Here is a 72089-nt window from a genome sequence, read left to right as displayed (position 1 = left end):
GCATTGGACAAATAATGCATTTAGAGTGAATCCCCAAAAAATTGCATTAAAATTGCATTAAAAAAAATTAATTTTTAATGCAAAAAAATTGCATTTTTAATTTTAATGTAACACTGCATTGGACAAATAATGCATTTAGAGTGAATCCCAAAATAATTGCATTAAAATTGCATTAATAAAATTAATTTTTAATCTAAAAAATTGCATTTTTAATTTTAATATATCACTGCATTGCGCAAATAATGCATTTAGAGTGAATCCCCAAAAAATTGCATTAAAATTGCATTAAAAAAATTAATTTTTAATGCTAAAAATTGCATTTTTAATTTTAATGTAACACTGCATTGGGCAAATAATGCATTTAGAGTGAATCCCCAAAAAATTGCATTAAAATTGCATTAAAAAAAATTAATTTTTAATGCAAAATATTGCTTTTTTAATTTTAATGTAACACTACATTGGGCAAATAATGCATTTGGAGTGAATCCCCAAAATAATTGCATTAAAATTGCATTAATAAAATTAATTTCTAATTTAAAAATTGCATTTTTAATTTTAATGTAACACTGCATTGGGCAAATAATGCATTTAGAGTGAATCCCCAAAAAATTGCATTAAAATTGCATTAAAAAAAATTAATTTTTAATGCAAAATATTCCATTTTTAATTTTAATGTAACACTGCATTGGGCAAATAATGCATTTAGAGTGAATCCCCAAAAAATTGCATTAAAATTGCATTAAAAAAAATTAATTTTTAATGCAAAATATTCCATTTTTAATTTTAATGTAACACTGCATTGGGCAAATAATGCATTTAGAGTGAATCCCCAAAAAATTGCATTAAAATTGCATTAAAAAAAATTAATTTTTAATGCAAAAAATTGCATTTTTAATTTTAATGTAACACTGCATTGGGCAAATAATGCATTTAGAGTGAATCCCCAAAAAATTGCATTAAAATTGCATTAAAAAAAATTAATTTTTAATGCAAAATATTTCATTTTTAATTTTAATGTAACACTGCATTGCATAAATAATGCATTTAGAGTGAATCCCAAAATAATTGCATTAAAATTGCATTAATAAAATTAATTTTTAATGGTAAAAAATTGCATTTTTAATTTTAATGTAACCCTGCATTGGACAAATAATGCATTTAGAGTGAATCCCAGAAAAATTGCATTAAAATTGCATTAAAAAAAATTAATTTTTAATGCAAAAAAATTGCATTTTTAATTTTAATGTAACACTGCATTGCGCAAATAATGCATTTAGAGTGAATCCCAGAAAAATTGCATTAAAATTGCATTAAAAAAAATTAATATTTAATGCAAAAAAATTGCATTTTTAATTTTAATGTAACACTGCATTGGACAAATAATGCATTTAGAGTGAATCCCCAAAAAATTGCATTAAAATTGCATTAAAAAAAATTAATTTTTAATGCAAAAAAATTGCATTTTTAATTTTAATGTAACACTGCATTGGACAAATAATGCATTTAGAGTGAATCCCCAAAAAATTGCATTAAAATTGCATTAAAAAAAATTAATTTTTAATGCAAAATATTTCATTTTTAATTTTAATGTAACACTGCATTGGGCAAATAATGCATTTAGAGTGAATCCCCAAAAAATTGCATTAAAATTGCATTAAAAAAAATTAATTTTTAATGCAAAATATTTCATTTTTAATTTTAATGTAACACTGCATTGCGCATATAATGCATTTAGAGTGAATCCCAGAAAAATTGCATTAAAATTGCATTAAAAAAAATTAATTTTTAATGCAAAATATTTCATTTTTAATTTTAATGTAACACTGCATTGGGCAAATAATGCATTTAGAGTGAATCCCCAAAAAATTGCATTAAAATTGCATTAAAAAAATTAATTTCTAATTTAAAAATTGCATTTTTAATTTTAATGTAACACTGCATTGCGCAAATAATGCATTTAGAGTGAATCCCCAAAAAATTGCATTAAAATTGCATTAAAAAAAATTAATTTTTAATGCAAAAAAATTGCATTTTTTATTTTAATGTAACACTGCATTGGACAAATAATGCATTTAGAGTGAATCCCCAAAAAATTGCATTAAAATTGCATTAAAAAAAATTAATTTTTAATGCAAAAAAATTGCATTTTTAATTTTAATGTAACACTGCATTGGACAAATAATGCATTTAGAGTGAATCCCCAAAAAATTGCATTAAAATTGCATTAAAAAAATTAATTTTTAATGCAAAAAATTGCATTTTTAATTTTAATGTAACACTGCATTGCGCAAATAATGCATTTAGAGTGAATCCCAGAAAAATTGCATTAAAATTGCATTAAAAAAAATTAATATTTAATGCAAAAAAATTGCATTTTTAATTTTAATGTAACACTGCATTGGACAAATAATGCATTTAGAGTGAATCCCCAAAAAATTGCATTAAAATTGCATTAAAAAAAATTAATTTTTAATGCAAAATATTCCATTTTTAATTTTAATGTAACACTGCATTGCGCATATAATGCATTTAGAGTGAATCCCAGAAAAATTGCATTAAAATTGCATTAAAAAAAATTAATTTTTAATGCAAAATATTTCATTTTTAATTTTAATGTAACACTGCATTGGGCAAATAATGCATTTAGAGTGAATCCCCAAAAAATTGCATTAAAATTGCATTAAAAAAAATTAATTTTTAATGCAAAAAAATTGCATTTTTAATTTTAATGTAACACTGCATTGGACAAATAATGCATTTAGAGTGAATCCCCAAAAAATTGCATTAAAATTGCATTAAAAAAAATTAATTTTTAATGCAAAAAAATTGCATTTTTAATTTTAATGTAACACTGCATTGGACAAATAATGCATTTAGAGTGAATCCCCAAAAAATTGCATTAAAATTGCATTAAAAAAAATTAATTTTTAATGCAAAAAAATTGCATTTTTAATTTTAATGTAACACTGCATTGGGCAAATAATGCATTTAGAGTGAATCCCAGAAAAATTGCATTAAAATTGCATTAAAAAAAATTAATTTTTAATGCAAAAAAATTGCATTTTTAATTTTAATGTAACACTGCATTGGACAAATAATGCATTTAGAGTGAATCCCAGAAAAATTGCATTAAAATTGCATTAAAAAAAATTAATTTTTAATGCAAAAAATTGCATTTTTAATTTTAATGTAACACTGCATTGCGCAAATAATGCATTTAGAGTTAATCACATAAAAATTGCATAAAAATTGCATTAAAAAAATTAATTTTTAATTCAAAATATTGCATTTTTATTTTTAATGTAACACTGCATTGGACAAATAATGCATTAAGAGTGAATCCCCAAAAAATTGCATTAAAATTGCATTAAAAAAAATTAATTTTTAATGCAAAAAATTGCATTTTTAATTTTAATGTAACACTGCATTGTTCAAATAATGCATTTAGAGTGAATCCCAAAATAATTGCATTAAAATTGCATTAATAAAATTAATTTTTAATGGTAAAAAATTGCATTTTTAATTTTAATGTATCACTGCATTGAAGAAATAATGCATTTGGAGTGAATCCCCAAAAAATTGCATTAAAATTGCATTAAAAAAAATTAATTTTTAATGCAAAAAGTTGCATTTTTAATTTTAATGTAACACTGCATTGCGCAAATAATGCATTTAGAGTGAATCCCAGAAAAATTGCATTAAAATTGCATTAAAAAATATTAATTTTTAATCCAAAAAAATTGCATTTTTAATTTTAATGTAACACTGCATTGCGCAAATAATGCATTTAGAGTGAATCCCAGAAAAATTGCATTAAAATTGCATTAAAAAAAATTAATTTTTAATGCAAAATATTTCATTTTTAATTTTAATGTAACACTGCATTGCGCATATAATGCATTTAGAGTGAATCCCAGAAAAATTGCATTAAAATTGCATTAAAAAAAATTAATTTTTAATCCAAAAAAATTGAATTTTTAATTTTAATGTAACACTGCATTGGACAAATAATGCATTTAGAGTGAATCCCCAAAAAATTGCATTAAAATTGCATTAAAAAAAATTAATTTTTAATGCAAAAAAATTGCATTTTTAATTTTAATGTAACACTGCATTGCGCAAATAATGCATTTAGAGTGAATCCCAGAAAAATTGCATTAAAATTGCATTAAAAAAAATTAATATTTAATGCAAAAAAATTGCATTTTTAATTTTAATGTAACACTGCATTGGACAAATAATGCATTTAGAGTGAATCCCCAAAAAATTGCATTAAAATTGCATTAAAAAAATTAATTTTTAATGCAAAAAAATTGCATTTTTAATTTTAATGTAACACTGCATTGGACAAATAATGCATTTAGAGTGAATCCCAGAAAAATTGCATTAAAATTGCATTAAAAAAAATTAATTTTTAATGCAAAAAAATTGCATTTTTAATTTTAATGTAACACTGCATTGCGCAAATAATGCATTTAGAGTGAATCCCAGAAAAATTGCATTAAAATTGCATTAAAAAAAATTAATTTTTAATGCAAAAAAATTGCATTTTTAATTTTAATGTAACACTGCATTGGACAAATAATGCATTAAGAGTGAATCCCCAAAAAATTGCATTAAAATTGCATTAAAAAAAATTAATTTTTAATGCAAAAAATTGCATTTTTAATTTTAATGTAACACTGCATTGGACAAATAATGCATTAAGAGTGAATCCCCAAAAAATTGCATTAAAATTGCATTAAAAAAAATTAATTTTTAATGCAAAAAATTGCACTTTTAATTTTAATGTAACACTGCATTGCGCAAATAATGCATTTAGAGTGAATCCCAAGAAAATTGCATTAAAATTGCATTAATAAAATTAATTTTTAATCTAAAAAATTGCATTTTTAATTTTAATGTAACACTGCATTGCGCAAATAATGCATTTAGAGTGAATCCCCAAAAAATTGCATTAAAATTGCATTAAAAAAATTAATTTCTAATTTAAAAATTGCATTTTTAATTTTAATGTAACACTGCATTGGGCAAATAATGCATTTAGAGTGAATCCCCAAAAAATTGCATTAAAATTGCATTAAAAAAAATTAATTTTTAATGCTAAAAATTGCATTTTTAATTTTAATGTAACACTGCATTGGGCAAATAATGCATTTAGAGTGAATCCCCAAAAAATTGCATTAAAATTGCATTAAAAAAAATTAATTTTTAATGCAAAATATTTCATTTTTAATTTTAATGTAACACTGCATTGGACAAATAATGCATTTAGAGTGAATCCCCAAAAAATTGCATTAAAATTGCATTAAAAAAAATTAATTTTTAATGCAAAAAAATTGCATTTTTAATTTTAATGTAACACTGCATTGGACAAATAATGCATTTAGAGTGAATCCCCAAAAAATTGCATTAAAATTGCATTAAAAAAAATTAATTTTTAATGCAAAAAAATTGCATTTTTAATTTTAATGTAACACTGCATTGCGCAAATAATGCATTATAGTGATTCCCTAGAAAAATGCATTATAGTTGCATTAAAGAAATTAATTTTATATTCACAAAAATTTCCTTTTTAATATTAATCTAACAATGCATTTCACCAATAATACATTTTGAGTGAATCTCTAGAAAATTGAATTAAAATTTCATTAAAAAAATTATTTTAAATTAAAAAAATGGCGATTTTTGTATTCGGTCTTCTACAAAGTATTCACTCTTATTTGTAATTAGATGTGTGTTGATGGTCATATATCTAGTGACAAAGTATCGCGGATACTTTTTATGTTATCCAATATTAATGTTACAATGCATTGCACAAATAATGCATTCAGAGTGAATCCCGAGAAAATTGCATTAAAATTGGATTTAAAAGAAATTTTTTTGAAGTTAAATAAATTGCATGGTAACGATAAATGTAACATTTAATTGCTCCATGAATGCATTTAGAGTGAATCCCCAGAAAATTGCATTAAAATTTCATTTTTCAGACAATTAAATTTTTTCAAAATTAAAAATTAATTTTATTGTTGCGATATTGCACAACACTGAATTTTTACGCTGTTTTAATGTAATACATTTTAAATGAATTTTTACATTATGGAATTGTATGCTAATGCATTGCAATTTTTACTGAATTTCAGACTCATTATTTATATTGCTTTTTCGGTGAGATGCAATTTTTATGCAATTTTAGATTGATGCACTTTGAATGCATTTTATGTGTAATTCAATGTTGTACTTTATCGTTACGATACAGTTTTTTTGAATTTAGAATAAAATTTGGTTTTCCGTTAATTAAAATTTTATTTCAATTTTATTGGGATTCCCTCTAAATGTATTATTGGCGCTTTTCAGTTTTATATTTTATCGTTACGATGGAATTTTCTAAATTTTATAAAAATTTATTTTAAATTCATTTTTGGAGCTGTATATTTTTACGCTGTTTTAATATAATGCATTTTAAATGCATTTTGAATTATACAATTTTATGCTAATGTTGCAGTGCAATTTATGACAAATTTCGGCGATGTTCAAAGTTCTTTTTTGGTGATATTCAATTTTTGTGCAATTTTAGAAAGGTACATTTTAAAGGCATTTTTCTAGCGGTGCAGTTTTACATTATTACTGCTATGCAATTTTCATTCACTTTCGTTAATATTCATTTACAGTGTATTTTCTGTGAGATGCAATTTTTACGTAATTTTAGAGTGATGCAATTTGAATTTATTTTTCGTGCAATACAATGTTGTGCATTATCCCTACAGTACAATTTTTTTGAATTTAGAAAAAATTTCATTTTCTGTGAGATGCTATTTTAATGCAATTTTATAGGAATGCACTTTTAATGCATTATTGGAGCCTTGCAATGTTAATCTTTATCGTTACGATGCAATATTTTTGAATTTTGAAAAAATTTATTTTAATTCCATTTTTGGAGATATACATTTTTTATGCTATTTTAATGAGATTTTCTTTAAATGAATTTTGCAGCATTGCAATGTTATGCATTATCTCTAAAATACAATTTTTTTGGAATAATTTAATTTAAGTGCATTTATGGTTATATGCAATTTATATGCATTTTAATGTGTTGAATTTTAAATGCATTTTTGGGATGATGTATTTTTATTCCCCTACTGCTATAAAATTTTATACAATTTTAGATAGATTCAATTTAAATTTATTATCGAAAAAATGCATTTTTTATTTAGTTTTAGAGCTATGCTCTTTCAACGCATTTTTGGAGCAAGTAATTTTATGTATTTTCGCCATATAATTTTTATACTCTTTTTGATCTACTTTAAGTGCATTTTTAGAGCGATTCATATTTTATTCAATTTATTGTCATTTACTTTAAATGCATTTTTGGATCATTGTTGTTTTATGCATAATTTAATATTCTTTGAATAATTTAATAATTTTTATATAATTTTGGTTCGATTCACTTTAAATGCAGTTTTGGAACGATGCTCTTTTTATGCAATTTTTGTGTGATGGGCTTTAAATGCATTTTTGGAGCAATGCTATGCTTTTTCTTTGCGATATCGCGATTTTATACAATTTTGGTATGATTCACTTCGGGACAATTTTTGAAATAATGTGTTTTTTATGAAATTTTAATGATGGATATTAAATGCATTTTTGGAGCATTGCTCTATTTTTGCTGCGATGTAATTTTAATAAAATTTTGGTTCTCAGAAAATTCGTAATATTCATTGAAATTGCTTAATCATTTCATAGCAGGGAAATTGCATAAAACTGATTCGATCCAAAAATAGATTAAAATTCAATTAATTAAAGATGCATGAAAATTAGTGGCGAACGAGAATAATCCTTAATTCCTTGTTCCAAATATGCATTTAAAATGCACCGCATCAGTTTGTATAAAAATCTCATTGCAATTATTATGCATAATGATCCTATTGAGAAATCGTTTTAACGATACGCTATCGCTGACCACAGATGGCGTTTCTACCACCGGGATGTTCATCTTTTGTATGCATAATAAAAACAATAACAGTTCGAGTCTTCCCTGCGTCGCGATCCCTTCTCAACAGGTTATGGGCCCAGGCAACGATAAGTGTTCGTATTAAAGTGAAAAAGTGAGTGAGATTCTCAGTGATCAAGTGTATCAAAGAAAACGACATTCACAATGAATGTGTCCGCTGTGAGCCGTATTGAAACGCTCAATAAAGACAATTACGACACCTGGAAAATGCAGATGCAAGCAATATTGGTGAAGAACAACGCATGGAAATATGTGAATGGAACCGACGTGAAAACGGAACTAGTTGCCGGCGACGATGGGATATCTGCCCAAGCTCGTGCGGAATGGGACGACAACGATAATAAGGCAATGTCAGATCTCATCCTTTCAATTCACCCGAGCGAATTGAAGCAGATCAAAGGCTGCACATCATCTCGAGAAATTTGGCTGAGATTGGAAGGGATATATCAATCCAAGGGTCCTGCCCGAAAAGCAATGCTGCTGAAACGTCTCGCATTACAAAAAATGGCGGACGGGGAAGACGTGCGCGAACATATTCGTACATTCTTCGACGCAGTGGATAAACTGACCGAAAGTGGTCATAAATCCCGATCTGCTCGCGATTTTATTATTATACAGTCTACCGTCGCAATATGAAAACTTCCGATGTGCCATCGAGTCGCGCGATGAATTACCTACACCGGAAGCACTACGAATTAAAATAATTGAAGAGAGCGACGCCCGAAAAAAGGACAACGTTCTTGTGCAAAATGCTATGGCGATCAAGCCTTATGCAAATAAAAATTGGAAGAACAAAAAGAAGGCGACATCGAAAAACGAGGACAAAGAAAAATCTAAACTTAAATGCCACAGTTGCGGAAAAATTGGGCACAAGGCGGCCGACTGCTGGTATCGAGACAAACAATTAGCCAAAACGGCCGAAGATATAGGATTCTTTACGATACTCGCGACGAAGCCGCTCGAAACGGACGAAGCGCACGAGGCGCGCCGAAGACTCGCGAAGATAACCGAAGGCGAAGTTTCCCGAGCGATCGCCGAAGACGGAGAATGCAGATCGCAGCGAGCGGGGCCACTCGACGACAGTATCCGAAGTTTCCCGAAGGACGCCGAAGGCGCGACTGTAGCGAACCGCAGCGAGAATAATAAGTCGACGCACGCGTTAACCGCAACTCGCAATGAACTATGGTGCCTCGACAGCGGCTGCACGTCGCACATATGCAAAGACGCCCATGAATTCACTGAGATGAAGGCGTGCGAAATCGGACAACTCAACTTAGCGAGCAATGCCTCTACAAAAATCAATGCGAAAGGAGTCGTGAATATTGTAGCGAATTCAGACGGACGTGAAACAAACGTGGTGCTAAGCGACACACTCCACGTCCCCGACTTGCGCACAAATTTGCTTTCAGTCGGTAAAATAACCGAAAAGGGATATAGTGTAACATTTAACAGAAACTCCGCATCTATAATAGACGAAGACGGAAATACGAAATTCGTCGCAAAACGTATCGACGGACTTTATTATCTCGAGGGAAATGCGCGATCGGAGTGTAGACTGACTTTACACCGCAAGATTCAAAACGGAATATCAACGGATTCTGAGATTGTGAAATGGCATCGGCGCCTAGGACATCTGAATCTGAAAGACTTAGTGAAGTGCGATCGCGAGAATAGAGTGCGAGGACTGCGCTTGGATAAATTCCATGGACCGCTCGAATGTGAAATCTGCACCCGAGCAAAAATGACTAGGATTCCTTTCCCGAAGAACTCAAATAGAAGAACGGAATTGTTGGAGATCATTTATTCAGACGTTTGCGGACCCATGCGCGTGGAAACGAACGGCGGGGCCCGGTATTTCGTGACCTTCATAGACGACAATTCGAAGTGGTGTCACGTGAGGATGATCAAAAGGAAGAGCGACGTATTCAATTGCTTCGTAGAATTCAAGGCCTTCGCAGAAAATTCCACCGGAAAGAAGATAAAATATCTTCAAACGGATAACGGTCTGGAATACGTGAATACGGAGTTCAATGAATTTCTGAAAGCGAACGGAATTCAGCGGCGACTCACCGCACCCTACAACCCGGAACAGAATGGAACGGCGGAAAGGAAAAATCGCACATTAGTGGAGATGGCGAGGTGCCTTCTGACGCAATCTGGATTAGCCACATCATTTTGGGGCGAGGCCATCGCCACAGCAAACTATTTGCGAAATCGGTGCCCCACAAGTAGTCTGAAGGGGAGGACACCGTACGAAAAATGGAGAGGACGCACACCGAACGTCAGCCATCTCAGAGACTTCGGATGCGAAGTCTATGTCCTGGATAGGACACCTGGCAAGGGGAAGCTCGAACCTCGATCTACGAGAGGAGTATTCATCGGCTACTCTGATACGTCAAGAGCCTACAGAGTCTGGCTACCGGAAGAAAAGAAAGTCGTGATATCAAGAGATGTCAAATTCATGGAGAATAACGCAAAAAATTCTACCTACATTGAATCTATGCCGGAAACGTTCAGTGAGAAGCAGGCCGACGATCCAATAGACGGATCACATGAAATGGACATCGAGCTAACGCCCTCACCAATAGTTAACGAAACCGTACCAGAAGACGAGACAGAGAAAAACTTCGAGGACAGGCAATCGACGGCGAATGAGCGGGACGTCGTTGCACAGAGAGACTCGCAGGCAAAAAGGGACCGAGGCAGGCCTACCATAGTACGCACTGGACTGAGGGGAAGACCACTCAAAAGGTATCATGAAGCTCGCACCGCCAGCGAAGAAATGGAACACGCCTTCTCCGTGGAGATCCCCATACGTCAGGCCATGGATTGTTCTGATGCGGATGAATGGATCCGCGCCATGGCAGAAGAAGTGATCTCTATCGTCAAAAATGACACGTGGGAACTTGAACAAAGACCGACAAACCGCGACGTGATTGGAAGCAGATTCGTCTTAAGAAATAAGTACGACGCGAACGGAGTCGTTGAACGCCGCAAAGCTCGGTTGGTCGCAAAAGGTTTCTCCCAAAAGCCAGGAGTGGACTTTCACGAAACGTTTGCACCAGTAGCGCGTTTGAATTCGATTCGTGCTCTAACCGCGGTGGCGGCGAAACATCAGATGTCGATGCATCAGATAGATGTGACGACAGCCTATTTGAATGGAGACCTTGACGAAGAAATCTTCATGGAGCTACCGGAATTTCTTGAAGAAATCATGCAGCAAGTGGTTCAATCTGGCATGACATCAAGAAGAATCAAAGATAAGGTCAAGAAGATGCTAGACCAGATCAGGATTGGCGACATGGTATGCCGCCTAAAAAAATCCCTTTACGGACTGCGCCAAGCTGCACGAAGCTGGAACAATAAAATTAGTAAAGCCATCAAGGAATACGGAGGCATTCCTGCTGACGCCGATCCTTGTATATTCCGAGTAAATCGAGGAGGAATCACACTTTTAATTGCCGTATATGTCGACGACATCATGACCGTCTCCGACAGCATCAAGGAGATCCGTAACTTCAAACAATTTTTGGCTCAGAAGTTCGACATCAAGGATCAAGGTGAGATTGGATACTGCATAGGACTGGAGTTCAATCGAGGTATATCGATTCACCAAAAAGGTTACATCTTAGACATCCTAAAAAAATTCGGGATGGCCGACTCGAAATCTGTGTCAACGCCTATGGACATTGGAGTTAAACTGACTCACCCTGAGGGCGCCATGGAGAAGAAATATGCCGAGTTGCCCTACCGTGAACTGGTGGGTGCTTTGATGTATTTGGCCACTGCAACGAGGCCCGATATTGCATATGCCGTGAGTTTCCTGAGCCAATTCCTAACCAACTACAGACAAGAACACTGGACCGCTGCAAAACGTGTTTTACATTACTTGAGAGGGACACCGGACATCGGGATTACCTACGGATGTGGCGAAAGCTCAATCATTGGTTTCTCAGATTCTGACTGGGGAAACTGCCTCACAGACAGACGGTCATACACCGGATATATATTCATGTATAATGGAGGTGCTGTATCCTGGGAGTCGAGGAAGCAAAGGACAGTGGCTTTATCTTCGACAGAAGCCGAATATATGGCTCTCACCGAAGCCTCTAAAGAAGCCATTCATCTAAAAGGACTGCTGAAATTTCTCAATTCAGAGGACACGCCAGAGGTCATCGTTTTCAGTGACAATCAAGGAGCGCTGAAACTAGCCGAGAATCCGGTCTTCCACGCTAGGACAAAGCATATCGACACCATTTTGTTCGTGAAGCTATAAATAACGGATCCTTTCAGCTGCGTCACGTCTCAACGGAAGAAATGGCTGCAGACGTCCTAACGAAAGGATTATCGAGACCTAAGCACGATAAGTGCCGGAGTTTGATTGGTCTCGGAGAAGCATGAGTAATAGTTCTCTTTTAGTTCGATCGCGTATCGAGGGGAAGTATTGAGAAATCGTTTTAACGATACGCTATCGCTAACCACAGATGGCGTTTCTACCACCGGGATGTTCATCTTTTGTATGCATAATAAAAACAATAACAGTTCGAGTCTTCCCTGCGTCGCGATCCCTTCTCAACAGATCCATTGATCCAAAAGTACATAAAGTTAGAATGATCCAAGAATAGATTAAAAATGAGCAAATATTGCAGAAACAAAAGTTCAAAACTATAAATAAGGAAATTCATAAAATTCATCTAATCGAAATTGCATAATAATGGCATAGCAGTGAAACTGCATAAAACTGCATTAACTTAAAAATGCATTAAAATGCAATACATCAAAGATGTATAAGAATTTCATTGTGGCGAATGTGCGTAAACCAGAATATTATATAATATATTATATATTATTATATTATATAATATATTACATAATATACATAATGTGTAATATAATTTATATATTATATTTTATTTTATATTTTATATTTTATATTTTATATGTTTTTTATATATTTTATTATATAAATTAATTATATATTTTATTTAAACTATATCATTAGATTTTTATTTTATTTGAGTTATTTAAATTATTTAAATTACCTTAATTATTTAAGTAAGTTAAGTATTTAAATTATTTTTAAGTTATTTGAGTTAGTTAAGTTATTTAGTAGGTATTTAAGGTATCTAAATTATCTAAATTATTTAAATTAATATTTATAGATAATTATATTTATAGATATTATAAAGTTATAATAATAATAATTATAATAAGATTTGTTCATAAGAAATTAATGCATAAAAAATTTAATTTATAAAGTTGTTTTATAATTAAAATTTGTTTTATAATTATAGTAAAATGTTATGATTAGAAGAAATTTAAATAATTTTTTTTATAAGAGATAATATAGTATTTATAATAATTAAATTTAAGAAATTAAATTTAGTAATTTATATTTATTAAATATGAGTGCAGCAATAGAGATTTAACTATAAATTATAAATGAATTTAAATTAATTAGTATTTAATAAAGGAGTAAAGGATTTTCTCAAGATTAAAGATTTTTTTAATTATTAGGTGTTGGAATTAATTCGTAGCGTTTTTTAATGAAAGAATGTTATTTATTTCACATGAGCATTAAAAAATACATTAATGAAAGTACTTCCCATCACTTGTAAAACGCTACGAATTAATTCCAACACCTAATAAAATGAATTTTTATACGGAGAAATATGTAAAGATTTAAATATATTAAAGAAAGAGTAATAAATTTTATAAATAATTAAATTTATAAGAAATTAAGATATCCTACTATTGTAAATGAAATTTAAAAGTGATTAAATATTAAATGTTGAACATTAAATTTAAATAATTTGATGTTATTTTAAATAGTTCGAGGAACATGTTTAATAAATGATAGTTCAGGGGGGGGGTCCTAATAGAAATTTGTATGTATTGTTGTAAAAATTAATTTATTAGAAAATATAATAAATAAATAAGATTTTGAATTTGAATTAAAATCAAATGTAGAATTATTAGATAAAAATGAGCTATATTTAAGAGTATTAAGAATAATTATAAAATTTAAATATTTATATAAGATGGATTTAATAGAAAATTTATAAAATATAACAATTTGAAATTTACATAAGATACATACAAATTGCTCGTCATTTTCATAAATAAAAATAGTTGAAAGAAGTCGTCACAAAAGTAATTTTAAAGAAATGTGCATCTAGATGAAGAAATATAATTTACTAATTCAATATATTAATATTAAAGTAAAAAAAATGAATTAATTAAGATTTTTAGTGTGTTAGAAATAAAAAAGGGAGGATTATAATTATAATTTTTAAGTAAAGTTAAATTTTAATTAAATAAGTATATATATTAAGTTATTAAGTTTATATATTATAAATAATATTTTTGATAGATAAGAACAATTTTTTGAGATGATTAAAGATGTATTTAAGTTATTTATTAATTAAAATAAAGTAATTAAAAATAATTATATAGGAAAGTAAAAGTAATGTAAATGGATTTTAGTTAAATATATATTAGGTGTTGGAATTAATTCGTAGCGTTTTTTAATGAAAGAATGTTATTTATTTCACATGAGCATTAAAAAATACATTAATGAAAGTACTTCCCATCACTTGTAAAACGCTACGAATTAATTCCAACACCTAATAATATAAAAGTAATTTTAGTTAAGTGTACCTTTTGTATCAGGATTTATTAAAATATAATTTATAAATTATTAAATATCTCGATTTTTAAAAAATTAATAAAAATTTATGTTAGTTTAATGTGTAATAATTATTAAAAATAATATATTAAGGGAGATATTTTAGTCAATTTTAAAGATATCTAATTTTTGATGTTTAAATTTAATTTAGATCTAATATTTTATTGAAATAAAATATATTTTCTGTTTAAAATATAATTATTTAGGGAAAGAAAATTGTGGGATAATCTATAATTTAAATTAAATAAATTAAATAAAAATGATTTAAAATATAATGATGTTCTTTATTATTTAAATTAATACGAATAAAATTTAAGATTTATAGGAAAAATTTAATAATTTATTAAGAAAGATTGGGCGTAATAATAATTGTGAGTAAATTTGATTCATTTTTTTATAATTTATGAATATTTATTTAAAAATATATGATACTAAAATAAAAATGACTATTTTTTTTTTAGTTAAAGAATTTAATTAGATAAAGAAATATTATTTTAAATTAAAAAATAAAAAATAATAATAAAATTGATAAGTATAAATATAAATAATAAAAATTATAATTGAAGATTTTGATTTTGGGAATTAGGCAAATTAGTTAAGTTCAACTATTTAATAAAAACATTTTTTTTTTATTATAATAAAAGATATTTTTACTGTTCAATGATTAATAATAATTAAATAGCTGCAATATATTCACTGTACAAACGTAGTATCATAATAAATTATAAATTAAAACAATCCTCTCAACTAAATATATAAATTTATTTAAATAATTTATATATAATAATACAAGCATAGTAAATTTATATATAAAATTCTATAGCCTTCTCGTCCTATAATATCATCTAAAAATTTTTATTTCACTATTAAATTCAATAATTCAATTTAAAACGAATTAAATTTCATCCCTACATTCATTACAATTTACAATTAAAAAACAATTTACTATGCTATCCTTGCACAAACTATAAACTGTAGCTATATAATTATGTAGCTATATTATTAGTAATCATTGAGCAGTAAAAATATTTTTTATTATAATCAAAATACAATGTTTTTATGAAGCAGTTGAACTTAACGAATTTGCTTAATTTCTAAAATCGAAATTTCCAATTATAATTTTTATTATTTATATTTATTATTTATACTTATTAATACTTATTAATTTTATTTATTTTATCATTATCTTTATTTTTAATAATTTAAAATAATATTTCTTTATCTAATTAAATACTTTAACTAAAAAATCATTTTTATTTTATTATTATTTTATTTTACTTTATTATTTTATTATATTTTTTAATAAATTATAAAAAGCTAATAAAATTTTTTCACAATTATTATTATTACACCTTATTTTTCTTATTAAATTATTAAATTTTTTCTTTAAAACTAAAATTTTATTAATATTAATTTAAATAATAAACAACATATACATTAAAATCATTTTAATTTCAATTACAGATTATCCCGTAATTTTTTCCCCTGAATAATAATAATATTTTAAACAAAAAATATATATTATATTAATAATAAAATATTAAAACCAAATTAAATTTAAATATAAAAAAACTAGATATCTTTAAAATGACTAGAATATCTCCCCTGATAACTTATTTTTAATAATTATTATACATTAAATAACATAAATTTTTATTAGCTCTTTTAAATTAAGAAATTTTAAATTAAGAAATTTAATAATTTATAAATTACATTTTTAAAATCCTTGATACAAAAGGTACACTTAACTACAATTACTTTTATACATTTAACTAAAATCCATTTACATTACTTTTTACTTCCCTATATAATGTTTAATTACTTTTTTCTAATTAATAAATAACTAAAATACATTTTTAATTATCTCTAAAAAATTGTTCTTACCTATCAAAAATATTATTTATAATATTAACTTAATTATTTAATTAAAAATTAATTTTAAAAATTACAATTATAAACCCCCTTTTTTTATTTCTAACACATTAAAAATATTAATTAATTAATTTTTTTTACCTATTGTTAATATATTAAATTAGTTAGTTATATTTCTTCATCTAAATACACATTCCCGTATAAATTTAACTAATGCTGGCAATAATATTTACCATTATTTAATAAATATTAGGTGTTGGAATTAATTCGTAGCGTTTTTTAATGAAAGAATGTTATTCATTTCACATGAGCATTAAAAAATACATTAATGAAAGTACTTCCCATCACTTGTAAAACGCTACGAATTAATTCCAACACCTAATACAAATTACTAAATTTAATTTCTTAGATATAATTATTTTAAATATTATATTACATTTTATAAAGAAAATTATTTAAATTTTTTCTAATCATAAAATTTTAGTTATATCGATAATTATAAAACAAATTTTAAAATATAAATTAAATTCTTTATGCATTAAATTTTTATTAAAAATTTTTATTTAAATCTTATTATAATTATTATTATTATTAATTTATAATATAATTATAATCTATAAATATTAATTTTAATAATTTTAATAATTTAATTATCTTGATACCTGAAATACTATTTAAATAACTTAAATAACTCAAAAGACTTAAAAATAATTAATATAACTTTACTTACTTAAATAATTAAGGTAATTTAAATAATGTAAATAACTTAAATAAAATAACAATCTAATAATTCAAATAATTTAAATAAAATATATATAAAATATATAAAATTTAAAATATATAAAATTATGTTGATTGTATGCCGTTAGTCCCACTGTATATATATCACGTGTTCTTGTTTTTATTATATCAGTTACCTGACAGATGGCGTGAGCACCCTTCTCGTACTAACCTAACCTTTTGTTTCATTGCTATTGTTCGCACGCGCCAGAAACCAAGCTCTGTATTTTTTCATCTTATTCAGCAATAAAAATCCCAATAGGTTATGGGCCCAGGAGTGTGAACGGCTATAATAATAAATAGAAAAAGGAGAGTGATAGTGTGTGCAAGGAAGACAGAGGTCCAAGTAACATCGCTTGAATCTGCAAGGATGGAAATAAACTTGAAGTCTGTTACGCAACTGAACTCAAGCAGTTACGTTCGTTGGCGTTTTGAAATTCAGGCTCATCTCGAAGCAAACGATGTGTTTGATGTGGCTGATGGATCGAGAGAGCAACCAACAGATGCCACACTGGCTGATTGGAAAAAGAAGGACGCCTTGGCGAGGTCTTTGTTAAGTAAATCTCTCGATGATGCACATTTTAATTTGGTGGTCGCCTGTAAATCATCCGCTGATATGTGGAAGACTCTCGTGGGACATTATGACGAAGTTTCAAACACGACGAAGCTAGCTGCATTGGAAGCATACAACGACTATCACTGGAAAGACGATATGACTGTGACGTCGTATATTTCAGGACTTATGCTCATTGAAAATAAGCTCAAGGAGCAAAAATTAAACATCGAAAAGGAAATGATTATTACAAAAATTGTTCGTGGTCTACCGCAAAAGTTTGATAACTTCAAGCAAGTATGGCGGATTTGTTCTACGAAGGACATTACGGTGGAACAATTACAAGCAAAATTGTTAGATGTCGAACGTGACGTCATCCGGAAATCATGGTGTAGCGTTATCTGGTCAGAAAGATCAGAAAGACCGAGAAGTTTTCAAAGGTAAGAAGAAAGCAGGCTGGAAAAAGGACCGAAAGAAGCTACAATGTCACAACTGCAAAGGTTTTGGACATTTTGCTCGTGACTGCCCATCCGAGAAGAAAGACACGAGCTCAGAAGGACGTTCGTCTAGCAATCGTGTGGCAATGCCAGCAAAACAACAATTAGGAGATATTGATGAGTAGATCGGTGATTCAGGTGCGTACAGCCATATTACTCGTAATAGTGATTGGTTTGTAGAATCAAAGGCATTGGATCCTCCGGAAGAAGTGAAAATAAGGGATGGCAGGATTCTAATGGCGACGGCTATTGGCAAAATAAATGTAACAGTCCATAACGGTAAAGAGTGGGTGCCGAGATGTCTCAAGGATGTAAGGTTAGTTCCTGATTTTGGACCATTCAATCTTTTCTCTATTGTAGCCACGACTGACCTTGGTTACGAAGCACTTTTTAGTAAGTCAGAGGTTGTTGTAAAGAATTCAAAAGGCGAGGTGATTATCCGTGGTATTAAAAAAGGACACTCGACGTATCGAATGCTGATCAAAGTCGAGAAACCAGCTAAGGTTTGCACAGCTCAGAAGGAGATCTCCGCATCATGGGAAACTTGGCACCGTCGATTTGGACATGCAGGAAAAAACAAGGTCAAAGCTCTATTAGAATCTAAAGGATATTGTGCAACTGGAAAAGAAGATTTCTTCTGCGAAGCCTGTATTTTTGGAAAAATGACCAAAGGACCATACAAGGAAATCGTTAATAAGGATTTCAAGCCAGGTGCAAAAATTCACTGCGACCTTAGTGGGAAGGTTTCAATTGAATCGGCAGGTGGTTGCAAATATTTTGCTGTCTTTGTTGACGAGAGCTCAGGATACAAGAAAGTTGCCATGCTGAAAAAGAAGGAACTTGTCGAAGAATTCAAGAAAGTGATTCAGGAAGTCAAGGAAGAGACGGGTCATCCAATTGAGATTTTGCGGACTGATCAAGGCACTGAATTCATTGGTACATCATTTCAAGATCTTCTGAAAGAACATAAAATCAAGCATGAGATGAGTGTTGAGTATACACCACAGTCGAACGGTATGGCCGAACGTGCCATTCGATCTCTTACAGAAAAGGCTCGATCTCTACTTGCAGATGCAAACTTGCCAAAGTTTATGTGGGCCGAGTGTGTCTCGACTGCTTGTTATCTGTCCAATCTCGTCGCCACTCGTGATCTAAAGAAGACATCGTATGAACTCTGGCATGGGAAGGAGCCGTCCATTGAACATCTGCGTGCATTCGGTTGTGATGTTTTTGTGCACATCCCAAAACCGAAGCGAAATAAGTTCGACAAGAAAGCTCGAAAAGGTCAGCTGATAGGTTACGGACCGAGTACGAAGCTGTATCGAGTTTACTTTCAGGATCTTCAAGATGTTCGCATCGCACGTGATGTAAAATTCAATGAAGGAAAGCAAAATTCTTTCTATGTAGAAGACGAGATAAAATCATTATCCAATGACGAAACTTATGAAGTCAAAGAAAATGATTCTACTGAGATTGTAAATGAGATCGTTAAAGTATCTACTCGTCCGAAGTCAACAAATGTACGCAAACCCAGTGGACCTTTAACCATGAAGCTCCGAAGTCGTAGCATCATCAGTGAGGATGTTCTTGACGAGAAGCAACAAGGAGGGCATGAAGTCCTGATGGCGTTAAACATGGAAGAACCCAAGACAGCAAGAGAGGCTCTTGAGGGTAAGGACTCCACCGGATGGCAAATGGCTATGCAAGATGAACTCGATTCCTTCGCGAAAAATGATGTGGTTGAGACATGTGTCTTGCCATCAGAAAAGAATGTTATTGACACAGGCTGGGTATTGAAGATCAAACGATATCCAAATGGTGAAATCAACAAGCTAAAGGCTAGAATTGTTTGCCGTGGATACAGTCAAAAACGCGGGATTGATTTTACCGAGACATTCGCACCTGTAGTTCGTATGGATTCAATTAGAATTTTGTTAGCTATTGCAGCTCATGAGAAGCTGGTGATCAAGTCGGCATTTCTCTACGGAGACATCGAGGAAGAAATTTATGTGCGACCTCCTGATGCAGTAGACATTGATGATGGAAAAATTTGGAAATTAAAAAAATCGCTCTATGGTCTGAAGCAGTCACCTCGGAATTGGAACAAGAAATTTAATAAGCTTGTCACAACCTTCGGTTTGATTCGTTCTATAGCTGATCCTTGCATATATTATGGAAATGGTCAGAAGGGGCGTTTGTTGTTGGCAATATATGTAGACGACATCCTCGTTGCTGGACAACCAGAAAACGTTGTGACTGAATTGCTAGATTTCATGAAGGCTGCGTTCGAGATAAAGATCGAAGAGCCAACCTGTTTCCTAGGTTTGGAACTAAATGTTGACCGAAGATCAGGACGTATTCGCGTAAATCAACAGGGATATATTCGTAATATGCTCGCTCGTTTTGGAATGGAAAATTGTAACAAAACCCATACTCTGGGAGAAGTTCAAATTAGGAAACATCAACTAACGGACGATGAAACATTTGGAGTTCCATTCCCTTATCGACAGGCTATTGGATGTTTACTATATGCAGCGACGCATACGAGACCAGATATCTCGTTTCAGGTTAATCATGCTGCTCGCGCTGTTGAAGCACCAACACCGTATAACGTGAAGGAAGTGAAAAGAATTTTCCGTTACTTAAAAGGCACAATGTCAGTAGGAATTCAGTTTGGTGAAGGTAAAAACGAAGTTGTTGGATATTGTGATTCAGACTATGCTAGATGTCTGGACACTGCTAAAAGTACTTATGGACATGTGTTCCTATTAAACGGTGGACCAATATCCTGGGAATCACGGAAGAGCACGATTGTCGCTGACTCCACAACTGTTGCTGAACTGCAGGCTGCTTATGAAGCATCGAAACAAGCCATATGGATTAAAGATCTCATGAAAGAACTCATAACGTCTTCTGAGAAACCAATAATAATCTATTGCAACAATGAAGCGGCTGTTAAGCTGTCAAAATCCGAGGAAATAAAGAAGAAAACCAAGCACGTCAATGTTCGTTTTAATTTTCTACGACAGACTGTTGGAGACAACAACGTGGAAGTTAAACATATTGCGGGCACAGAGAACCCAGCGGACATGCTAACGAAGCCTCTACTCCATGCAAAGCTGCTTCATTGCTGTAATCTTCTTTTTATCGAGTGAGACTAGTCAAGAGGGGGTGTTGATTGTATGCCGTTAGTCCCACTGTATATATATCACGTGTTCTTGTTTTTATTATATCAGTTACCTGACAGATGGCGTGAGCATCCTTCTCGTACTAACCTAACCTTTTGTTTCATTGTTATTGTTCGCACGCGCCAGAAATCAAGCTCTGTATTTTTTCATCTTATTCAGCAATAAAAATCCCAATAAATTATATATAGTATATAATATAAAATATATAATATATAATATATAATATATAATGTATAATGTATAATGTATAATATATACTGTACAATGTATAATGTAGAATGTATAATGTAAAATGTGTAATATATAATATATAATATGTAATATACAATATATAATATATAATATATAATATATAACATATAATATATAATATATAATATATATTATTTGATATATAATATAAAATATGAAAATGATATATTATTATATAAAAATATTTTGTATTATTAATATTTATTTTTATTATTTTATTTTTGTGAATAGATTTTTTTTATTTTGTTTAGAAATTTTTGTTTAAAATATACATTTAAATTTTGAATAATTATTTGATAATTATTTATAATGATTTTAATATATTTATTGATTATAATTTTTAATATCTTATTAATTTTTTTTCATTATTTTTTCATATTTTTTAATCTTTTTTCTTCTTTTTTCATCTTTTTTCATCTTCTTCATCTTTTTTTCAACTTTTTTCATATTTTCATATTTTCATATTTTCATATTTTAATTTTTATTTTTATCTTTATATTTTTTTATTTTTTACATATTATTTTTTTGTTAAAAATAATTATTTTTTATTATGTTTGATTAAATTATATAATAATAAATTTTGTATTAATTAATTAATTTTTATTTTATAATCCTTACTCCTTTAATTTCATTTTTTACTTTTTAAGAGTACAAATTAGTTCGGTTCATTTTTTTGTGTTCAAAAATGCATTTATTTCAAAACAAAATGAATGAACAGATTAATTAAAGTATTGTCCATCGCTAGCTACTACTTTTCCCCATCTCTCAGGCAATTTTCGAATTCCATCTCGAAAAAATGACTCGTCTTTGGAGGCGATCCAATTTTGGAGTCAATTTTCGATTTCTGTGAAAGAAGTGAACCGATGACTTGCCAAATCGTGCTGCATCCTTCGAAACAACCAATAATCAGAAGGAGCAATGTCCGGAGAATACGGCGGGTGCGGTAAAACATCTCATTTGAGCGTTTCCAAATATTTTTTTACGACTTTAGCGATATGAGGCCGAGCGTTGACATGAAGAAAAATAACTTTATCATGTCTTTGCTCGTATTCCGGCCGTTTTTCTCGCAATGCACAACTCAAACGAATCAATTGTAGCCGATACTGATCGCCCGTAATGGAATCGCCAGGTTTCAGCAGCTCATAGTAAACAATACTCTTTTGGTCCCACCAGATACAGAGCATGATCTTCGAATCATGAATGTTCGGCTTTGGTGTTGATGTTGAAGTCGATGGCAACGATTGACCGGGCTTAGCGTAGTATTTTTTCTTCTTGGGGTTGTCGTAGAATATCCACTTCTCATCTTCAGTCACAATCCGATGCAAACAACCTTTCCTTTGTTATCTTTGAATCAACTGTTCGCAAGTGAAAAATCGCCTTTTAACGTCTCTCGGTTTCAGTTCATAAGGCACCCAATTTCCTTATTTTTGAATTATTCCTATGGCTCTCAATCGTGCAGAAACGGCTTGTTGAGTTACTCCCAATGATTCTGTAAGCTCTTGCGCTTGACTCTGATCTTCTTCGAGTAATGCCTCTAATTCTTTGTCTTCGAATTTTTTTGGCTGTCCAGAGCGAGCTCTTCAACGCTGAAATCTCCATCCTTGAAACGTCGAAACCATTCCCTACATGATTTATCAGTTGGAGCAGTATCATCATAAACTTCGACAAGCATTTGATGGGCTTCAACTACACTTTTCTTTCAATTAAAGCAAAAAATTAGAACCTCGCGCAAATGCTGCTTGGTTAACACAAAATTCGACATTTCAAATACAGTAAAAAAAGTTTTTGTATGAAACTCAAAGCGATATAAATTGAATATTATTAGATGTCTAACCTTTCTGAAAACGCCAAAATCAGTTGTCACTATGAACCATTCACAACAGCCGGAGCCAGCTTTTGGAAAATTAATCGAACTAATTTGTACTCCCAAATTTTTATTTTATTATTTTTAATTTAAATTTTTCATTTTATTATAAAATCTTCTCATTGTTAATGAATATTTTTTTTAAACAAAAATTTAAATTATTTTAAATTATTTAAAATTTATAAAGAATTATAAGTTCTTACATATCCCCTTATTTATATATATATATATATATATATATATACAGGGTGGCATGAATATACGGCCCCACTCGTCCCAAGCAGGTAGAGTGGACTAAACTGAGTAGAAAAGTCCTTTACCATTTTGTAATACTCACAATAATTAACGAGATATTAATGTTTAAAGATAGCCAAGTATGCACGTCCTCCCGACCTATTATTACCGAAAGTACGGCCCACCGAGCGCGCGGGCCGCGAGGAGCGAGGCTTACCATCGCGAGCATCTAAGCTCAAACGGCGCGGCGCGCCTGTTAGACCATTCCCGCTCCTCGCGGACCGCGCTCGGTGGGCCGTACCTTCGACAATAGTAAATCAAGCGAACACGTGTATTCGGCTATCTTTAATATCTCGTTAATTATTGCATTACAAAATGATAGAGAACTTTTCTACTCAGTTTAGTCCATTCTATCTGCTCGGGACGAGTAGGGCCGTATTCATGCCACCCTGTATATATTATTTCATCTACCCAATTTTAATTTTTATTTTATATTTTCATCCTATTATATTTTTATATTTTTTATGTATCATCAAAATAAAATTCATTTTCACACTATTTGATTTCATTCTCGCGTTCGCGAGATACAGATTACTAAAGCCATCTATTGGAAAAATAATGGATTTCTTTTTACTACACCTAATATAATAATATATTTTATCACTTTCACCTCCATATCTTTCTATATTATTATACCTTTACACTATATTACTATTCACGACTAGACTAGATTTATATATTATTATATTTAATTTATTATATATATTATATATTTTTTTATTTTTAATTATAATAAATGAAATAAGTTAGCTAAATTAAGACATATACTCTAAATGTAGAAAATTAAAATTTTTCTTATTTATTTTAAATTTAAATATATTTTTCTATATCAATTTTATTTAATATTATGTCCTAATTAATTATTTTAATACAAATTACAATTTTTTATATTAATTTATCTTACCCCTCTATTTTTTCTTTTCAATCATAATTTTTCTATAATAAATTTTAATAATGATATGCCTGACATTAAAATGATCTTTTTGATGAAATAAATTATGTTTATATTTTTGTTATATTTTCATTATTTAAAACTTCTTCCTATAAATCTATCTTAACTTATATTTAACAGAATCAAACAATTTCTTTAAAAATCTCATTTTCGCGTTCGCGAGGTACAGATTACTAAAGCCATCTATTGGAAAAATAATGGATTTCTTTTTTCTACACCTAATACATTATTCAAAAGAAAACGACTGTATTGTTACATAACCAGATGAAAGAAAACGGAAAATTGCTTGTCATGCAATTGATTGACCGATTATGAAAATTTCTCGTTGTTCTCATAGTTAATTCTCATCTGATTATGTAACGAAACAGTCGTTTTCTTTTGAATAATGTATTATACTGCGCCGGGAAATAAAATAATTTTTTGTACATTTGAAAAGGGCCTAAATATAAGATCGAAACATGTAATGTAATTGCATTGTAGCTCTTTAACTTTTGTATTTTCTATAGTTTAATTTATTATTTTTGTCTTTAATTATACTTATGTTAATCAAATAATTAAATTTTATTAAGTTTTTTGACTTTCATTAGCCCTTTATATTTCGTTAGATTTTAAACATTAAGAATTCTGTTACTTCAAGTTTTTTATTGTAATATATATTATTACTGTTGCATACATATGATACCAAAATATGTAAAATTAATTATTAAAAATAATTGTAATTAAAAGTATTATTTAATTTTTAATTTAAAATATTGTAGTTTTATATATATATATATATATATATATATATATATATACATATATAATATATACAGTACCGGCAAAAATTATATCACCTTTTGGTTTTTTGAATATAACTTTCAAAGAGTATCATATACGCTCAAAATTTTACAGTAGATACCTGATGGTAGATACACTTTGTACATGACGTGTAATGAAATTTGATAATGTTACGTTACGATTTTTGAATTTTTTATTGATTTTGGCAAAATCGTACTTTTGTGCTTTCTTTGTTTTTCATGTCGCAGCCATTGTTCTTACGGTCTTAACCTAATTTTGATAGTAAATTTAATGTTTCACATTATGGCAAAAAGTGGTGCTCGAGATATAGACGAACGACAGTAGAATGCTAGAAGGTCGCAAATAAGGACGAATGCACAAAGAGCTCGTACAATAGTTTGGCATTTCTAAATTGGTGGTAACCAAATTGTTGAAGCGTTTGAAGGCCCAGGGAGATTATGTCAAGAAGAAGAAAACCGGACAACCGCGTTGTACTTCTTCTGTCATTGATCGCAACGTCCTCCGCATATCCCATAGCAATCCACGTTTCACGGCAGATATTGCCAAAGAAATATTAATTTCTGGTGAAATATTAATGTCTGGTCCAACCATACGGACCATACGTTATCGTCTGCAGGTCGCAGGACTACATGGACGACGATCCATAAAGAAGCCATTTATTTCCACCAAGAACCGGAAGGTGCGAGTGGAATAGGCGAAAGCTCATCTAATTGGACACTTCAGCAGTGGTCCTCTGTCGTCTGGAGCGACGAAAGTAAATTTTTGTTATTTGATACTGACGGAATAACATGGATTCATTGTCCTAAAGCGCTTCGATTCCAAGTATCAACTTCCTATAATGAAACACGGAGATGATTTGGTCATGGTACGGAGTTTTCTCTGCAAAGGGAATGAATCTCCTTCATAGGATCGACGGCAAAATGAATCAAAAAATATACATAGATATTCTCGAAAATGTGATGCTTCCATAAGTACGTTTCCTTAGTCGTAACTTTATATATCAGCAAGACAATGATCCATCCCGCGGCTAAAGTGCGGAAGTGGTTTCGGCAGCATCGAGTAACCTTTTTAGAGTGGCTAAACCAATCGTCCGACCTAAATATCATCGAACCGTTATGGGATGAACTCCAGAGACGTTTAGCCAATAAGCTACAAATACGGCCGAAAAATTCGCCCAATTGGAGGAAGAGTGGAATATCTCTCAGTCGATAATTGACAACGCTAGGCCACACGTTGCAAAACCGGTCAAGAAATACTTGGAAGGAGTAAAGTGGGAAATTCTGCCCCACCCGCTGTATTCACCGAACATTGCATCTTCAGATTTTCATTTGTTCCGATCCATGCAGTTGGCCCTTTCCGGAGAACGATTCAATTCTTATGAAAGTATCAAAAAATGGCTTGATGAATGGATTGCTTCAAAAGAACCAGATTTTTTCATTCGAGGAATCCGGATTTATTACCGGAAAGGTGGAAGAAAGTTGTCGCTTCCGAAGGAGCATACTTTGAATAAACTCACTTATATAGATTTGTTTAAATAAACACATCTTTTTCATTTAAGGGGGGAAACCACAGTAAAAGTTTGAAAAAATCGAAAAAATGTTTTTTCGCTTATAAGGTGCTTTAGGGTCTTAAGAATAACATGCCAAAAGATGGAGTGCCGCAAATGCAGTCATTGAAATGTTCCAGCGCTCTGAAGCATTGCATGATGTGCAGTATGTAAGTTATGGAGACTCGAAAACCTTCAAAGGTGTCACAGATGCTAAACCGTACGAAAACGTGATGACAACTAAAAAGGAATGCGTAGATCACGTACAAAAACGCATGGGCACCCACCTCCGTAATTTGAAGAAATGCACAAAAGGCTTGGCAGGAAAAGGGAAATTGACAGGCAAACTGATCGACGAACTGTCAATATATTTCGGGTTAGCTATTCGTAGAAATTGCGAATCAGTCGAAAAAATGAAGACAGTTATATGGGCCACATTACTTCACAAAATATCTACGGATAACCATCCCCAACACGACGATTGCCCGACTGGAGAAAATTCATGGTGCTCGTGGCAAAGGGCGAAATCTTCTAACACTTTGGCTACCTATACGCACAAATCACCAATGTCTGATATAGTTTATGAAGCAATTAAGCCAGTTTACGAACAACTCACTACGGATGATCTTCTCACTCGCTGCATCGGGGGTTTCACTCAAAACAGTAATGAGAGCTTCAACAGTGTGCTCCGAAAACTATGAATTCCGGCAAAAGAATCATAGACATTGCTACGAACATCGCTTCGTGTGTTTTTAATGACGGATTAATATCAATTTTACATATAATCCAGGTCATGGGCATGAAAATTGGTCCAAAAAGTCACGAACTATGCATGGACTTGGATGAGAAACGCATACAGAAAGCGGAACGATCTTTGAGTGAGGGCGCAAAACAGGCCCGCATCGATCTGAAAACAATTCGAAAGGCCAAACAAGAGCAGGAGATAGATGAAGAAGGCCAATTGTATGGCGCAGGCATCGCAGATTAGAGGTATATAAAAATATTATATGATTTTACAGTACTTAAAACTTTAAACGCGTTTTTCTCGAAACCACTTTTTTTAAACTGAGCGAACACATAACTCGAATAAATCTTTACCGATCGGTTTCAAATTTTGACAGTATATTCAGAATACCTTTCTCTATGGAAGTGCGTAGGATTTTTTTTTATATTACATGGTTTTTTTTTATCAACAATTTTATTTAATGGCATTTTTTTTTGTTAAATTTGCAAGTTTTTCTTAAAACGTGCACCATTTTGCGAAAAATTAATATATCGAAAAAATCCTACGTACTTCCATAGCTATTGATATATAGAACCTAAAAAACTGTCATTTTTTGTTCCAGGTCAAAAATTAAGGACTCTAGATGTCCGCCCATGGTCCCTCCTTCAAAAATAGGCGCCATCGGACAAGTGCGGCACAGCCGCCATTTTGTACCAAAAATGTATGAAAAAATTCTTATTTGTACTTCATTCATAATATTATAATGCTTATTTTACAAATTTTTGATTGATCATTTCATTGAGCCAAAAAAAATTCCCGAAAATATACTTACTTTTTCGTGCTCTACTGTGGTTTCCCCCCTTAAAAACTTATTCCCATATATATATATATTATATATATATATATATATATATATATATATAATAATTTATTTGCAGAAAATTAGGATGTTTCTGTTTTGTAGTTAGAAATTTAATCAGCCGATTAAGCTAATGCTAGATTCTCATTTGTCACGTCCAATGATCCGTAAGGATCCTAGATGCAATGTTGTTATGGGTACGCTTCTCATTCGGTTAAGGAGATTAAAACCCCAGGATAACTAGTTGGTTTCTACTGAAGACTAGTCTGGAATTGTTGATCGTTGTATTTGGAATTGTTGATCGTTGTAGGACAGCTTCTTCTCGTTCTTCGAATGGAATGCCAGGCTTTTATTGATATGATGAACACTTGATGTTTATAATATTATAAGTTATAATAAGAATATTATTTTATTTCGTATAAAAGATTGCGGTTACAATCAAGTACTTAAAAGAAAGTTGTAGGAAAATAGATGCGGTTTGCAAATCGATTCACGGGAAAATCTCTAAAGGTCTCCAATACAAAATGAGACGACTAAACGGAAATGCGGCAAAATGTGTTAATACAAATGTACGAATGCGATCACAAAATGCTTGTTGTTTAATAACACACTTACGGGAAAGGAATCTCTAAGTCTCTCTCTCTCTCCGAAGCTTAAGGAAAGGAAGCTTCTTACGTAGCAGAAAAGTGGGTTACATGATTCATCAGAGTTTATGAGTAACGCTCCTTATAAGGTAATGGCATGATCGCAAGTTTTGCTCTTTAAGATCTACGGTTCGCTTTTTATATGGTAAAGTATGAGGAGTCTAAGCTTGCTTACAGTGGTAAGTCAGGATGACTGTGCGTCTAAAAATAGCTATGACTCTTAGTGTAGAGTATGTAGGTCGCCAATGATGTGATCGGATGATCTAAGCAAAGTATGAGTCATAGTGCTACGATAAAGCTTATTCTATTGCGAGAACGATATTCTTTTCTGTTAAGAAATAATTTTAATAATATTATTCATTTCAATACGTTAGATATGTTTTACATATGATTGGTCGGTTTCTATTCTTATTGTTAAATAAATTTACATTGATTCTTTTTTATTAAGTAACACATTTAATTTGTTATGAATTCTAAATAAAATATCTTTCTCGTCTTTTTACAATGTTAATATTATCTTAGATTCGGATTCATTTCGCATATAATATTGTATATAATTATTTCATATATAATATTATTATGGTTTGTCGCAATTGTTATATTGTTTTTAGATAACGCTCAGCTGAAAAGGATAATAAACAGTTGATTTGAAATTGGATGTTAATGGATTATTGTCCAATCGAAGGTTTCTTTGGGATATCTCTTATATTGAAAATTCGAATATAAATCATATTAAAGATTTTATGTGTGGGACTAAGCTTTATAATAATTCAGCATGAAAGGTATTGCTTAATAAGGTTAATTATTTATAATAATTTGTTAGTGTGATACGCACAATACAGGAAACAAAGAAAATTTTTTTTTCAATGACACAACTTGATTGATCTATTTCATGCATACACAATTTAATTTATAATAAGATCGGCTTCGCGAAGTTCCTCGATGATTGACAGCATCTTGATATCGTGAGCGTTGTTGCCCGCTCGTTGCGAAGCAATCGGAGACGATCCTCACTAGCTCGTTGGGATCGTTTCGGTGCACGTTATCGATCGCGCTGTCGTTCAGCGTCATTGCGTAATCCCTTTCCAGATTTCTTCTGTTTCTTAGGCGTGATCGATATCAACGGTGCGATTACATGTTTGTACTTGTATCCTCTGTTGCTCAATACTCGACTCTGCGAATGATGCTTGTGTTTGTGCGCATTTGTCGCCAGCAGCATGCTCTTGTACTTGTGCATATCGTCTTTTGTGTAGTAGAAATCATAAAGAATTCTTTTGAAAATCAACTCGTAAAGACCACGTGTATCAGCATATCATACGCCATCGATAATTATGTTATCCGCCTCATCCACGAAAGGTTTATTACCAAACATCAGTCCTTTGTATAAGTAAACGCCATACATCTATATCGCTCTCTTTTCCTCGCGCTCCTCGCAGGATAGTCTTGACGTATTTTCGATCCAGCGGGCCCAAACCGGCTCGCAACGCCTCTCGACTTTCTGAAGTTCGCAACCGATTTTGCACCTTCGTCGCTAGCAAGTCATCCATCGTTTCAAAAATGTTCCCGAATGATTCGGTTGTATGATCTTTCATAAACGGTGTGGAGGTTATCAGCTGTACACGATCATGCGATCGATCATCGAATTTACGCAGAGTCGCAAAGGGTTCGAACGTTACGATATTTTTCTCATCCTCGTCCTCCTCCTCCTGCTTCTCCTCTTCCTTCCTCTCGCACTTAGTGAAAGACGCTGCGTCATTGTAGCACAACTCTCTCTTTATCGCGCGCACGCCGGGGCTGTGAACAATTTGTTGGCTGTGAATGGTTTGATAATAGGCTTAAAATGCCTGTCCAACGCAATGTCCTCGATTCTGCCGGTCTTCAAAGCGCGATGTTTCTTGCAGATCGACTCGTTCGTCTTCTCGATCTCCTTCGCGATTTTTTCACGCTCGCACACATCAGCCATGTTCGTCTCTAGCAAAGTATCGACAACAATTGACCACGTTATAGTAGTCGCGAATTCGTTAAATCCTTTTCTGTATCTTTAAGCATATTGTCCTTATTTATCACTAGAAATCCATATTTTTATCATCAACAATCGCGATACAACGCGAAAATTCATCGTATGACATATCGGTATTCACATATCGGTGATCGTTGTAAACGTGTTTTAAGTTGGTCATCATGTTTGAACAAGATTAGTAGGTTCGCGTTGTCGCGTATCAGATGTTTAGGTATCCTTGCATAGGTCTGACAGAGATAGAAGTAGTCGATGTTCGTATGGCGATCCATTGATAAGTATTCTCTCATCATATTCTGCTTGTTACATGCCACGTCATCAAAGAAAAAAATAGATTTTGGGCACGCCTCGCTCGATGGAACGACATCGCTGTTGTTGGAGAACGTAAAGCTGATTTCGTCGATTAGATGTAAATAAATTTTCGAGATATTGATATTTTGGCTGTTGCAGCGATTTCAAATAGACATATACGTTCTTGAAACGTATGCCGTTTCGGACTCTCGAGCAAGCTTATGAGAACGCAGGTTTTATCACAATTCGACGGGCTGCAAATAATCGCACGTATAGTACTCGGCAGCATTCCGCCGTGTTTGTGCTTCTCCATGCCGTCTCCCATCATTCGCGATTTTGCGTCGCAGTTTGTGACGCGTATCGTCAGCAGTTGCCATATGAATTTCATGCTCACACTACGGGTTGTGCCCTCTCGATTACCTATTTAAAGGCGTGCGAATCCAGTAACAAAATGTCTCGCGCTGTGTCATCTTTTCGACATTCAGGATTTAAGCGCTATGTTGCAGTATATACCGGTCGTACTCTTATGCGTGTACGGTGACTATATTGACTGTGTGTGGGACAAGCTTCCGGAACACGTGAAAGCAGATCCGGAAGTTCGAACTTATCGTCAATGAGACGAGTACTACAATCAGTCATGGCAGCAGCCACACATCGACGGTCTGGCACTGAAGATAAAGGATAGTAGTGAATGTCGGCGTCGCGCGGCGGTCTACTGAATCGGGCGATAAATGCGTTTCCATTCAAGTTACATATCCCGAGCTATCAGTTTTGCGGTCCAGGCATTCGGCTTACGAAGCGATTAGCCAGAGGTGAAACATAAATCCGCTGGACATATCGTGCCGAAAACACGACATCGCGTATTCTCGGAACAACGATCTCACCGATAGACATGCGGTAAACAAGGTACCTATCGATAAAGCGCTAGGTTGCGTCACCGCGAAAGATTCGACTCTGAGCGAGAGAGCCGCCTCTGCTATTGTCTGGACAGCGATGAAAGCCATGACCAAGATTGGCATGGGCATGAAACCGAAGAAGAAGATGAGAAAAAAGACAACGAAAAAGTAGATACTACCGACGGCGAAACGAGGCGGCGCGTTATCGTTTCTGCCAATGTTGAGCGCGCTTGAGTCCTTGATTGGCGGAACGGCCAGCGTGACGAAAGCGGTAAACGATAGCAAAGCCGCACGAGGCTGACTTCGTGACGACTCGGGGAGCTGCAAGATCACGATCGTGCGACGAAACAGAGCCGCGGACTGTATCTCGCTCCGCACAAATACGGACGTGGACTGTATCTCAGCCACTATAAACGCGGACAAGGTAGCAGCGAAGAAAAAAAAACGCCAAAAAGATGATAAAAATGCCCTCGAATGCAACTATCAACGTGCAATTGGACGTGCTCGCGAGACGTATGCGCGTACCGTAATTTAGAGGTGGTTTTATGTGCAACGCGTTATCGACGAGCGGCGTGCGTCGAAACAAAAGTAGTATCGTGAATCTGGACGATGCGACAGGGCTAGTATTCATTGGGTAGTCCACGCGAAAAGGAAACAACCGCGTAGTGTATTTTGATAGTTTTGATAATCTTCGACTGCCTAAGGAACTAGTGAAATATTTCGCGAATAGTGTTACGATGATAGGGTACTCGCACGTCCTATCAGACGTACAATCAGAACTTCTGCGGACAGATGTGCTTGCGGTTTTTACAAACGATCGATGAGCGCGAATTTATAAAATCTTACGAGGTGACGCGAAATCTCAGTATTCATCGAACGCTTTTTCCGTAATGTCGTTGACATTTACGCTGAGTAGGAAGAGCAGTATTCTCACGGCAAATTACTTTCCTGCCATAGAGTTGTGTGACGACGACTACGAGTTCGATCTGATGATCTTTAAGACATATGATATCGAACGAGAACAAATCGAACAATAAATTTTATTTTGGCAAAGACGACGCGAAATTACAATTCTTAAGAGTAGCATATCTATGTATATTCTAAGCCATGGGGCAAGCCGCGGGGTGAGGGGCCGGGGGGAAAACTGGGCGAGAGGGGTATTGTGGTGCGGGGGGGCAGCCAATGAGCGAGCTGCTATGCCTCCCACCACCTCTCGCGGTTTTCTTCCCCGGCCCCCGTCTCCACGGGCGCATGTGTGTGTGAGCTGGTGACGTCACGGCGTGACGCGTCGCGACGACAACGATCCGGCGAGCTTGAGAGCGGGCGAGCGACTGAGGGGATTCGCGCGTTTTTCTTCCCGCGTGCGTGCCGTCGCTCTCGCTCGCACCAACGGGTTTCTCACTCGCTGTAAATATAATATAATAATATAGTCTTACCTCCTTAAAGATACGGTCCCCATTTTTTGCCGTCGCTCTCGCTCGCACCAACGTTACGTTTCGTTTGTCGCTCTCGCTCGCACCAACGTTTTCGTTGCGTTCGATCGTTGTTAGTTTAATAAACAAAAAAAAGTAATAAAAAAAAAGGATAGCGAAATCCGTCACGCAGTTTTTTACATATGTTTCTTCCCCTGTCGCTCTCGCTCGCACCAACGTTTTCGTTCGTCGCTCTCGCTCGCACCAAGTCGCGTTCGATCGCTGTTAGTTTAATAGTAATAAAAAAGAAGCGGAATAATAATAATCTATTATTTTTCCCGTTACGCAGTTTCATATATGTCCGCGTGCGCTGTCGTTCTCGCTCGCACCAACGTTTCGTTCGTCGTTCTCGCTCGCACCAACGTTTCGTTCGTCGCGTTCGGTCGCTGTTAGTTTAATAATAAAAAAATCTTACCTCACGTTTCTCACTGCAATTTTTTCATATTGCACCAACGTTCACTATCACTCGTATCGGAATTGCGTTCGATCGTTGTGACCAAGAGAGTTCGCGCTCTCGCTCGCACCAACGTTTCAAATTTCTCACCGCATCCCTAATCATGTTTGCTAGAATCACTAGCACTAGCATAACCGGAATCTCCATCGGAATCTCGATGATCAATTTCGAAATTAATTTCTTCGAATATTTCGTCCATAATATTTGCGAATTGTTCCGGATCTACATTTTTAATGGATCACGTTGTCAATGTTCGCACGATTTGCCATACTTTATATCGATTTTGAAAAAAATCAACGATATTAGAAATGTAAGCTCGCGCGTTTTTTCTTCACTATTAACGCTCGTTTAGTGCGAGTAATTATATATATCGTATGATTCCACATCCATTTCCGTCTTCCCTTTGCTATTTTTTTCTTATTAAGTTTGCGTCAGCGCGAGTTTCCTTTTTTTCTCTTTTAACGTGAAGATAAAATTGTATGTAAAATAGATAGGGATACATAGGGATACATAGGTAGATTAGAGAGGAAAAATGAGACGATGCGATTACACAGTGTTTGAAATTAAATATATATTAAGTACAGTACAAAATAATTTCACATATTGTAAAAACGTATAGGTTCATCGCTAGCATTAATTGATATATATACAATTAACGTTCTCCGAAAATCAAAGCGATCAACTCGCAATCGAGTATGTCGTTGCGGTCGAAGGAATCGTTATCGTACATCGTTTTTAGCACGTTCGCAGATTTCGTGACAGTGGACGCGATAGCAAGAAGTCGTGAAAATTTTTTATCGACGTTATCGGTCATTGCGGTTAGAGAGGAAATGAGACGATTCACACAGTGTTCGAGATTAAATATATTAAGTACAGTACTTTTCGACATGGATAGACGAGCTGTACTTGTTTCTAGACGCAGTATTGGTAGATTATTAATTCGTCCGAAGCGTAACGTTAGATTTCCAACGTACATTGGTGACGGCGCACGTATTCCTTTATTATTTTCGTCGTACTGCAAAAGGGACAAAATGACGTGTTTTTGTTCGAGAAGCTCTTTCCAGATGTCCGGTGAAATCGGAATCTCTTTACCGTGACAATCTCCCAAAATGATAGTCACGCAAGAAGGGAGTGTGACATTGATACCAATGTTCAAGTATTTATAGCCAGTTGCAGTTAACGGATATCTTCTCTCGAGAATGCGTACGGTAGGATGATGTGCGATTTGATGTCTGTAATTATGGAAAAAAAGAAATTGGCAGATGGAAAAGAGAGAGACGCAAAAGGGAAAAAAGAATATCTACCTATTTGATATATTATCTTTATCTGGATTCACATCAGTTGATTCGTCGACTATTTTTTTCTTCTTCGTGCTTTGTTCATCGCGATCGTCCTGTTCCATAAGATAATTTATAATATCCGCGTTGTTGAACATTCTCACGATCGAGAAAAAAAAGCTTGGAAAGTGCGTACGAACGATGTTGTCGGAATGATCGTTCTTTTCGTACTGATCGTTTAAAATTATTATAGTATATATTATATGTGCCCTTTCATCCTTTCCTCTTCCTCCTCCTTCTTCGTCTTATTTCCCGGTGTATGTTTTGTTAATATGTATTACTCGATTGAAATAATCGATCCAAGATATCCTGCATTTGTTGTAATAACCCGTTTCGCAAACATTCGACGTTGAGTATGTTTATATTAAATTTACCAACTTCTGTTACGGTTTTCGTGAACTCGTTAAATGTGTAAAATTGTTGTTGTTTGGCAAAGTACAGATTACCATTTATATATCGGAAGGCCAAGGTCGGAGCTGGTGGTATTCCTGGGAATACCGCTTGTAACGGTTGAAACGAGCGAACAGTCATACTACATTCGTCTATCTGCGCCACGTCATTACCATTGAAAATCGCGTAGGTTTGTCCTCTGTTAGTATTTACTACGGTATCGATGAAAGTGTTCGGGGGAAATCCTAGACTCGAGATACGTTTTGGCCAACCTTCTTTCAATTTGAAACTGGGGTACTCGATCATATAGACAATATTATTTATAAACAGTACTAGTTCACCCGAAGGTCTTTGATACGCGGCTGATAAGGAGAAATTCTTCGGAAGGAAATCCATGTAGCTGTTTAGTATGTATGGTCCGTCGTATTTTGTATCGTCTATATTTATCGACCATACATAACGTTGGTACGTGACGAATATTCGATGATGCAATACCAATATCGTATCTACATATTGTAAACTACAGAGATCTATGTAGTCGGGTTTATTTGTTGTAATTTCGGTACTTGTTGTTGTTGACGTTGGTGATGGTTGTGTAGTTGCTGGTTTTGAATTTTTATCTCCATAGAGTTGTTGAATGGCTAAAATGTCCTCTATGTTGAGTCTAACGATTTTATCCTTATTCCTAGCAGTGACATATGCGAACATTATGGAATCTTCATGCGAACTGTGTGTTAATCCTAATGCGTGTCCAATTTCATGCGTTAACGTATTAAGCAGATAATCCTTGTTACTAGCAGATTTTTCGGTTAGATATATATGCCATGGTTCTGCAGCATCCACGTGTATTTCAGCGGTGTAATTAACAACATTTGAAGGATAGAACGCGTGAGCGAGTACTCCACCAGGTCCATCGAACGAGGAGGAGCAAATTTCCTCGTTGCGTTTACGATTAGCGTACGTGTGTGTGCCACTACGATAAGATATTAAGATGTCGGGATTTAACGTTTTGCGTTGAAACGTTAAAGACGAATTCGCTGCCCATAGCGAGAACGCGAATGCGGTAGTTGTCAAGATGTGCACATCCGCCAAATGAAAGTTCCACGTGAGATGTGTTTTTGCCCATTTCCTCCTACCTGTATTATGTTCGTGATGCAAAATGTCCGGGAGACCACACCGTGGTTTACGTATTTGATACAACGTATAGTTATTTAATGTACCATCACCCGGTATTTGATAATATTCTTGAAATAACGAAATCGCCTGTTTAAGTTCTTCCTCTTCAAATGATAATTGTGTGTTGTTTTCACTCTTACGCAAGTAGCCGTACTTTTGTAGATACAGAATTGTTTCAGTATCTATGCCTTGACGATTCGTCGCTATCGTTGACGCTGTTGTCGTAGTAAGCGTAACGAAGACGATGACGACGACGATGACGAACGCGGGGGACATCGCGATGTGGCACAAGTATACGACACGCAGTAGGAAAATAAAAAAAATCGATGTGTACTCGAACACTTTGTCAGCGGTAATGAATCGCGTTCCGTGATTTTTTTATATATACGACACGACGAAATGCTTCGTCAATAGTAATGAATCGCGTCTCGTACTCTTTCATATGTTTGTTTTTATATTATAATACGACAGCATGTGACTTTTTGATGAAGAAGGAGAGCGCTTGAAAAAAATATTATACGATTTTGCGAATAACATTAGTCAATGGATTATACTCTATCACCCTGTCGTGAATAATGAGACAATAAGCTGTGGTGTTCAGTGGAATATTTTCCTTACACTCGAATTCTATACGAATATCCACAGTAGCGCTTTTTATCGATTCGTTTTGACGAGAACAATCGATCACTACGAATGGGCCGTGTAAAAGAAATTCCCCGATAGATAACATGGCGTCGCGATTGTCGTTACCGTAGTACGTTTTTTGAAATTTTACATACATATCGTAGAGTACAGCATATTTTTTGCGTTCGAAATCTAAATTCATATCGTCGTAAGGATAAAAATCAGAATTTAAAAAAAGTTTCACATTAGTGAGATTACACACGTCGAATTGCGAAACATTTTGCGACGGTTCGTTTTTTTTCCCGGTTTGAAGCGCAAAAATTACGTATCGCGGTTTTTCCAATTGCGATGTTGTTTTAACAGCCCACGAATGCTTCGTTGTACTTTGAAGCAAAGGAAATTCGTACAGGTCCCACGACCGGAAACACATGCTGAGATATCGTCCACCTTCCAACGTTCGTAAAAGTGATAATTTATTGACATCGTTTAACACTATATGTGGCATTTTCCATTGTATCTTCGATAGCGTGATTTTAGGTTCCGCCGATGCCTGCGCCACGACGCAATTGTTATCGTTACGCGCACGTATCAGGATAAGTTCGTGTCGTGCGTTTATCACTATGCGTTTGTAATCCTCGCAAAATCCTAGGAGTGTATTGAGCGGTACGCAAAAGTTGAAATCATCGGTCACCGATGTTCGAAAGAAGTGCATTGTGACGTCCCATCCTGCATTTTCTAACGTTATACTCTTGCTGGTGGTTAACGATACGAAATTTTTTATCGTACTGGTAACACCAACGTTTCTACATCTATCGATTTCCACACCGTCTATCTCGTATCGAATCTCATCGAACATGAATGCGACGCAATTGTTCGACAGTTTTGGTTGTTCGGATTTGTCTCCAGGTGGTTTCTTCGCTGAAAATTTTCCCTCGACGTATAGAAAACTCTCACACGGTAACGTGTACAGATCTTGGTGTTGTATAGGTATTCGTATTTCATCGCTGTATCCGAACGTGGTGTTAGCGTATGGGTTGTAAGTGTGAGTCTCGATCTTAACGATACGGTCGTCGAAGATGGGTTCACTTCCTATATGTAGAATATCGCGACTCATTTCTCACGACGAATCCCAGAGATCGTAGAAATGCGACGTTCGCAGCGTTCAATCTGTCCTCCGTTCCTTTCCGCTTTCCTTCAACGTATCGATCGGTGAGCAATGATAATTGCGACGTCTGCGGTACGATTGTCGCCGTAGATGTATTCTTACAATCGTGCGACTCGTTCAGAACGAGCATCTTTTGTTCGTGAGCATATTTTTATCGTTTACGTCGTATATGAAGTCGAATCGATATCGCCTCTCCACGAAGGTTTATCAACTGTCCGTTTTGATCCACTATACGTATCGTTATATCGGTAACGTTTCTCGCGACGACTGGGAGATAAATGACGTGTGTAGGAGTATCAGACAATTTATATCCAGGTGGAACGTTCATCGCGAATTCGTGTATCGTATGCGCTGGTTTATCGTTGTTGTACGCACCCGAAGTAATGTTGCATTCTACACGAATTACAGTTACATTCATAATGTTTACAGGTTTGTCAGACGCGTACCACTTGTTCGGTTGTATTACGCGAGAGTTCGAATAACCTAATAGCGAACCGATGTTATTCGGTTTCGTAAAATTTATCCGGTACGCACATTTGATCTCGCTTCTCATAGTATTCTCATTGGCTCGAAGATTCAGTATCTCTTCTGTATGAATACTATCGTTGCCATCGTTGTCGTCGAATATGTACGCGTAGTCGTTATCATTATCTTTGTTGTCAGACGTTCGTCGTAGTATGTGACGGATAGCAGCTCTCAGATACTTGTTTATAGCACTCAATTCGTACGATCCTTCGGGAATCGTGATTATTTTGTCGTCGGTATCGAAGTAGAAGTTATTATTCGTGGAAGTAACATTCGGTATCGCGTTGTACGTTTCGAAATTCGTAAGACCCAATTCGTATTCGCCATTACTTAAATCCAACGCAGGAAAGTAATTCGCCGTGAGAATACTGGTTGTTCCAGTTAACGTGAGAGTCCACGACATGACGTAATCGAAGATAAACGCTCAACTGAGACGACTCGCACACGACACATTATTAGATATATCTTTTCCTCCAATCTATTTCTCGAAGAAATCGTAGACACAACTGACCACAAATACTCTGATCAAACGTTTGATAAGAGCGACGATTATACATTACGTTGCTTCCGAGATAGTGTTCGAGTTCCCTCGATGGTCTAAGATTGCCAAAACCATCGAAGTAAACTGCATTATTTCCCTTTTTCGCATAAGCAACCCAGTGTGTTCCAGCATTTTCCGAATTATCGAGATTTACGATACCGCTTTCATTACGATGTGGTTTCGTCGGTAACGCGTCACGCATAAACACACCTCTGAAGAATGGTAAACGCAAACGATACGCCGCACGACTCAACTGTTCGTTCGTTGTGATACCGGAGAGCGGTATTTTAAGAGTCTCTAATGTTTCCTTCCACGATGTTTTTTTTTTATCTCTTGCCTTTCTTTTTCTCACGTTACCACCACGTTTGTAGGGCGCTAGATACAGTCCGCGACCTTCCGTCTGACGTCGAGCGGCTTTGCGATCGCTTACAGCTCTCGCTACGCTCGCCGCTCCACCGATCAAAGACCCGAGTGCACCCAACATTGGTAAAATCGGTAGGAAACCTCCGTGTTTCGTTATCGGAAGTAGTCTCTTCCTTTTCGTTTTTTTCCTTCTTTTCATACCCATTCCTAATTTCGTTTTTGCTTTCATGGCTGCCCATACAGCGGTCGCGGCAGCTTTCTCACCAAACGTCGAATCACTCGCTCTTATACGTTCGCGTGCTTTTTCGGCGAGAACTCGATCGGCAATGTGACGATCGGCGAGATCGTTACTTCGCGAATAGGCGATATCGTGTTCGCGACACGCCGCGTCTAATCGATTTATACCTCGATCACCACGCGCTAGTCTTTTCGCGAGACGAGTACCGGGCCCACAAAATTGATAACCAGGTATATGTACTTCAAACGGAAGCGCGTTTATCGCCTTGTCAAATAAACCTGCTCCATACGCAGGAATCATTCCCTCGTCCTTCACGCTATCTTATTTCATACGACATATGTCACAATTTTTGATAAGTGGTGGCGGACCGTCTATGTGTGTTCGTTGCCACGGACGATTGTAATGCTCTGTACACGGACGATAGCGTTGCACTTCAGGATCCGTTTTTAAATGTTCAGGTAATCGATCCCACAGTAACTCCACGTAATTCTCAAATTCCTGTAGAAGAACAATCTTCGGTACGTATTGCAATTGTTCGGCGGTAAAATCGAGAATCCGACGTTTATCCGTTAGTAAGAAAAACATTTTTTGCGATAACAACAACGACGACGATTGCTCTTTACAGTAAAACTGTGCGGATCGAGTGCCTGCTCGGGGATATAAATAGTGCTGGAAAAAACTCGCTCGCGTTACATCGCGCACGCGCGTTACACAAGTAAATGCGATTTGTACGGCAATCACGGTCGATAGGAGTGTCGAATCTCGACCGCAAGACGCGATTCACGTCCGATGAAACGGTTGGAGAAATTCGTAGACACGGCCCTTTACTACCGAATACAATTCGTTGCATCATTTGCGGACCATCTAATTGTGGTAAAACAAACGCTTTGATAAGTTTAATAGAAAGTCCACATGGTGTACGTTTCGAAAACGTATACGTGTATTCGAAATCTCTCTTTCAACCGAAATATCGATATTTGGAAGAATTACTCGAATCGATAAATGGTATCGGTTACCACGCTTTTTCCAACAATCGCGACGTCATACCACCGAAGGAGGCACTTCCCAATTCAATATTTGTATTCGATGATGTGGCTTGCGATAATCAGAATACTATTAGAGAATATTTTTCTATGGGTCGACATACGAACATTGATTGTTTTTATCTCTGTCAGACGTATGCAAAAATACCGAAACATCTGATACGCGATAATGCAAATTTTTTAATACTATTCAAACAAGACGGTACCAATTTAAAACATATTTATAACGATCACGTGAACACCGATATATCGTATGAAAATTTTTGCACGTTGTGCCATTTATGTTGGCAACACAAATACGGTTTTGTGGTAATAGACAAAGATAGCGCGTTACGCAACGGTAGATATAGACGAGGATTTAACGATTTCGCTGTAGTGTAAAAAATCATTTGTAGTGTTTTTTTTGTAAAAAAAAGTGAGCAGTACCTCTTTGACATTACGATAAGATGGTCAGAACGAAAAGTATCTCTGAACGGGAGAAAACAGCAAAACTGATCGCGAAGACTCGCGCGTCAATTCGTAAGAAACATCGAGCATTGAAGACTGGCATAATGGAGAATGAGATCGTTTTGGAGAAACAATTAAAACCTATTATCGAACCGTTGAAACAAATTGCTGGAAACACTGAACGTGGAGGTAAACCATTTGACAGTAAGTTTACGGAGAGTAAGCAAAAGAATAAACGTGAGTACAGCGATGATGAGGATAATAATAACAACGACGACGACGACGAGGACGACGATGATGATGATGCGATTCCAACACAAAATACTCCCCAACGTCTTCCATGGAACAAACAAATAAATAAAAAGAAACGATCAAACGTTATGTTTGATTCGTCCATAATTCATTCGACACCAATAGAATCACAACAACAACAACAACAACAGGTAACTCCATTTAACTTGCGGGACGAAGAAATTTTTAAAACCGATGATGATCCGTCGTCGCTCGAAACGTCTGTCAGACAGGTGTTGAACACACCTCAAGGTCGTCAGAGATTGCAAAGTCAATTAGGACCGTTAGGACAAATATACGTAAATACTCTTTTAACTGGTGATTCAAGAAACGAAATCGATCTTGTCTACGGTGTTTATTTTGATGAAAACGGTACGATGTTAGGTAGTAAAAAATTTGATGTAGATACGGACGATACTATAATCATAGACGGGGTGAGGTACAAAGGTACACCAGGTCTATACGAGCTGATCTTCAAGAAAATTCCAAACGATGCTATCTATACAGAGAATGATAAACAAACATACAAACATATATTATTGATGACGAATGCTCACAGACGTGACAATGACGCCAGAATGCCTATTAAGAGTAACAAAGGACACAAATATAAAAACATTATCGCTCCGCTCTTAGTAACTCATCGTAAGACCAGTGGCACTAGTATTGGTTCAGGTATAAAGACAAATATACCATCCGGTACGAAATTGACCAACAACGAAATAGATTACGTTTATTGGGACGACCCCAATGAGTTGGTGGATCGTCTTCAATTACTCGATGCTTCTCGTAGAGCGGGTAATAATGCTCACGACAACGAAATATTGTCAATAATCGAAGAACTTCGCGAAGCTGGGTTAATTATAAATTAAACTGCTATGACGAAAATCGTGACAGTGATCAAATTCGCGTGAACTCGATATGATGTCTGTGAATAAATTTGGTATGTCTATGAGGGGAAACGAAATCGAAAAATCACAATCGTCGATAGAATCTTTACGAAATTACGTGCACGACAATGGGCTTTGTCTGAATCCGGATCATTACGACGCGAAGGAACGGAAAATAGAACACGTAGCTGCGCCAGAATTCGACACCGATGTGGTAAACAAAAGCTACGTCGAGCGTACGCTTCGAGATACGCGAAACGAGATCGAGGAATCATTTAGAACGATAAGGAGAGATACACAGAGAGTGCGTACCTATGTGGAGAACATACGAAGAAACGTGGACGATGTAACTGTACGAATGAAAAATGTAGTGACCAACGAGACATTGGAGAAATCGTTTAAAGAACAACTTCAAGGTATGGTGACGAATAAAGAGTTGGAAAGAACTATTTTACAGTTGCGTCGCGAAATGACAAAAGGAACTCCGTCGCGGAACTGAGTTTAATTATAAAAAAAAGAATCATTGTGATGAAAATCGTGACAGTGATCAGGTTCGCGCGAATTCGATATGATGTCTGTAAATAAATTTGGTATGTCTATGAGAGGGAGCAACGTCGAAAAAACACGATCGTCGATAGAATCTTTACGAAATTACGTGCACGACAGTGGGCTTTGTCTGAATCCGGATCATTACGACGCGAAGGAGCGAAAAATAGAACACGTTGCCGGGCCGGAATTCGACACCGATGTGGTAAACAAAAGCTACGTCGAGCGTACAATTCGAGATACGCGAAACGAGATCGAGAAATCATTTAGAACGATAAGGAGAGATGTACAGGAAGCGCATAGCGATGTGGAGAAGGTGCGAGGAAACGTGGAAAAGAATGTGACGAGAATGTCTGACGAGATTCAGCATTTGAATCGAGATATAACGATACGAATGAAAAATGTAGTGACCAACGAGACATTGGAGAAATCGTTTAAAACGACTGGGAGAGATACGATCGTGCGCGCGCTTCAGAATACGCAGAAAGATATCTCGAACGATGTGGAAAAAGTACGAAACAACGTGGAGGAGGTCTCGAAAAGTGTAAACGCGCTATCGACGAGAGTGTCTAACGAGATTCAGCGCGGTATAACTGATCTACATCAACAAATATATAAAACGGTGACAGAAGAGATGTTAAAGACTAACGAGATTCAACGAGATGTAATTGATATGCGTCAACGAATAAATAATACAGTGACGAAGGAGACGTTAGAGAAATCGTTGAAAACGACAGGGAGAGATACTATCGTGCACGCGCTTCAGGATATGCAGAAAGATATGTCGAACGATTTGAAAAAAGTACGAGACAACGTGGAGGAAGTCTTGAAAGGTGTAAACGCGCTATCGACAAGAGTGTCTGATGAGATTCATCGAGGTGTAACTGATCTGCGTCAACGAATGAATAACATAGTAACGAAAGAGACGTTAGAGAAAAATGCGATACTCGCGTTTCAGAAAGTGTCTGATGAGAGTCAGCGTCTAAATCGAAATATAACGGATCTGCGTCAACAAGCGAATGACACGAAGGATACGCTAGTGAGATTATTTAAAAACGATAGGGAAAGAGATACGATCGTACTCGCACTTCAGAAAGTGTCTGATGAGAGTCAGCGTCTAAATCGAAATGTAACGGATCTGCGTCAACTAGCGAATGACACGAAGGAGACACTAGAGAGAGCGTTTAAAAACGACAAAGAAGGAGATACGATCGTACTCGCGCTTCAGAAAGTGTCTAACGATATGCAGATACTGCATCGCGGTGTAGGTGATCTGCGTCGACTATGTCAAGAAAGTGCGTAATGAGAACGAGATTCGGCATCTGAATCGAGGATACCTGCTTTAAAAGATACGCGCGAGGCTCGTTTCTTGTCACAATAAAAGAGAGAGAGAGAGAAAAATAGATGAGTGTCGAGAAACAAAAACTCGTGAAAGAACTCCACGCGCCCGCGCGAAGAAATTTTCCACGTCGTCGCATTGTGGTGCACGATCGCGATAATTTGTGGCAAGCCGACGTAGTCGAGATGCGTCCCTACGCGCGATTCAATAAAGGTTACAATTACATTTTAACCGTTATCGATGTTTTGAGTAAATACGCATGGGCTCTACCGCTCAAGAGCAAGAACGGAAGCGACGTAGCCGCAGCGTTATCTAAAATATTTCGCGAGGACGAACGATACCCACGAAACCTGCAGACAGATCAAGGAAAGGAATTTTACAACACTACCGTGCAGAAAAAAATTGTGAAAAGATACAACATAAATCATTATTCGACGTATTCGGTGATGAAAGCGTCGATAGTGGAACGATTCAACCGTACACTCAAGAATAACATGTGGAAAACATTCACGTTAAACGGCTCGTACAAATGGATCGACGAGCTACCGCGTCTATTGTCAGATTATAATCATCGTAAACATCGAACTATTGGGATACGACCGATAGACGTAACCCCCATCGTTGCAAAACGACTCTTGTCGACGGTATACAGTCATGTAAAAATTGCCGCTCCAACGAGATTCAAGGTAGGCGATCCAGTACGTATTAGTAAATTCAAGACAATTTTTGAAAAGGGTTATACACCCAATTGGTCCACCGAGATTTTTCACATCATTAAAACACAACGTACGAATCCCGCAACGTATCTATTGAAAGATTATCAAGGAAAGCCGATAGCTGGTGGATTCTACGAACACGAATTGCAGCGAGTCTCTAATCCGGACGTTTATCTCGTGGAAAAAATACTACGCAAACGAGGAAACGAGGTGTACGTTAAATGGTTAGGAATGGACAATTCACATAATTCTTGGATAGATAAAACGAATGTATTGTAATTTTCTTTTTTTTATTTATTACAATAAAAAACTAAAAAGACTACAGAGGTATTTTATAATGTCCCCAAGGTAGAGTAGCGACCGATTCGGGTACGACGTACCGCTTGTCATCGTACGGACTAAGAGCGAGCTTCAATTCAGACACTGTGTAAACTTCGTGCAACGTCGATCGTATGCACGACTGACGTCTCGACTGTACCGTCGCATCGTTCAAACATCGCGCATAATCGTCGAAAGTGATCGTTTTCGCGACTACCTTTTTCTTGATACCCTTTATTCTCTTTGTATCGCTCTTTCCGATCACTCTCAATGCGTACATCTTCGCTCTGAGTCCTATGAATTCCGTCATGATCGCACCATTATTTTCATCTTTCATCAAACCGGGTATTTTATTGTTAGCTCGTGGCACATCATACGCATTTCTCTCAGGATAATCACTCGTGTCGAATCTCGCGATATCACGCTTAATGTTCTCGTACACATTCTTACATTCTAAAAGATAAATTAAGCTGTCCGTATCCGTGTACATAATCTTACATCTATCGCGATACAATGGTATCATGTATTCATAGTGAAATTCATACATACGCAACTTAGATATCTCGAGAATGCACATACCTACGTATATCGGTTTATTTAATTTCACCTCGAGTTTGCGCAATTCAACAGCGATCAGATTTTCAGAAAAAACACTTCTACTGTGAAAATTCGGTTTCGCTATCATCGCTTCTGCACCGTGTCTCCCATCCCAACGCGTTATAAGCCGAACGTCAACATGATCGCGTACGTTCTCCATCATTTTTCCAAATACCGCATTATTCATCAATTTGTAAAGATTTTTCTCGAAATCGTTATTCGCGAGTATTCTAAATCTCGTATTAAGTTCAATATATCCGCGAAGCCATGGGAATTGTGCGAATTGTAATATTCGATGAATTTTTTTTACTTGTAATCCATGCTGAATACATTGTTGTAAATTGCGATAGTGCACGATATAGCGCTCCTTATCGTAAAGAGTGGCCAATAGTTTGTCATTCCGTTTTCCGGGAGGCCGTTCGCGATTGGGGCAGAATGGAAGGTCTGCATGAGCGTCGTGTACGTTTTGCGGATACGCAAGATCGACCTCTAGAATATAACCGATAACGGAGTCTGACGACACTGACATTACGTCAAAGTGCTCGATGTCGTCGACCCATTGAAATTCTCCGTACGGTAAGGATTCGGACATCGCCCAACCGTACAGATTGTTCACATCGAAGTACATGAGATACGTCGAAGGTTTCGAAGGATCGTACGAAGATGTATTGTACTTGTTATTAGCTTGCGCGTATCTATGCGAACATTGACTTAAACCACCACGTATACCACGTTCCATAAACATCACCATATCAATGTCGGTGAGTAATTCGAATCGAATACCAGTGTATTTGAACATAGCGTCCCACGTATATCCCGGTAAAGTGTAATAATACGTTGGATCCAATCCGTAACTATCGATACACGTATCACGAAAATTTTCGAAAACATCTGCTAATAAAAGCACATCTGTCTTAAGATACAAATCACTGTAATCGCCGAGAGTCTCTATGCGGAAACGTTGCCAAACGTTTGTCGCGTGTTGATAATCGTCATCGGAAGCGGTCTCGTCGGTCAACGAACTGTAAAACATTTCACGCGATGGTAAACTAGTCTCGTCTAGCTTATCGACGCTGTCGACGTATTCGTACGGAAACACTCCTTTCCGCGTAAGTAAATCGAAATCCTCAGCGTCAAGATTGGAAAATTCCGATCGCGTGATTTTCAATTTACTCTTATCAAGATATGATACCAATTTTTCGAGACTAGTATTGAGAAATTTAAACGAATCCACAAAGCGCACTTTCACACCGTCCTTTCCCCATTTAGAGTTTACTGTATCCCCGACATGTTTCGTAAACGATATATAATTTTCTTTCGTTATAGGTAACACGTCAACTCTACCCGCAAAACTGTTAGCAATATCTTTTATGATAAAATGAGCGTCGTAACCTGCCAAATTGTGAAAGAATACAGGAATAACGTATGTATCCTGATAATGTAAATTGCAACGTGAATGTGCGGGACCTCTGTAACGTCCGGTCAAATGACAGTGATCGCGTACGCGCACATCTCCTTCCTCAAATGATCATTCGCAGATATGACAGTGAGTCGCGTTTTGAAATTTTTCCCACTCGACGTTCGATGTAAATTCCGCTATAGTCACATTATTGTCGAATATCGTTTTCGCACGATGCGTCAAATCGTATAATTCCTTGACAAACCACGATACGCAATCCTCGCCGCGATAAGATCTGTACATCGACGCAGTCTCATCGTATACGCAACGTATGTAGTACCCTATGCTGAAAACCTTGTGATGCTGATAGGTGAATCTTGAAATGTTTTCATCATTGGTCCTCTTCTTCTTCTCCAGTATACACTCCAAATCCGCATAAACCACAAAGACAAGCCGCTCCTTCTTATTATGATCGCGAAACGATAACCACTTATCGTTCTCATTCGGAAGAATAACAGCACAATCGTTCGTCGTAGTACAGTCAACGATGTGAAGCGACAACTTCTCACTCGTATAAAAGTAATGCAGACATCTGTAAGGTAACAAATCGTACGCGTTACACAACTATATATATATATATATATACAAAACCAATTAGTATACCTACCTATCGCACAGATACTTCTTTCCTGTATTCTTGCTCAATTGCGAACCTATCAATCGTGACAGATCTTTAATCCATGTGAAATGAGCGATAACATTTTCGTCGTCGCGTCTCGACTCTTGCAACAGATTTACGTGTTTCTCTTTCTTCTCTTTGGTTAGACGAAGAGGAACGATTACATTGCCACCGTCTTTTTTTCCACCCCTCTTTCGCTCGGTAAATACGTTGATAGATATATCGTCCAAAAGTTCAAATTTCGTAATTTGTTTTAAGGTAACAGGAAACTCGATACCCTCAAGATTCAACACAGTAGTATAATCCGGATACGATGATTTCCTATTCACATGACTTTGCACTGGATACAGAGCGGCGACCACTGACCAAGCGAAACACGCATTGTCTATCGAACGCACATTGATTACCGCCTTCTTCAGCATAATTTCTCGCGGCAGCTCCACGCAACATCCCGCATGCATAGGATTATATTTGTTAATTCTTTTTCATGAATATCCGTGTATATATATACATATATATATATATGAAACACGTGTCCATATATTGACAATAATATATGTTACATCTTGACTAAATCCTAAAATGATATTGATCATAGAAAAAAGTGATACTACGACTGTGTACCGATATTAACTGCGAGTACTGAAAATACGTAATTATAGATTTTCAGTATTGACAGTGTACATTGACACATGGTCCTAATAGCATTTTTACTGTTGTACAATGTCATTTTAGATCAGGATGTGATATGTATTAGCTATACATGAATATATATTACACATATAATATACATAGCTATACCATATTTTGCTACGTTTAATGAAAAGATGTAGAAGTTAATCATGTTAAAATATTAGTGATGTATGTAAATATAATACACATATATACAATATTGCATATATGTATACTATAATGTGTGAATATACATACACATATTGCAGATAAAAGTTACCAATGCTAAGCTATTTATGCATTCCCTATGTTTGACTATGCAATATTAAAATTGTATACATATATAATATATTAACTTTTATATGTTTTTAAAATTATAACCATGTTAGTTTTTAAAATGTATTACTTTATTATTTATTATGATACATTCGGTTTTCTTTCAAAGAGCTACTGACCACGCTTATGTACAAAATGTAATATCTTTTAATATAGAATACTGATAATATCAATTTAAGAGTAAAGAATAAGAGTCGATACAGAATGAGAGCGTAATTTTAAACTGGAATGACTTAACTCCAATAATTCCGCGATGTCTTCTTTATTCAACATGTGAATAAAGAAGACATGTTGAATAAAGAAGACATCACATAAAACTAAGGAAAGTAAAAGATAAGGAAAGTAAAAGATAATTTGCTAAGAAGATAGCAACATATTTCTTAGTGCAACACTCCTGAGATACACATCCGCGCGTGATTCGGTACGGCTCAGCCGTCGAGCATTGAGCGACGGCGGCGGGGGGAAAGAAAGCGACGCTTCAAAAGTCGACCCAAAATTTAACATGTACTCCAATAACTATAGGAAGAATACTGAATCACTTCAATAGATAAATAAAAAATTATTTGTATATTGCATATAAAGGCACATATAAAGGCTTTTTGATTTGTTAATTATAAAATTATATTGACATCATCCTTATAATTATATTAATCATCGCACTTTTGCGATTTGATTGATTATCAAAATTTTCATTCGGATGATAGTTATAAAAAAAACATTTCACAGAAAGTACTGATCGACATCAACGTAACATTATTACAGAAACATGATTTCTTTTCGGATTTTTCCTAAAGGTAAACAGATCTTACATATATTTTTACATATAAAAATACTGATTTTCTATCTATTCGACGCATGCTACGTCAAATTATTTTTTGCTACAATTGTCAGTTTAAAACTTTTAGAAATACACATATAATTTCAATAATTAAATAAAAATATATTTAGCCTGTAATATGTGTTTATTAACAATGTCACTTATTAAAAAAAAAATATGAAAAAAAAAGGAATTGATCATGGAACATTCAGATCTCGCATCATACGCGTGAGACCACGCCGAGGTCATGTAAATCACTTCTATGAATGTTGTATATAACGCTCATGGAAAATCATGGAAATATCAATATCTCATAAATTATCGTGTTTTGAAATTATTTTTGTTATCATACATAAATTGGAGGGATATAGGATTAGCATGATTTATTAAAACTTATATGTTATCTATAATGTTCCTTCTCCTCTTAATTATACATGTTGAGCGGCTGAAATTTTCCAGAAAGCATTTTCGGTCGCTAGAAACAAGCGACCGTAAAGAGATGGGGGGAGGATGAAAGGAAAGGAGAGGAGAGGAGAGGATAGGAGAGGAGAGGAGAGGAGAGGAGAGGAGAGGAGAGGAGAGGAGAGGAGAGGAGAGGAGAGGAGAGGAGAGGAGAGGAGAGGAGAGGAGAGGAGAGAGAGAGAGACTCTGAAGGATAGACTCGCTGTTTCGTTCGACGAGCCCAGCTCGGAGTCTCACCGATTACAATCGGAGTTTCTATCCTTTTTTGTTTTTTCTCTGTCTCACTCTGTCGTACTTCTGTTTCAATAATTCGTTCTGCAATTCAAGATTTCTATCGATTCTGGCATCATCGTCGATGCAGCAAGGACGCACGATTCCTTCTCTAAACAATGATCCTGATATATATTTCTATATATACAAAAATATATTATTATGGCGTTTCCGGCTGATAATATATTGCTGGTTTATTTACAATGGTTCAATCCATTTCTATAGTTGAATAGCGGTACTACTTCGTTTGCGCGCGACCGATAGGAGGAATGGCGCTTCTTACTAAGACTCGACATCCGAGTCGAGTCAAAAATGTGCTGTATATAATAATTTCAGACCTTGCATAAGTAGCTGGCGATTTACAGAAAACCTCAAAGAACAATACTATGCTTGCAGAAACGAGTTACGAGCTTTAGTATAAGAGCAATGAGTATTCGAAAATTTCATTTATATGCTACATCTGCTACGAGATTGCCGCTTGTCGTTCCGACATCCGAGCAGAAAGGAACCTCAACCGAAACACACATCGCGTTCCGAAATGATCCTTGATATATGCATATGTAAATAATTCAGTAAATAAAGTTTAGACATGTGTTGTATATATGTACACACACGCGCGCGCGTGCACACGCATACATACGCACACGTGTGTATTTATGCTATTATATATATATATATATATATATATATATATATATGTATATATAATATATACATACATACACACATATATATATATGTTATTTTATATATATGCATCAATAATTTACTAAATAAAATGTATGTAAAAGACAGAACAGTGTAATTAAAATAATTATCTTCATTTGTATTCATATGTAAATAATATGGTATGTTTTTTGTTTGTCAACAAAATTGAAATAACTAATATCATATTTATTTTATTATTATTTTTCCTCTCAAAAGAAAAAACTTTGATCATGGCACGTTTATTGATATGGGCCTGAGTAGGTCGATAATGCAGATCATTTCTATGGTTCAGCGACGCACTTTTCACGACAGCGCCGCTGTCGGAATATCGCGGAACTAAAATACTGCTTAGTTTCATGGCTTCACGTCAATTTCACTCGTAATATACAAACGAAATTTTCGGATACGCTTTTCTCTTATACTAAAACTCCTACTGCATTTCTAAAAGCATAGAATTATTCGTTTAGGTTTTCCGCAATTCGCCAGCATTCTACTTTTTATGAATGTGCAAGATCTGAAACTCTTATATGCAACATATATTGTAATGTGTTGACTACAGAAGCCGATAACAAAACTGTAAGTCTTTAATTTTCTTTCATTTTTCTTATTCAAATGTAGCTGGCGAATTGCGTTGTTGTCGATACTTTAATTGTGGAGAAGGATTTTTCAATTCATAAACACAGTTACGAGAAAAGAGTTTTTAATATTTAATGATAAAACAGGACACTCCAGCATCCCCTTAAATTCTTGTTTATTTGATAATTTATAATTGACAACGGTTTTTTTGCCATATTTCGATTAATTTGATAATGTCTTGCAGAGCTTCGATAATGAATGTCGTAATGATAGGCCCATCAAAATGACTGTTCACTTAAATTTGAAAATACATCTTTTAAGTAATTATTATGTTCGAATACAGAATTGTCATCAATATTATCCATGTCATTGTCATCAATATTCATATCATTGTCATCAATATTTATATCATTGTCATCAATATTTATTATATTATTGTCATCAATATCTGTATCATTATCACTAATAAGCATTTCATTTATTCGCATAAGCATTTCATTTGAATTCTCTGCAGTACTTCTGTTGGATTGTTCTGAATTTTTGGATTGATCATTATCACTTTCATTCATTAATTCATTACTGACATAATCAGACAATTCTTCACTACTCTTATTAATGTAATTTTCTTCGTTTTGATTAAATAAATTATTCCTGATTATTATTGTTTTCATATTTACTCCTTGGTTGCAGGTTTGATTGATTAAGTTTATACTGCGTAATTCGTTTCTGTAATCGCCGGGGCTTACCGTCGCGAGCATCTAAATTCAAACGGCGCGGCGCGCCTGCTAGGCCATTCCCACTCCTTGCGGCTCGCACGCCGTGTGCTTGGTGGGCCGTACCTTCGACAATAGTAAGTCGAGCGGACGCGCGTATTCGACTATCTTTAAATGTTAATATCTCATTAATTAATGCGAGCATTACAAAATGGTAGAGGATTTTTCTACTCAATTTAGTCCACACTATCTGCTCGGCCCGAGTGGGGCCGTATATTCATGCCATCCTGTATATCGCGCGTCGCAAATCACGCTGATGCGACGGAGCCATTAGAGTCCTATATATTGAGTCATCTAAAAAGTATCCCCGGTACTTTGTCACAGATATATGACCATCAACACACATCTAGTGACAAAAAACCGCGGATACTTAGATGACCCAATACATATAAAGAGACGCGAACTAACGAAAAGAAGCGACGTAACTGCAGAACCAATAGCAGTTAGACCGGAATCATTGAGATTAAAGATTGGAAATAGAAATTTGACTAATGAGGATAAAGGAGTTATAGCTCCTATTATTTTACAATACAATAACAATAGCTGTGAAAATATGTATATCGGTGCTTCAAAACGTTGAAATTAATAGATAAATCTCTTTTAAATATTTTACCTCCAAACGAAATTCATAGATTGCCACGATCAATATGTAAAAGAGCTAAATGGAAAGCAAATGAATGGAGAGCATGGTTTCTCTTTTACTGCATCATTTGTTTGAAAGGTATCATTGGTGACAAGTATACAGCATTTCTCTTTATTGCAAACATCAGTTTTTATATTACTGAAAAAAGAAATTTCAATGCAAGATTTAGATTTCGTAAAGAATAGATTATCAGAATTTGTATTATAATTTCAAAATCTGTATGGAAACACGGCAATGACTTTTAACGTGCATTTGCTTACACATTTGGTAGACTCAGTAAAAAAAACTGGGCAATTGTGAGCAACTTCAAATTTTCCATTTGAATCCATATATACAGGGTGTAACTGAAATAACGCCCACTAATCATATAGTGCTATTCCTAATAAAAAACTGAAACAAAAAGTCCTCTATCATTTTACAATTTTTAACGCATTATTTTTTTTAGTTACTCAATGAGTAAAATGTCTAAAATCGCATAAGACAGTTTTAAAATATTTTTAAAGAGTTCTTTAAGAAAAATCTTCAAAATATTTCATAAAGAGCACAAAAAGATATCTTAAAATTATCTTATATATCGATTTTTTCCATTTATTTGGCAATATTTGGAAATTAATATCTCGTTAACTATTGCGAAAATTGCAAAATAATACAGGACTTTTCGACTCAGTTTTTCATTAGGAATACTATTGTATGATTAATGGGCGTTATTTCAGTTACACCTTATGTAATATAAAGGAATTAATAAATGGACCAAAGGGTGTACAAACACGAATAATGTACAATTTTTCAAAATATTAGGTGTATAAATAAGTTTCCGTCGTTTGACAAAAGACGGTGCCACTAGCAAGTGTATAGTTAAAATTGTCTGATGTAAAACATTATGTCGTAAGGTTGGACATCTGTCAACAACATAACCTTGAAATCTAGCGATTTTGTATCAGCATCATATATTTTTTTTGTTCGAAAATGCCGAGTTTTGAGCCGAATAAGCGTCATTTGCGGGAACTTTTGATTTACTTCTTTAATTTGAAGAAATCTGCAGCTGAGGCTCATCGATTGCTTGTAGAAGCATATGGTGAGACTGCCTTAAGTGAGAGAAGTTGTCGTGAATGGTTTCAAAATTTAAGAACGGTGAATTCATCGAAGACAAAGAACGTAGCGGAAGGCCGAAAGTGTACGAAGACGTGGAATTGGAAGCATTATTGAATGAAGATTCCTGCCAAACGCAAAAAGTAGTGGCTAGCGATGGACAATATTTTCAATAAAATATTATGTATCGTTCTTTCACAATAAATGCTTAATTTTTTTATTAAAAACGGCGGAAACTTATTTGTAAACCTAATATAACAATTGGTTTAGGCTAATAGCCCTTTGTCTTTCTGTTTTTTAAATTTATTGAGCCTTATTACTATTATAGTTTAGTATTTCTTGTCAGACCCGATAGGCAATGCCTCTCGTTAAAACGTATAGAAATCTATAGATCAGTTTATTGAGAATTCTCAATAAATCCCATTAAACACCAGTGATTATTCATTCTATGGATAGGAATCCATTGAATAATCTAACGCGAATTTCCGATAAGTACCAATACATACACCTTCCTATTAATACTATTCGAAACATATATTAGGTGTACAACTTTGCTTTCGCTTTTTTTTCCGAAATTCGAGGCTTTATTAATACAAAAAAACTGGTATACATTTATGATTCAAAGTATTGTCCGTCGCTGGCCACTACTTTCTCCCATTTTTCGGGCAGCGTACGAATCCCGCGTCGAAAAAACTGGTCATCTTTTGAGGCGATCCACAAATCGATCCAATTTTTTACTTCTTCATAAGAAGTGCTGGTCAGCCAGACCATGTGCCATTGATAAACAAGCGATAGTCAAAGGAAGTAACGTCTGGAGAATACGGCGAGTGGGGTAGAACTTCCCATTTCAACCACTTTCGCAACATGGGGTCGAGCATTGTCATGCTGCAAAATCACTTTATCATGTCTCTCATTGTATTGCGGCCGTTTGTCTTTCAATGCTCGGCTCAAACGCATCAATTGCATTCGACACTGATTGCCTGTGATTGTTTCAGTCGGTTTTAACAGCTCATAATACACTACGCCGAGCTGGTCCCAAATATAGAGCATGACCTTGGAGCCGTGAATATTCGGTTTGACCGTCGATGTGGAAGCATAGCCGGGAACTCCCCGATTTTCTGCACTTGGGGTTATCATAATGAACCATTTTTCGTCCTCAGTCACAATGCAATGCAGAAATCCCTTCCGTCTTTGCCTTTCAAGCAGCTGTTCACAAGCAAACAAACGCCGTTCAACATCTCTCGGCTTCAACTCATACGGCACCCAATTTCCTTGCTTCTGAATCATTCCCATGACTTTGAGGCGCTTTGAAATGGCTTGAGTCACTCCCAATGATCGTGCCAATTCTTCTTGATTTTGACACAAGTCTTGATCAAGTAATGCCTCCAATTCTGCATCTTCGAAAATCTTCTCTCTTCCACCGCTATGCCGATCTTCTACATCAAAATCAATCAAATCGTTCTTGAAGCATTGAAACTACTCACGACACGTTCTTTCACTAATAGCGGCCTCACGATAAGTATTTGAGAGTATTCGATGAGCCTTAGCCGCAGATTTCTTCATATTGAAGCAGAAAATTAAAACCTCCCGCAAATGACGAGAATTTGACTCGTAAACTGACATTTTCATTTGAGAATAACTTTATGATACACAAATCGACTAATGTTTCTATGGGGGGTTATGTTGACAGATGCCCAAGTTTATTGTATGACGTTTATTGTATGATCTATTTATTTCGACCACCATTTACCGCTAAAGCCATCTATAGGAAAACGAAAGCAAACACCTAATAGATCATTTATTAGGAAATTTCCAATTAATTCCAACAAACGTATTCTCATTAGAACCTTAAGGAATTTAATTTAGTATTTCTTGTCAGATCCGATAGGCAATGACTCTCGTTAAGATATATAGGAATCTATAGATCAGTTTATTGAGAATTCCCAATAAATCCTATTAAACATCATTGCTTATTCATTCTGATATAAATTCATTGAATAACCTAATGTGAATTTCCGATAAATACACTAATAGATACACTTTCCTATTAATACCATTCGAAACATATAGATTATTTATTAGGATATTTCCAGTTAATTTCAACAGAGATACGTTCCTATTACCAATACCTTAAAGAATTTATAGATTATTATTCGGAATTCCATTATTAAATCTAGTACAATATAGATCCTATTTAAAATGATATGATCTAATAAAATTTATTCAGAATTTTTTTTAATTCTTATTATTACCAATTTATTCTGGTTAATTGAATCTGATTATATCTAATAAGTTCTTACATTGTTTTTCTTACTAGGTCGATAGGATCTCGTGAATCCTTTAGAATCTCATTAAAACTAAAATGATATTAATCAGATTTAATCGGACTTTTTCAGCAGAGATGTGAAATATATAAAAGAGTAGAAATATTTATCCCAACATCTTTTTTTTTTGATTGCTTATAAGAGCTTCTTATACTTAAATGAGAAAATATATGTATATATAGGAAAATATATATTTTCTATTGCATCATCGCATTATCCTGTCTATTTTATTTTATCCTATAATTCTAATTTTATTTGCATGAACATTTCCAAAAATGTTCTTGGATAATTTATTATAGAACAATATTATTGCTGATAATTGTATTAAAATATTAATTATATAAATTTTTCAAAATATTCATTCTTGTATAACTGATTATGTTGTTTTATATGACAATAAGATTTTACATGAGTATATTGGGCTTCTCTGGAAAATAAAATTTATTATAATAAGACTTTCCGGTTAACCAAAATTGATACTAAGTTACCGAATAGTCAATTTTTGGATAGCTAATGTTTCCTTTTCTGTGTTAATTTATTAGGCATTGATAATTATAAGATATCTTCAGTCATCAATGTCCAATAATTTAACAAAGAAGTGGAACATTAATCATACAGAAGTTGACTATTTGATAATTTGTCAATTTTAGTTAACTGGATTAATAATAATAGTCGATTATTTTTGAGACAATAGTCGACTATTAATCGACATTCAGATTTGATTGAAAAATTGATTCTTGACTTCTCCAGTCTACTTATAGTCGACTTTCAGTCGACTTATAATCAATTTTCAGTCAACATACAGTCGACTTTTATTCGACTTTTTTTAAAACATTTGTCAAGTATTAGTCGAGTAGTAGTTCGGACTGATTTTGAAGTCGACACTTGATCAGTCAACTTATAGTCAATTTTTAGTCGACTTCATATTGTTTGGATAGTTTAATATTCGAAAAAAAGCATTCATATTTAAGGATTACAAATTTTATTCCTAAGACATTTATTATATAATAATTATACTTGAAATTAACTACAAATTGGTATTTAAAAAATGCATCTGGGATTCGAACCTAGGACTTTTGGATTATTAATCTTCTACGTTACCCGCTGTACCATTCCTTCAATTGATAAATGTGTTATTCATTCTCTAGCCAAACGAAATTATATAGATATAATAAAAATATCATCATTTAACAGATATAAAGTATAAACAATTTACATTACTATGAGACGACATTGGGTAAGTATCGAATAATCTAACATCGCTTGGCCGATGTCGCGCGCCGTGATTAGCGGACTGACATTCGGACTGTGTTCGACTTGATTTGCGGGTGCTCATCGATCATTCATTTTATTTCTAATCAAAGAAAACAAAAGAACATAGCTCAATTATTTTTACGTTACAACTTTTTTAAACTTAGTTGGATTAAAGCGAAAAATTTTCTTCTTATAATTTTGAATAATTTAAGTAGCATTTATGGTTCATTTTTAAATAAAATCTCTTTTAAATTAGATTAAAAAACATTTTTCTGCATTTCATATTCAGAATATTGAATTGAGCAATATTCATGTTGCACAGAAATTACTGATATTTTTAAATTTGACTGATTAAAAAAACTGTATTTTCTATTCACAATTTTAAATTGAGTAGTATTCACGATGCACAGAAGATGTTAATATTATTTTTAGATTGAAAGGCATAGAGATATGCTGTATACAATTCCTATAAACGAATAAAAATGCATTCAGGATTGAAAAGGATTCATTTTAACATTCATGAATCTGTATTTCTTAAAATCTGAATCCATTTTAATCCATTTCAATCCATTCTTGTTTGCTGGGAAAAACGACGAGCGCTTAGTTCTTTGTTACCTTGACATTCTGACATACTTGTGTATCAGTCGCGTTTAAACTCTCTTGCAATCAAGATTTTGTATCATGTGAATGGTCATCCGACTCTAAGTTTTTTATTTTGCAATAATCGCAATAAACAGCTACTAATTCATTAAGATATATTATGTGTATTTGCCTTATGAATATTGTGAATATTGCATAATATAAAAAAGTTTATTCTCTATTCTACTATAATAATTATGTTTAACTCTTTTTAATTTGTTAATTGGCTTTATATTTAACTGAAAGCAAGTTCATTTATGTTTGGTAGTTTGATTCAAATTATATATATATATATATATATATATATATATATATATATACGAGGTCTGTCCCAAAAGTATCCGACCTACCTCCATTTTTCGGCGCTTGGCTTATTCTTCGTCATCCGGTTGGTGGCATCCTTCGAAGTAGTCCCCATTTGATTGAACAACACGCTCATATCGATGCTTCCACTTCCCAAAGCAGTCTTGAAAGTCAGTTATTGGAATCGCCTTTAGTGCATTCGTCGCATTGATTTCAACAGTCTTCTTGTCGTCGAATCAGTGTCCTTTAAGCGGCATTTTCAATCGAGGAAATAGCCAAAAGTCGCAGGGAGCTATTATACGTCGGGACTGTACGGAGGCTGGCGAAGCTGTACAACACTGTGTTTTGATAAATACTGCTGCACAAGGTTTGATGCATGCGCTGGAGCTCAACTTTTTCGGTCATTTTTAGCTACTTAAAAATCCGACGAACGTGAAAAAGACACTGTAAACAAATACACACTGCGTATGAACTATACGTCCTACTAGTGTCGGCGACCAACCGATAAGTTCGTAAGGTCCTACTGTTGACGTGCCTGCCCGGTAGAGGTCGCTAGAACACTTTGGCGCGAAGATATAAATGCAGGTCGGATACTTTTGGGACAGACCTCGTATATATATATTTATACATAAATTTATAAATTTCATTGTTTTTATCTGTATAATTTTAATTGTTAAGACTTGTTTAAGTTTCAATCTGCAACGATTTTATATCTTTAATTTGACCATATTATTTATTATTCTATTTAGTTATCTACCAATAGTATTAAGGATGCACGTGCAGCCATTTTATATAATTTGACATCAATCTTCATCTGTAATTTTACTGGAAACTTTCTTTTATTCACCCTGACTACCCTTTCTCATTGTTAACCGATGAATTGGTTGGATTATGACTTATCATTAACTATGTTTTATTGACTAAATATAATTTGGTTTTGTAGCATTTATACTGACTATTAAAAATCGAAGTTGAGATGATCCTTTAAAAATGAGAGGAATTTTTTAATAATATTCATATAACATTTTAGGGATATTTTGCGCTTATAGGGTATACATATAATATTACAACAATTATATATCGATGTTGCCACGATAAATACAATATTACTATCTGTATAGTTACTTGTGTTTTTAATAGATAATATAAGCTCAATATTGTGATATTTTTGTGGCTAATGATAAAAATAATGAAACACGAATAGATAAAATATTCTTTAATATAAAGGAAAGTCATTGATATCGCATACCACTGTTTCTAGACAATATTTCTTAAACAAAAGGTAAAAATAAAACTTTAAAAATATAAGTACAAACTAAAAAGTGTCTTTCATCAGATAGCATAAGCAGTTTTTATAAAATTTTATATACTGTTTGCAATTTAGCAATAATTAATTTTTTCATAAGGTAAGCAAAAATAAGTGTTCGACAAAATGGGCCCCAAACTGACACAGTAAGCAGCAATATTATGTCTTCCTATTCTTTTTCTTTTATAGAAATTATCTGCATAGAGTACTTACAAGTGAATGTACAGTATCGATTAAAATTATATCATCTTTCGATTTTTTTCAGCATAACTTTTGTCAAAGTAAATCGAATGCGTTCATTATACAGTAGACACTTCGTGCCAGTTGTACTTTGCACACTTCAACTAGATATCTCAACAATGGTCTGATGTCTTCTAGAATCACAAAAATAAGTTCGTGTTGTTTGATAATGATGGTACAACATTGATTTGTCGTTCCAGAAGACGTCAGACTATTGTTGAGATATCTAATTGAAGTGCTTTAGTTCATTCCACTCGCGCCTTCTAATTTTTTGCGGAAATGAATGGTTCCTTCACGAGTCGCCGTTCACACAGTCTTCCGGCCTGCAGGTGACGAAGTATGATCTACACAAATGGATTAAACTATTCAGAAGTCGATATTTTTTCAGCAATGTCTGGCGCCGTACAATGTAGGTTGCTGCGGAATATGCAAAGAAAGTTGCGATTGACGAAAAAAGTAATATAATATGATCGGCCACTCTTCTTCTTCTTAACATAGTTTCGCTAGACCTTTCAACGCTTAAGAAACTTGGTTTGTTGATTTAGAGATGCCAAATTGCTGGGCGAGCTTCTTATGTATTGTTTGTCGATGACTCTTTACGACTTTTTGTTGTCGTTTATTTATATTTTGAGCACCACGAGTATCTGTCATAATGTAAAACAATAAATCTAACTACTAAAGTTAGATCATGATGGTAAAAACTGCTGTACCATAAAAAATAAAGAAAGTACTATAATGTGATTTTGGGAAAATTAGTGAAAAATTAAAAAAACATGAGGTATATTGTCAAATTTTATTATACTTTATGTACAACTGCCACCAAGTGTCTACTGTATAAATTTGAGCGCATTCGATTCACTTTGACAAAAATTATGCTCAAAAATCAAAAGGTGAGATCATTTTGATCAGTATTGTATTATATATAAAAGATATTCTAGAATCTTTTCACTCTTCGTTATAAAATATTTTTATTGAACAGCATATTTTATGCTGTTCTGCAAGATGTAAATATGTCACGCGATAGTTTTTCAAAAGTTATTCTATATACAGATAATTGTCTTAGCTCCAATAAAGCTATTTGACACTATGAAGTAACATTATAAAAATTAAGTTAGCTTATGATCTGTTTTACAGACAGATGTGGTGGTTTACGCTGCATCCCAATTTTATATTTAAAATTATATTATGAAAAAAACTAAGAGAAAAATAATATAAATAAAACTAATTTAGGAAACTACAAGCATTTAAATTAACATAATAATATAGTAATATATCATAATAATATAGTCACTGTTATTTAAACTACACAATTTACAAAAGAAAATCGTAAGAATTTTATTTTTACAATATAACATAATAATATAGTCACTGTTATTTAAACTATACAATTTATAAAAGAAAATCGTAAGAATTTTATTTTTATAACGTAAAATTCATTCTGAATTGATTTGTTATAGATAAATGAGCTACAAATATATAAATTATGAGTTTGTACTTCTTTAATTAGTTAAATAGATCATAATTTTATTAGTATTAATAAACTGCAATAGTTAGTTTCTGAAATAAGAAAGTATCAGTTTAGAAGACCTATGTTAATATCGGCAACTTTCCTCTATATTCCTGAATGAATATTCTATGTAGGGGAGACCGAGATCAGTTAAATATAGGGGTAAGTAGAATAATCGAGACTACATTAAAAATAAAACACGCGAGAGACGCATAAACGTGTCTGAGCACGCAGCAGCGACTATCGCTAAGTCTGCTGTAACATTTTGTTGCGAACATATCTATGATAGAAGTTATGCCACAATTTTGAAAAATCGTATATCTAAGTAAATATTTTTATTCTTAAAGTTTTTGTTTTACAATCGTATATGATTATCTGAGATATTTTATTTGAGATATTTTCTACTTAGATAGTAAGTGTAGTTCTTATTTAATAAAGTTTAACAGATTTTTTTTGTTTATGTGTCTTTGTTATGTATATTGTTAATATTTTTAAAAAATGAACGGATGAGGATAGTAGATTAACCACAGCATGGAACTGTTTGACTCATTTAATGACGACTCTTATAATATAATATTTACTCAAAATTTTATTCCTTTAAAGATTTTCCTCAATAGTAAATGTTATAAGTTTAGTTCCCTCATGTCCAATCTTGAAAACTAGGCTTATTCGACATGTTTTTGTACGAAATGAACAAATTTGTAAAAAAAAAATTGTTTTGTCCTGCGAAATGAATGTTTGTGTTTAAAATATATTTTTATAAAAAGTTTTATTAATATATAGCTAAAGATGTAGCTTAATTAATCTTTATTTTAATAATCTCAGTCGAATTACATCGGTCCCAGGGCTAGTTGAATCAGATGGAATGCATTAGAAAAATGCATTTCTTTTCATATTAGTTATTATATGATTTCCTCTTATTATTAAAATATTATTAGATAGTCAAATGTATGTAGTAACTGGTGTAGAATTCATTTTTTCGGTAAGTCTCTTAATTTCGTCTGTAAAAATTCGAAATTGAAAAATGAGTCTATTAGCCTCGGTCTTCCCTAATGTTAGCATCAAATGTCTATTACAAATAGCATATCAATTCATTTGTCAAAAAAGGATCAGTCACTTTTTATGATAACTTACTATTGCAATTGCAATATCTTGAATTATTCAACCTTTCAACTTCAAAATTGTAAATTGCAATACTTTTGACATTTATATAACAGAAAATAATATATAATTTGTGCGAAATATTTGAACGAGTATCAAGTTTGATTGGCTGATCAACTCCAATCGCCAACTATAAATACTGGCCTTTAACTTTCACACTATTTCATATCACACATCATGGTGGGTACAATGCGATGCTGCAAACACTTTGAAGCGTTTTTTAATTGATCAGTTTGTAATTCTTTCTTCTAATTGGTCCATCAAACGCTTCAAAGCATTTGTAGTGAGACTTTAACCACAGTCGTCATAGGTCGCGTTCAGCAAACTCAATTGTTGCAGAACGGATCCGTGAGCGCTCATTGATATTGGATGATTTAGAAGAATACACCAATTGCAGCGAGCAATTCTCATAGATTCGCTCCGCAACAGTTAAGTCTGAACGCGATCATTAAGCTTGTTCTTTTTAGTTGAACTTTTGCACCAGTTCATCTTTCTTCCTTCTCTCTTTAGAAGGAAAGAAGAAGAAGAAAGATGAACTGAGGCAAAAGTTCAGCTAAAAGAACAGGCCTATTGAGTCCCTATATATAGAATTTAACTAGAGTGAGTATAAAGAGAGTGGCGCTAATGCATGTGCCTAATGCTGATTGGCTCCGCCAATTAAGGATCCTTACTGTTAGTTAAAAAGAAGACAACGTTAGAGAAAGAAGAAATTAAAACGAAGGAATTACATCATAAATGTAGGACACAAAATGGCAACTTCCGAATAATTGGCATCACTCTCTTTATACCAACTATTCGAGAATTCCTCATGATTGATGCCACGCAAAGACATAGAGAATGGACTGCGCGATTTGTGTGACAAAAAGTGAGTGAGGGACTGTGGAAGACGGCCATCTCTATCTCTTTTCATTCAACGGTGTAATGGGAGAGAATGAGAGAGAGATTGGCCGTTTTCCATGGTCCCTCTCTCTCATTATTGTCGACCATCGATTTGAATATTACTTACAATTAGATACGGATCGCGCAGCCCATTCTTTGTCTTTGGTGCCACGTGACTTATGCCTACACAGTGGTGACCGAACTCAGATCACCCAGCGTGAACGGACGGAAAATAAAATTTATAGCAAAAACTTTATTTATTTACTTTTTGGAATATAAAAAAAAATCTATATTTTTTATATTTAGAAAATTTATAAAATAAAAAATGTTTTTAGAATATCAAAATTATAATTAAGCGTTTTAGAAATATTAAAAATATGTATAATTTTTTGCTATATATTTTTAAAAAAGAAAACTCTAAGGGAGGGAACATGGCCTCATAGCTCCCTCCGCTCCCGCCACTGTATTATAGCAATATCACCAGCACAAATTGAATCGTGATACAATTATGTGAAATATGCAGTAAAAATATCTTTAACATAAATATTAAACAACAATGAGAACCGCTTTCTGTGGGAGAAGACCCTTTCTCAGGATTATCGTGAAAACTGCCTAACTCAAATACATTAATTGTTCTAGGATTTATTGAATTTCTAATAAAAATTATAATCAATAGGAATTTCCATCCTATTAATTACATCATATAAAATATTAGAGTCCACATTATCATATGCAGATTTAATATAATATCTACAAAAAACTTCTTGCCAAAGACCCCTTAGCAAACATATATATTATATATATGTGTATATAAGGTGCGTCCCAAAATTTTCCGAACTTTTTCAATAGGGATAGGTCGGGTGGCGCCATCCGTGTGTTCGATTGCGCGTTTGAAAGGTACATCCCTAGCTGACTTCCAGTAAAAATTTCATGACATTTGGTTCAGTGGAAACGAAGTTATGGCGTCTCAAGTGTCAGTATGTTGTATACATCGGTACGAGAATGAACTTCGAACAAAGAGCCAATATTAAGTTTTGTTTTAAACTTGGTAAAACATTTACCGAAACCCATAATTTGATGAAACAAGTTTATGGTGATAATTGTGTAGCCCGTGCCAGTGTTTATGAGTGGTATACGCGATTCAAGAACGGTCGTGAGGACATAAATGACGACGCACATACAGGTCGCCCAAAATCGACAATTAACGAAAATTCCATCGAAGTTTTTATGATTCCAAGGGTATTGTGCACAAAGAATTCGTTCCAGCAGGCCAAACAGTTAATGCTGTATTCTATGTAAGCGTTTTGAAGCGTTTGGTGCACCGCATTCGTCGTATTCGGCCAGAATATCGCGAAGGAGGAAGTTGGCGCTTGTTACACGATAATGCGCCATCTCACCGTTCGACACTTGTCACTGATTTTTTGACTAAAAATCACATTTTAACAATCAACCATTCCCCGTATTCGCCTGATATGGCACCTTGTGACTTCTACCTATTCGGCAAAATGCATTTATCCATGAAAGGAAAGCGGTATGTGGACGTAGAAGACATCCAAAGGGCTTGTACCACTATTCTGAAGGACGTGCCTTTGAACGACATAAAACACTCATTTGAAATGCTTTTAGATCGTGCCAAACGTTGTATTGAGTCCGACGGGGACTACTTTGAATAAACAATTTGAATTTGAAAAAAAAAGTAAACCGTTGTTGTTTTATTTCAAAAGTTCGGAAAATTTTGGGACGTACCTTGTATATATATATATATATATACATATATTATATATATATGCAAATTCAGTAGAGTGAGACAGTCATCATAGGATTTACTCTTTTTAAAACCAAACTGCGATGATAGGAGTATATAATCTAATTCAATAAATCTCTCTAATCTTGATTTAATTAATTTTTCAAAAATTTTTAACACACAAAAGGCGAGGAAAATTGGTCTAAAATCATCAATTTATTAGGTTTAGGAATCAAAATAACGTCGTAATAATTCCAAGAATTTGGAAAAGATTCATTTTTAAAAATATAATTAAATATCTTAGTTAAATGTTTAATAGCCGACCGTCGGAAGACATTTCAGAATATAGTGGTTAATCAAATTCGGATCTGCATTGTCATTTTTAAATCTTTTAATTAATTAATTAACTTCTAAGTCAGAGAAATTTAAATTAAATATATGCGATAATCCAAATCTAATTTATGTTTAAGTTACGAAGTCCCAGCATATTCCTACTCAAAACGAAGGATCGTATAATATAGCTAAGGGTGAAGATAGCCCAGACTCAATCCAAGATGTTTTAGTTATGCTAAAACAAATGCTCATGCAGGCTACAACTATGACAAATCTACTGGTAAATCTTATCGATAAACTTTCATTAAAATTAAACAACTAAAGATAGTCGTTTGGAATGCCAATGGGCTGCCACAACATAGGAATGAAATAAAATTTTTCATCAATGCCCACAAAGTGGACATAATGTTAATTTCAGAAACTCACTTTACTAATAAAAGTTTGTTCGAGATACCTAACTTCAGATTATATCATACAATGCACCCGGACGGAACAATCCATGGGGCCATACTAGTTAAAAATACTATTAAACACCACGAATATGGCAAAGAACATTTGCAAACAATCTCTATTGAGATAAAGGACTGGACCGGCCCGCTCACAATTGCAGTAACATACAATCCGCCAAAACATACAATTAACAAAAAAACAATACCCAGATTTTTTCAAAACCTTTGATAAGCACTTCCTCGCAGCCGGGGACTATAATGCCAAACATATCCAGTGGGAATCGAAGGTAATAACACCAAAGGGACGTGAACTTATGAAGGCTGTCGAAGAGTTACAATTGAATATAATATCTACCGGTGAATCAACTTATTGGTCCTCAGACAAAGGCAGAAATCCAGATCTCATGGATTTTGGAGTCTTCAAAGAGATTGCATCAAAATATGTGAAATGCGAATCTAGTTATGAGCTCTCCTCTGACCATTCACCAATCTTAATCATAATTACAACTGCTGCGATTAGAAAAATGCAAAACTGTAAATTATATAATAACAAAACCAATTGAGATGATTTTCGTGAAATAATTAAATCAACCATTAACTTAGAGATGCCATTGAAAACTGAATCAGATATTATCTCGGCAGTTAAGCACTTCAATGAATGTGTTCAACAAATAGCCTAAAAGCAATACTCTTTTCTAAGCACGAGGTCATCTTAAATTGTCCTAACCACATCCAGGAAAAAATAAACAAAAAAAGAAAGATCAGAAAACTCCGGCAAACTATAAAATGCCCTAAATTAAGAAGAAATTAAATTATGTTACAAAGGAACTAAATATCTTATTAAAGAAGGATCCTAACGAAAGCATCCAAACTTACCTTAGGAAGCTTGATGCTACCCCAGCAACAGACTACTCACTATGGAATATAATTGGGTTGTTTGAATATAAGGATATTCAAACAACCCAAAACAACCAATCCCCCGGTACGCAAACCTGACAACTGGACCAGAAGTAACATTGAAAAAGCTGAAACCTTTGCTCGACTCTTATCTGAAGTTTTTAGACCTAATCCTAGTTTATACTCATCCGAGGAAGAATATATTACTGAAAGGAAAATAAACAAAATTTATAAACTGGGCTAACCAATTAATTAGAAAATTAACTATAAATGAAATCTGTCGCGAAATCGCCAAATTGAAACCAAAAAAAAATCATCGAGTTACGATTTAATAACAAGGGCAATACTGAAGGAGCTACCAGTCAAGGAAGTGACATTTCTCATATATCTGTTCAACGCCATCATTCGAACATGGACCTTCCCATTACAATGGAAAGTTGCCCAAATAAAAATCCTAAAACCAAGCAAATCCCCTGAAGATCCCAAGTTATATAGACCTATTAGTCTACCCATCCTGCCAAATTATTTGAAAAAATTTTTTTCACTAGGCTGATGAAGGAAATTGAAGAGAAGCAGATAATACTTAACTATCAGTTTGAGTTTAGAATGAAGTACAGTATAGTGGACCAAATACACAGAATAGGGGACACAATCCATAGATCATTCGAAGCAAAAAAAATACTGTGCGGGTGTTTTTTAGATATTGTCCAGGCTTTCGATAGGGTGTGGCAATCTGTTATACAAAGTCAAAATTAACTTATCTATTTTACATTAAATTACCTACAAGTTACTATGTGTTCCTGAAATCCTATTTAACTGATCGTCATTTCATAGTTAATTTCGGTACGCACTATCAGAATTAAAATCCATCCATGCAGGCGTAGTGTTCTGAGCCCAATACTTTACCTGATCTACACAGGTGACCTCCCGCAAACAACAGGAATAACAATGGGAACCTTCGCGGATTATACCTAGATAGACGATTAACACGGAAAAAGCACATATTAACTAAGCGCAAGCAACTAGGTATCAAGATAGGACAGATGTACTGAATCATTGGCAGAAAGTCACAAATGTCTATTGAAAATAAGTTACTAATCTATAAGAGCGTAATCAAACCAATCTGGATTCTTTGCAACGCTAGGAAACTCTGCCTCTAATTCCAATGTAGAAGTGATACAACACTTTTAGTCAAAAGTCCTTCACATAATAATCGACGCGCCCTGGTACATTACCAATGAAATCTTACACAGAGACCTGAGAATCTCTACTGCCAGAGAGGAAATACGGAAAGTCAGCCAAAAACATAAAACAAGATTGCAAAATCACTCAAATAAAGCTGCGGGCAACCTAATCAAGAAACCTTATCTCAATCGTAGCTCAATCGATTCAAGCGAAGAATTTCTCAGAATTTGACTAAGTAAATTTGTAGTAATTTAGGGTGTGTCACTGGATACATTCCGTGCAACGTCCGATATATTTTTAAACACAAGAATTACTTATTATCCTGAAAACGACATTGTAATTGTATATGGGAGAAAAAAAAACATGCGAAATAGCGAAGGTTATTATCAGGTGAATTAAATTCATTGAAAGTAAAAGTAGGAGCATATTCATTCAAGAAAGAACCTATCAATTCTATCTTTTTTATTATGCTAACGTTCTGAGGTGTGCATGTATAATGTGTATTACCTTATCTTTGTTTAACATTGAGTGAACAACAAGGACAAAATAATACACAGAGTAACGTTTCCGAACTAGTATTACCAACAGTCCGATTTTCGACCAGACAGTTCGGTTTTACAATTAAGCCATTTGTCCGGTTATAAAGGTAGACAGTCGGGTCATTAGGAATTTTTTTAAGCGTGGCAACAGTGGTCGCGTTCAACAAACTCAACTGTTTCGGAGCGGATCTGTGAGCGCTCGCTGCTCACGAATTCGCTCCGCAACAGATAAGTTTGTTGAACGCGACTATTCTTCTTCTTCTTCTTCCGATTTCTACTTTTTTGGTTTTCCGACTCAAATGTAGAATCACAGTACCATGCAGAAATAACGGATCCCTAGATTCAATGAATGTAGCCTCCTCGGCGGGGAGCAGAAACCTTAATTCGATTAAAATTTTGTTCTGAATTTAAAGTTATACTAGAGCTCTTGTCAGTGCTTTGAACTCACAAAGCAAAAAGACTTCAGGTTCTCAATTTTAGGAAGAATAAACAATCTAAGAGATCCTCTTAGACAATAGACCGTTTAAAATTACTATCAATAAAAATATTTAATTAAATTCAATTATAATTTTAATTCATTATCGTTAATAAATTTAACTAAATTATTAATTGCTTTAATATTTTCAATTGCGATTACACTATAGTAATCGGTAATGGTGGGAATATTTTTAATTTTATTAATGCTTCTAATAACTCGATTTTTCGAAACTTATTATTCAAGTTTGATTTATTCAAAAAATATGATCAATGTCCTGATATTCAAAACCACAATCACATTCAGGGCTGTTTTTTAAATTTCTTTTGAATAAAAAGGTGTTAGTGTATGAATATCCAATAACCAATCTAACAGCAATACAAAAATTTAATCTGTTGATTATTTATATTTTTTTAAAAAATCTATATCTAAATCTATATATATAACTAGCCAAGTTCATACACAACATTCTTGCATTTTTATTTAAGATACTCAAGAAGGATTTATCAATTTCATCACATAAATTAATCATATTAGAGATATATTGTTTATAATTTATTTTATTATTAATGAATTCGCCCGATACTGATGCTGATTTAATTATAGTTCATCCACTTTTTCATTATCCTTGATATGTGCGGGGTACCAAGAAAAACGTATTCAAAAATGAAAAGATGTTTTAACTGTTAATAGTTCTGTTATCTCTGGTTCTGTATCTCTGATAAGCGGATTCAATTTATGCTGTTCAAATTTCTTATGGAGTAATGCATTTAAACCACTTTTAGAGTGCATATATTGGTGAAAGATATCTTATATTCAATAACAGTGTCTGTAGCTTTTAAAATACCCCATAGCTCAGCCGAAAAAGAACTAGAAAATTTGTTTAATTTATATTTCAACTCCATTTTTAAGGATGAAATCCAAATTGAACATCTCACTAAGTTACAATCATTATTCTTATCTATTGATTTAGATCCATCCGTAAAAATGCTAATTTCTTGATCAGAAAACGAATAAAATTAATTAAATTTGTAAATGCATTATTCGGATTTCCGCATGTTTTGGCTAATACACCAGAATAAATCAATTTGAGGATTAATTTCATTAATTAAATAGGTATAGGCAGGATGAACATATCATTTATGCAAAGTAGACTTAAAATATCTGATCTCCTTCCATCTAAGAATTATAAATAATTTCTTTTCGCAACTCCTCTTTACGATTAAATA

At 34.2% G+C, this 72089-nt stretch overlaps 5 protein-coding genes and 1 pseudogene across 6 annotated transcripts; 2 read left to right on the top strand and 4 right to left on the bottom strand.

Annotated features, from left to right (window-relative positions):
* The first annotated feature begins 26008 nt into the window (after positions 1-26008).
* Positions 26009-28801, top strand: LOC147909718 (uncharacterized; annotated as a pseudogene). Its single transcript, XR_015545256.1, has 2 exons — positions 26009-28288; positions 28645-28801. The product of XR_015545256.1 is annotated as an uncharacterized LOC147909718 (transcript).
* A 6864-nt stretch (positions 28802-35665) lies between these two features.
* LOC147909717 (matrix metalloproteinase-14-like) lies at positions 35666-38008 on the bottom strand. Its single transcript, XM_087406453.1, has 2 exons — positions 35960-38008; positions 35666-35887 (listed from the first exon to the last, which is right to left on the bottom strand). The coding sequence occupies exon 1, from the start codon at positions 37832-37834 to the stop codon at positions 36260-36262; it is 1575 nt and encodes a 524-aa protein (XP_087262579.1). The 5' UTR covers positions 37835-38008; the 3' UTR covers positions 35666-35887; positions 35960-36259.
* A 64-nt stretch (positions 38009-38072) lies between these two features.
* LOC147909716 (uncharacterized) lies at positions 38073-39296 on the bottom strand. Its single transcript, XM_087406158.1, has one exon. The coding sequence runs from the start codon at positions 39294-39296 to the stop codon at positions 38073-38075; it is 1224 nt and encodes a 407-aa protein (XP_087262284.1).
* Positions 39297-39478: 182 nt separating this feature from the next.
* LOC147909715 (uncharacterized) lies at positions 39479-41316 on the bottom strand. The gene has a single exon (XM_087406455.1). It carries the CDS (start codon positions 41312-41314, stop codon positions 40328-40330), a length of 987 nt encoding a protein of 328 aa, XP_087262581.1. The 5' UTR covers positions 41315-41316; the 3' UTR covers positions 39479-40327.
* Positions 41317-42502: 1186 nt separating this feature from the next.
* Positions 42503-44118, top strand: LOC147909714 (uncharacterized). The gene has a single exon (XM_087406454.1). It carries the CDS (start codon positions 42504-42506, stop codon positions 43665-43667), a length of 1164 nt encoding a protein of 387 aa, XP_087262580.1. The 5' UTR covers position 42503; the 3' UTR covers positions 43668-44118.
* Positions 44119-46605: 2487 nt separating this feature from the next.
* LOC147909713 (uncharacterized) lies at positions 46606-49740 on the bottom strand. The gene is given in 2 exon segments (XM_087406157.1): positions 46606-49224; positions 49399-49740. Coding segments are annotated over 2 exon segments (2961 nt in total).
* Between the last annotated feature and the right edge of the window lie 22349 nt (positions 49741-72089).

This window comes from Acromyrmex echinatior, chromosome 5 (genome assembly GCF_024713525.1).
Source record: "Acromyrmex echinatior isolate Ae372 chromosome 5, ASM2471352v2, whole genome shotgun sequence".
Taxonomy (NCBI): domain Eukaryota; kingdom Metazoa; phylum Arthropoda; class Insecta; order Hymenoptera; family Formicidae; genus Acromyrmex; species Acromyrmex echinatior.
Note: the sequence above shows the minus strand (reverse complement) of the source record. Positions and strands in the feature narration are given on the sequence as shown.

What these genes read in the sequence shown, in the direction of transcription:
- LOC147909717 (XM_087406453.1), bottom strand. Translation starts at nt 37,834, where the DNA reads ATGTCCCCCGCGTTCGTCATCGTCGTCGTCATCGTCTTCGTTACGCTT.
- LOC147909716 (XM_087406158.1), bottom strand. Translation starts at nt 39,296, where the DNA reads ATGAGTCGCGATATTCTACATATAGGAAGTGAACCCATCTTCGACGAC.
- LOC147909715 (XM_087406455.1), bottom strand. Translation starts at nt 41,314, where the DNA reads ATGATTCCTGCGTATGGAGCAGGTTTATTTGACAAGGCGATAAACGCG.
- LOC147909714 (XM_087406454.1), top strand. Translation starts at nt 42,504, where the DNA reads ATGGTCAGAACGAAAAGTATCTCTGAACGGGAGAAAACAGCAAAACTG.